This window comes from Cervus elaphus, chromosome 10 (genome assembly GCF_910594005.1).
Source record: "Cervus elaphus chromosome 10, mCerEla1.1, whole genome shotgun sequence".
Lineage (NCBI taxonomy): Eukaryota > Metazoa > Chordata > Mammalia > Artiodactyla > Cervidae > Cervus > Cervus elaphus.
The window spans coordinates 17480175-17549574 of NC_057824.1; the positions used below are offsets into that span (position 1 = coordinate 17480175).

The window sequence follows — 69400 nt, forward strand, 5'->3', positions numbered from 1 at the left end:
AGCCGTGGCGATGAGAAGCCTTGCAACTAGGGAGTAGCTCCTGCTCTCCACAGCTAGAGAAAGTCCCCGTGCAGCAAGGAAGACCCAGTTCAGTGAAAAATAAATAAATAAATTTATTAAAAAGAAACATGAGTATAAAATTAATACATGCTTTGTAAGACACAGTTCTCCATGTGTTTATTGCTTTTCTGCAGATTTTGTGACTAGAGACATTCATTTCTTTTGTTCTAGACCATTTCTTCAAGGATGTTTCTTTTTTTCTTTTTTTTTAATTTGGCTGTTCCCGGCCCTAGCTGAAGCATGTGGGATCAAGTTCCCTGACCAGGGATTGAACCCTGGCCCCCTGCATTGGGAGCACAGAGTCTTAGCCACTAGACCACCAGGGAAGTCCCAAGGATGTTTCTATAATGAACAGCACTGGAAGATAGAAACGGTGTGTCTTTCCAGAGCAAAGGGCAGATTTTTCACCATCCAGGGTAATAAATGTATTCTTCTGGGGCAAAGTTCAGCCAGGCTTATTCCCAATGACAAGGTCTGATTTCTTAAGCTTGAGGAATCCTCTCCTGTAACACATCCATTGTGTATGCAGGTGCTACTTGTCCTTATTCACATCATTCTGTGAGAATCAGGAATTAGGAACTGGTGTAAATGCAGGTACTCTGGAGAGCTGCTCCGGCCGCGGCCCTGGGAACTGGAGGAGCCGCGACTCAGCAGGCATGACTGGAGAGGGAAGTCCTAATGGTGCTAGAATGGTGCTGCAGTGGCAGAAGACTGCTCACGAGTGAGGTCTGGAAGAACAACAGGGAAGACATTCATCATTTGCTCCAAAGTGTGCAAGTCAAATCCCGGGGAGAATCATGATAATCCTGATCACTGAGCAGCTACAGAAGCAGACTCTGGATGAGCTGAAATGCACACGCCTCATCATCAGTCTGCCTTTGCCTGATCATGCAGACATCTCCGACTGTGGGAACCCTCTTCAGCGTGTGTCTGGAGGTGCTTCCTGGAGGGGCCTGCCCCACCGTTCCTGAGCCGAGTTCCAGGATAGCCTCACAACCTCAGCTACCATCCCTCAGGCTTGAGCCTGCACCTCAGACCACCCAGCCCGGGAAGTTCCCCACAGGAGCAGTCCCTCTCCCAAGCCCTAAGCCCTGAGCCCCCAGACCCAGAAAAGCTTCCTGTGCCCCCTCCCCTCCATCTGAGAGGCACTGCCGCTCACTCTCAGAGCCCGTGGACCTGTCTCGCTGGCAGCCAGCATGGCGGCCCGCCCCCTCCAAGCTGTGGACTCCCATCAAGCACCGGGGCAGTGGTGGAGGGCGTGGGCCGCATGTGCCTCACCAGAGCCCCCGGAAGCGGGTCTCCAGCCTCAGGTTCCTCCAAGCTCCCAGTGCCTCTTCTCAATGTGCCCCAGCCCACAGACCCTTCAGCCCCCCTTTTTTCAGCCTGGCCCTAGCCCAAGATTCCTCTCATCCCTCTGCCGCCTCCCCGCAAAGTGGCTCCTGGGAGAGTGATGCTGGGTCCCTGTCACTTTGCCCACCCCAACGCCGCGTCTCCCTGTCACCCAGCCTGGGCCCACAGGCAAGCCGCTTCTTGCCCTCTGCCCGGAGCTCCCCTGCATCCTCCCCAGAGCTGCCCTGGCAACCTCGAGGCCTGCGCAATCTTCCTCGAAGCCTCTCAGTGTGATCTTGATGCCCGCAAAGCTGGGGTCAAGCAGCGCCACGAGGAGGACCCTCGGCGGCTGCGGCCTTCCTCGGACTTCAACAAGATGAATCAGAAACCATACTCAGGAGGTCTCTGTCTCCAAGAAACAGCCGGGAAGGCAGCAGTATCTCTCCACCATGGTTCATGGCCTGCAGCCCCCCACCCCTCTCTGCTTCCTGCAGCCCCGTTGGGGGTTCCTCCCAGGTGCTGAGTGAAAGCGAAGAGGAAGAGGAGGGGGCCGTGCGGTGGGGGCGGCAGGCGCTGAGCAAGCAGACACTGTGCCAGCAGGACTTTGGGGACCTGGACTTGAATGTGATTGAGGAGAACTAAAACTGAGAGGCTACTTCCTGGGGCTACACAGACTGACTCTCTTATGGCTACTAACAAGTGTCGAGGTCCCAAGGCCAGGGGCCCAGCCTGGGAATGGGGGTGAATGGAGGGCTCCGACTCAGGGCAGCTGGAAATCTTCTCGCTCCAGGAAGCTCGACCATGCTGAGAGACTGGCCGGGACAAGATAAACGGAGCTGATGGCGGGAGGGACAGCACCAGAGCAGACCCTTCTTCCCATGGCGGCCTTGAGTATGAGTATCCCTGCCACCGAGAAAGCAATGGGCAGGGACGGAAGGGGTCTGCTGACCCCAGCTCGGGGAATTTCACTAGCCCCTTTGCTTCAAAGGGCACTTGTGTCTTAGAATTTGGCCAGGGTAGGGGGTTCATTCAGCCTCCTTGGAGAAATTGTGTGAGAGTGTGTGAGTGCATGAGAGTGCTCGAGGAAAGGTGCGTTTGGGGAGCCTTAGGGAAGGAAGGCAGTTGCTCCCTAACAGCAGAGCACCACAGTACTCCCAGGATCTTGGGTTTTCACGGGACAGCAGGCTTGTTATAGGAGCCGGGGTTCTGAGGAGCTCTGGAAGCAAGCTTGTAATCTGTTAGCAACAGTGGCTCTGCAAAGGATTCTATTTGGGGGTCCTCAACTAATGGTCTTTTCCTCAGGCCCACACCTCCTCCAGATAGATCTAGTATTGGCTGGAGAGAGTGCTGCATATTGATTCTGAGCTGGCTTTTGTTTTCTCATCAGATTGCCAAGGCTGGATACAACTTGCCTGTCTCTCTCACTAAGTAGATGCAAGCACATGTGGGCAATTAAGGCAGGGCTGAAGGGCTCCATCTCTTTCTTTCCCTCCCTACTGATGGGACCTCTTTTCCCTCTTACTTTCTGCCCTTTGAGGGTCGAGAAGAAGGACGGAAGCCCCTGTGTGGAGGCTGACCTGCAGCAGAAGTAGTGTTCAGTCCCCAGCAGGCATAGGTGAGTGCACCCCAGCACTGCCCTTTGGAAGCAGACTGTAGAGAAACTTGTTATAAGATCCAGGCCTAGCCATTTTTTCTGAGTTGGTTGAGAAAGAGGAAGGGGATGTCAGCATTTACTAGTTTGCTTGTCTTCCACTCCTGCCAGGAAATATTTATTTGCCTCTAATTGGCCCTTAGAGACCTCAGAGAGGTTGAGGCTCACTGAGGGATTGGCTGAAGATGTGTAAAGCAGACTCTGAGAAGCAGCTGGGAGTTTGCTGTTGCTGGATTGAATTCTTTTATTGTTTCACACCCACAACTTGGGCCCAGGCAACAGGTCTCAGTGGCCACACTGATGGGTTTAAGGATTTCAGAAGCTCTATAGAGCTGGCTCCAGGGGAGATACATATTGAAGCTGCCACCATAATGGCTTTTGAGGCTTTGTCCAGCTTTGCTTAGACCCTGCAGGACCAAATTGGACCTGCCCGTCCTGTTTATTGGAAGAAGGGCATTTTCCCAGGGTTTTGTAGGAACCAACTGCTCATGTGAGGGAAGAGGACCTGTGTGTTTTCTTCTTTATGGAATTGAACCTTTGGTTTTCTGGGTCTCCCACATGTTGGATAGGAGCATCAGTGAGGCCCTAGCATCCTTGCCTCCACTCCTGAGGAGATGGCTATGTCTTCTTCAGCCTCCTGCCTTTAGAGGTTCTACCCCTCCAGGACTCCTTCCCTTCACCTGCTAGTTAGCACGAGTTACCAGTGAGCTACCAGGTCTGTAGGGGCCTGAGAGAGGTTCTCTGGAGAATCCAAGGAAACTGTGAGCCCAAGAGTTGCCCCTCCTTGGTTTTATCCCTCCCTTGGCTGTTCTCCCTCTTTAGTCCATAATTTCCCTGGTGCCAGCTTCTTTTCCTCCTGGGGCATCCTCATCCCTGGGCTCTCTGCTGCAGATTGTGCCAGCTTACAATAGGCCACTGGTAATGTCAGGGGGTTCTCTGCAGGCCCAAAGCTGAAGAAGTGAGGGCAATAATTTCTGCCTCCACTCTGGCTTCCTCAAAGCCCTAGGGTACCATCCCTAAGGGAGAAGGTCTATAGATGCCATATTTGAATTCCATTACTTTAAGATCTGGAAAGTTAAACTAGCTGGAGCTATTGTTTTGCTTCCTAATCTAAGTACCTGTGGTCCTTGGACAAGCCTTTTCGAGAAGTGGTTTATTTTGCTTTACATGGTAGATCTATTCCAACAGTTCTGTATAAACCAAATGCTATTTTTCAAAGCATTTGGGCTGCTGACCATTTAAAAGCAGCCTGTAATTGCTTCTTTTGTAAAGCAAGCAACCTCCCTCTACTTTAGCTGTTTTGAAAATTTGGATTTTCACATATTGGGCTTACCCAGAGTGGAACACACCTCTGCAGTGGTTGACCCTGGGTAGACATCTGCATCTGTGTTGTGTGTGTGGTGTGGCTGATCAGCAGGTGAGCATTCCTGCGTGTGTGAGTGAAGCCACTCCCAGGCTGGCGCTCTCCTCCTGTGCCCGGTGATGCCCACTGGCAGCTCAGCTGCCCTTCACTCCCACCTGCTGCCAAAGTCCCTGTGCTAATGGGATTACAAATACAAAAAGTGGAAAAAAATTTTTCATAAACTTTGTTTTATATTTTTAAAAAAATCCATAAGTCTGTGTGTGTTAAACATGAGGTCCTGCCTCTGTGGCTGTGTTTGAAAAAATAAAGTTTTATTAGAATAAAAAAAAAATGCAGGTACTCTGGCTCCTGCTCCTGCTGGGAGTAACACAGGCATGCTTCATTCTGTTGTGCCACATTGTTACTGCACTTTTTTTTTTTTTTAACAAATTGAAAGTTGGTGGCAACTCTGTGTCAAACTGCCATCTCCCCACAAACATGTGCTCACTTTGTGTCTCTGTCCTACTTTGGTAATTTTTGCAATATGTGAAACGTTTTCATTATTATGATGGTTTTATAGTGACATATCATCAGTAATCTTTGATGTTACTACTGCAAAAGATTCTGACTCTCTGAAGACTCAGATAATGGTTAGCACTTCTTTGGCAAAAAAAAAAAAAAAAGTATTTTTAAAGTAAGGTATGGGGCTTCCCTGGTGGTTCAGTGGTAAAGAATCTGCCTGCCAATGAAGGAGACACAGTTTGATCCCTGAACTGGGAAGATCCCACATGCTGCGGAGCAACTAAGCCTGTGCGTCGCGACCACTGCGCCTCTGCTCTAGAGCGCATGCTCTGCAACAAGAGAAGCCCCCGCAGTGAGAAGCTGCACACCGCAACTAGAGAGTGGCCCCCACTTGCTCCAACTAGAAAAAAGCCCACACAGCAACGAAGACCAAGCGCAGTCGAAAATTAATAAATGTATAAAAAATTTTTTTAATAAAGTAAGGTATGTACATTTTTTTAAAGACACAATGGCACTGCATACTTAATAACTGTCTTGCCTACTATTTGGCCCCTTGTACCAAACAATGATGGTAAAAAGTATTATCTAAGGTTTAGATGTCACTCTTGGGTCAAAACTTGAAGATATTAGAAATGAAGCCAGCACTATGGTGATAAATCCCAGACAAAATTCCCTGGGACCTCAGACCTGGGACCTGGCTGATCTGGGCTTGTGCCTGTAGATGGAGAGATTCAGTTATTAAGTCCTTGTTCTTCTCTCTAATGAGGCTCTTCGGGAATTTGGTCCCAATGGCTGTGAAGTTCTTACAAACACCTGCTCTGTGATTGCCCCAAATATTTTTCCTGCACAGGGGACTAGGACCATGAACCCCTGCTCCTCACTCACAGTACCTGCCTGTGTTTCCAAGACATTCTAACCCTCACAATGGATAGAAGCACTGATGACCCCTTATCCAGACGTGAAGAACGCTTGATGGCAATAAGCACCAACCTCCCCCAGGTAAGAATACAGCAGTGAAGACATTGATATCTATTAAGACAGGAAATTTTTAAAGGAACCTCCTCTGCTATGTCTTCCAGATACAGGAAGTTAATAGTAGGAGGTGATGAGTCCATCAGGTGTCACTCAAGATGAACCCAGTAATGATCAACCGTTCCTCTTGTTTCTTTAAGAGCCATGTATGAGTTAGGTGGGTAGGGGAAGAACTGAAGCATTTATGCAGAGACCATATAGTCGGAGAGTCATGCTGTGTAGAAGCTTGCCCGTTTTTCAGATTTTTAAATAAAAATTTCGTCAATTATGCCTCAATAAATCCTCAATAAAGTGCAGGGAGAAAGTAATGGTATTTTCATGATAGTGATACACCATCAGCTGATTGCTCATCAGCTTCCCTGGTGCCTCAGTGGTAAAGAATCTGCCTGGCAATGCCTGCCAATGCAGGAGATGCGGGTTGGATCCCTGGTTCGGGGAAGATCCCCTGGAGGAGGAAATGGCAATCCACTCAAGTATTCCTGCCTAGAGAATTCCATGGATTGAGGAGCCTGGCGAGCGATAGTCCATGGGGTCGCAAAGAGCTGGACACGGCTTAGCGGCTAAACAAGCAGCTGGTTGTTCTATTCACGGCTCTTCAGACCAGTCAGCAAAGACTGTCATTCCCCAAAGCAGCCACACGAGGGCGACCCTAAAGTTTTAGGCGCTCAGTGGTGTCCTACTCTTTGCGACCCCGTGGACTGTAGCCCGTCAGGCTCCTCTGTCCATGGGATTCTAATAACATAAGAATCAGTGAGTCCAAAAAAAAAAAAAAAAAAAATCAGTGAGTCCAATATGGAAAACATCAGAACTGAGTGTTGGAGATCGGGAGCGTAGGTGGGGTGGACACAACGGAAGTAGCAAATCTATTAACTGATTTGCAAATGTGATCCTGCCTGGAGCCTGATTTCGCAGCTATTGACCTTCCTTGTCTGGGTTTCTGATTTCGCTGTTCTCTGTTCACCCAGATTCAGCCTATAAGAGGGGCAAACCAGTCGCGAGTCTCTGAGTTCCTCCTCCTGGGGCTCTCCAGGCAGCCCCAGCAGCAGCAGCTCCTCTTCCTGCTCTTCCTCACCATGTACCTGGCCACGGTCCTGGGAAACCTGCTCATCCTCCTGGCCATCAGCGTGGACTCCCGCCTCCACGCCCCCATGTACTTCTTCCTCTGCAACCTGTCCTTTGTGGACACCTGCTTCTCCTCCACCACTGTCCCCAAGGTGCTGGCCAACCATGTACTTGGGAGCCAGACCATCTCCTTCTCTGGCTGCCTCATGCAGATGTATTTTCTCTTTGAGTTTGCTGACGTGGACAATTTCCTCCTGGCTGTGATGGCCTATGACCGCTTTGTGGCTGTATGCCACCCCTTACACTACTCAGCAAAGATGACCCACCAGCTCTGTGCCCTGCTGGTCACTGGGTCGTGGATCATCGCCAGCTTGAATGCTCTGTTGCACACCCTGCTGATGGCTCGACTCTCCTTCTGTGCAGACAATGCCATCCCCCACTTCTTCTGTGATGTGACTCCCCTCCTCAAACTCTCCTGCTCTGACACACACCTCAATGAGCTGATGATACTGACTGAGGGTGCCCTGATCATGATCACCCCCTTCGTTTGCATCCTGGCTTCATATGTCCTTATCACCTGTGCTGTCCTGAGGATCCCATCCACAAAGGGGAGATGGAAAGCCTTCTCCACCTGTGGCTCCCACCTGGCTGTGGTTTCCCTCTTCTACGGCACCATCATTGCTGTGTATTTCAACCCTTTGTCCTCCCACTCGTCAGAGAAGGACACTGCAGCTACTGTGATGTACACAGTGGTGACCCCCATGCTGAATCCTTTCATCTACAGCCTGAGGAACAGGGACTTGAAAAGGGCCTTGCAAAAAGTGATTGGCAGGAAAGCATGCTCTTCTTGATGATGGTACCATAGATCTTTCATTGGCAGTTGTGTAAATCTTTGCCAATTCACTGAAATGTAGCAATCTGTCAGTGTCTACAAAGAACTCAGAATAAAGAAATACTCTCAGCCGATACTTGTCAATGACCTGGGACTTAAGTACAACCCTTTGAACAGGTTATTTGCATTTACTTCTAGTTACTGTATTTTAAATTACTTTGCATAAAGGTCAAGTTTTCCTTTCTAAGTGATCACTTTAAAAAGTTACACATAACAAATATTTTTTCATTTCCCTTCTGGAAATGTTCTCAGAAACCACTATTGGTTTTCAATCTTGGATGTATGATATTATCAGCTGTGAAGTTTTGAAAGTATGTATACTAATGCTGGACTAAACCTTTACCAATTAAATTAATATCTTTGTGTTTGGACTTGGACATTAGTAATTCCCCCACCTAAAGTTTCCCTAGGGGTTCTAATGCACTTTAAAAAAAAGTTTTATTTATTTAGTTTTTGGCTGTGGTTGGTCTTCCTTACTGTGGTTGGGCTTTCTCTAGTTGTGGCGAGCAGGGGCTACTCTTTGTTGTGGTGTGTGGACTTCTCACTGCAGTGGCTTCTCTTGCTGCAGAGCTGAGGCTCTAGGTGTGCTGGCTCAGTAGTTGTGGCACATGAGCTTTGTTGCTCTGTGGCATGTGGGATCTTTCTGGACCAGCAATCAAACCATTGTCCCTTGCTTGAAGGTGTATTCTTAACCACTAGACCGCCAGGGAACCCCAATGTACTTTCTCAGTTGGCAGTCAGCTATAGTGACTGGAGTGATGCATTTACCAAGCACCATCTGGATTGCTGACAATAAGCAACCTAAGGATCCCCAGGATTGCTGCAGCCACAGAAGGTAGAATGAATTCTCCCTCAGAACCTCCAGAAGTAATCAACCTTGCCAACACCTGGATTTTGGACTTCTAGGCTCCAGAGCTGTGAGATAAATTTCTGTTGTTTAAAGCCATCTAGTTTGTGGCACTTTGTTACGGCAGCCCTTGGAATCTAATATGGTATCCCCACAGAATTGCTTGCCTTTTCCTGTACAACCGTCTTCTGCAGTTTTTTGCATTCTTCTTGGGTCTTCCATTCTGGCAATAAGGATTGGGTCATCTTTTTTGAAATTGTGAAGAAGTAAGAAATTTATGCACGTTTTGGTGTTGCACTCCAAAGTGCAAAAATTGCAGCCATTGTGTATAATGAGTGCTTAGTGAAGACGGAATGGCATTTCATTTGTACACTCAGCATTGGGCACTGGGTCTGGTTCATGTAAAGTGTAGCATGTTTCATGAAGAATGAGTAAGTAGCTTAAATCAATTTCCTTGAAGTAATTATTTTGTGTTTTTCTTCTCATGCTCCCTACCTCAGTTAGACTGTATCTTCATGAGTGCAAGGACCAGGGTTTTTTTTGTTTTTTTTTCCAATTGGCATGTAGTGGTTGCTCTACAATTATTATTTGCCTGAATAAATGATTATATGACTGAATCAGTATGGGGAAGTCACTGGAGAGGTAGATGAGAAAGTTTCCTGAAGGAGTTGATGGGCTTGACTCAGACTGCCACCACCTTTCAAGCATTAGGGAAGCCTATATACATGTTTTATTGTAGTTTTTAATGGTTAATTTTTTCCAAAACCTTTTTACAAAAATTAAGCCTCTTGTCCTGTTTCTGTAATTTTTCACTTCTCTCCTGGAGCCCCCACCATCCTCTCTCCTGACTCCCTCATTTCCCTTCAAAAGGCCCAAGAACTTCTGCAGAAACTGTGCTTAGCCTCTTCCCTTGCTGTCAGTACACTACTGCCTTCTCCCCCCCCTTATTCACAGTTTCACTTTCTGCAGTTTTAGTTATTCACGGTCAACTGTGGTTTGAAAAATATTAAATGAAAAATTCCAGAAATAAACAATTCATACGTTCTCAGTTTCACACGATTATGAGTAGCCTGATGGAATTTAATGCCGCCTCTGCTCTGTCCAGCTCAGGACATGAATTATCTTTTCCTCCAGCACATCCGGAGAAGGAAATGGCAACCCACTCCAGTACTCTTGCCTGGAAACTCCCATGGAGGGAGGAGCCTGGTAGGCTCCGGTCCATGGGGTCGCTAAGGGTCGGACACGACCGAGCGACTTCATTTTCACTTTTCACTTTCATGCATTGGAGAAGGAAATGGCAACCCACTCCAGTGTTCTTGCCTGGAGAATCCCAGGGACGGGGGAGCCTGGTGGGCTGCCATCTATGGGGTTGCACAGAGTCAACACGACTGAAGTGACTTAGCAGCAGCAGCAGCAGCAGCAGCCAGCACATCGTGACTGTTAGTCACTTAGCAGTTCTCTGGGTTTTCAGGTCAACTGTCATGGTATTGCAGTGCTTGTGTTCAAATCACCCCTTATTTTACTTATTAACAGCCTCAAAGCACAAGAGTAGTGATTCTGGAAATTCAGATTCGCCAAAGAGAAGCCATAAAGTGCTTCTTTTAAGTAAAAAGATGGAAGTTTTCAACCTGATAAGGAAAGGATGAAAAAGGATGCTGAGATTGCTAAGATCTATGGTAACAATCTTTTTTGAAATTGTGAAGAAGAAATTTGTGCAAGTTTTGCTGTTGCACTCCAAAGTGCAAAAATTACAGCCATTGTGTGTAATGAGTGCTTAGTTAAGACGGAATGGCATTTCATTTGTACATGATATTTTGAGAGAGGCAATATTCACATAATTTTATTACAGTGTGTGGTTAGTTGCTCAGGCATGTTGGACTCTGCGAGCCGGTGGACTATAGACTGCCAGGTTCCTCTGTCAATGGAATTTTTCAGGCAACAATACTGGAGTGGGTTGCCATTTCCTTCTCCATTTATTACAGTATATCATAATAATTGTTCTATTTTATTAATTTTTATTGTTAATGTCTTATTGTGCCTACTTTATAAGTTAAACTGTATCACAATTATGTTAGTACAAGAAAAAACACTATATATAGGGTTCGGTAGATCCATAGTTTCAGGTATTCACTGGGGGTCTTGGCTCATACCCCACAAGGACAAGGGGGAGATCACTGTAATTACTGAACAGAATCAGCTTCACCACTTTAACTAATGTCTGGTTGGTGTGTATATTTGCCACTGTTTAGTGGACTCAAACATCAATAATATTTTCAAAATCTAGTTCATTTCCTATCTTGGTTTCAAGAGAGAATTGCCATCATAGATAGTTTCTCTTGATCAACGGAAGCTCTAAAGTATTTACTGATCTTGTCTTTAAACTTTGATAGTTTGTTCCAAGACTTTTTTGCATTAATTTTGCTTTGAAACAACACTGCATCGATACTCTGGTTTCTTTTCAGATCATATAACTCTTTCGCCTTTTATTAAAGATGTCTGTGGAGAAGAACAATTCTGGGTTTTTACCCAACTTTTTGAGGCCCTGCACTTGCAAGGCTAAAAAAACATAAGGAATCAACAAAAACCCCACTGCAGTGAAATATGCTTTAAGGACGTTAAGCTTTTGGGGGGTCCCGGGAACTTTGCCTCTGCAGCCCCCCACCCCGCCTTGGTGTAAGGCGGCTGCGGCCCTTTAGAGGACGTCCCTACGCGCGACCCTCAGGCGCATGCGCAGCGCAGGAGGCGCGGACACGGCGGGACTTCTTCCCGGAAGCACTGAACAGGCCCTCGACTGGGCCCGTCAGAGGCTACGTGGACCGGCTTGCCTTGCCCCGCCCCTTGCCGCTCCGCACCCAAATGTTCCTGCCCAATTAGAAAGGCGGGAGGCGGAGTCTCAGCTCTGCGCGGTCTCCTTGGGAAAGTGCGACCGATTCTTTCACCGGAAGTACCGCGGGCTGGAACCTCCGGTGTGGAGCGGATGTTCAGCGATGTAGTAAGTGGTTCTGCCTTGACCCCAAAATGCTGTAAAGAGGCCCTCTGGGGTTGGTACCTGCCAAATCTGGGCAACTGGCGGATCCCATGAGCCTTCCACACGTCACCTAGTCCCGGTCCTGCTCCATCTCTCTGGCGTTCCCGGTTAGGATGGGTCACGAGGTGTTCAGGTTTCCTGTCTCCTGCTGCCAGAGCCCGAAATTCTAGGAAGTCAACGCCTGAGTTCCAATCTGGATGTCCTTTCAAAAGGCGAGGTGGACTGGGAAGCCAGCACCGCAAAAACCGATGTACCCTATTCAGGGTAAGGGCTCCTTTTACTCCATTGCTGAGGGCTTGCTACTGCCCAGTGTGATTCGAGGACCCGGCGTCACTGCCTGGGTGATTGTTAGGAATGCCTAAGCTCAGGCTCCATCCCAGACTTCCTGTCAGAAGCTTCACTTTATAAACATTCTAGATGATTTCTGTGCACGTTAATGTTTGAGAATCGCTGCCTTCGATTTCCCGAGATTTCTAGTCTAGGAGGCAGTGTTGATGTCTACAATTGCTTCTGCAGTCGATGGCCTCTACTGCAGATCTAAAGGAAATGTTAAGATTTGAGCCTGGTAAGTCAGCCTCAGGATCTTTATGACATCCCAGGCATCACCTACTACTTAATTAAGATGACATAAGGAAAGTGATGGTGAGGGGTGATATAAATAGACAACTTATGGTGAGCATGCTTATTTGGGAATGTGCAGAAGCACTCAGGAAAGGGAAACTGATGTACAGGAGGACGTGCTTACTCAGCCTGAGGTCGAAAGACTGATAGCATATGTGTTAGGGATGAATGAATGTATTCATCAACTTGGCATCCCACCAACATCGTTTCTAACCAAGGAACTCACTTTATAATAAAAGGAATGTGGCAGCCAGTTTTCAGGATAGTCCTGGGCAATCCTAGTCTTGTGTAATCTCTTCACACAGTGAATTGGGCTGATATATCTCCAAATGTATTTGGGCTTCTGTAACAAAATCATGGACTGGGTAGCTTGTACATAACAAATTTATTTGGGGAACTTCCCTGGTGGTTCAGTGGTTAAGACTCCACAAGCTCTCAATGCAGGGTGCTGGGGTTCAATCCCTGGTCAGGGAACTAGATCCCACATGCTGCAACTAAGAGTTCAAATGCCTCAACCGACCCCACATAATGAAGTTAAGATCTGGTGCAACCAATACATTTCTTTTAAACAAAATTTATTTTTCACAGTTCTGGAGGCTAGAAAGTCTAAAATCAAGATGCTGGCACATTTGTTGTGTGGTGAGAGCACACTTCCTGGGTCATAGATGGCAGTTCTACCACTTATGGTGGAAGGGACAAGGGAGCCGTCTGAGGCCTCTTAGAAGGGTACTGATCCCCTTGGGGAAGCCTTGCCCTCATGAGCTAATCACCTTCCAAAGGCTCCATCACCTGGGGATTAGGATTTCACTATACAAATTTTGCTGGGACACAAACATTTGGTCTGTAGCACTGTGTGAGTTATAGGGTATTATGGAAATGATGCTGGGTGACTTCCAGAGCTCAGTCATTAAAGATACTGTGGCTTCTATGCTGCTGTCTTGAATCACTTGCTCAGGGGGAAACGAGCTCCTCTGTTGCAAGGACATACCAAGTTATCTCCCTAGAGAACTCCACAGGAGGAACTGAGGCTTCCTGCCAATAGCAATGTGTGAGCGAGCCATCTTGGACACTCATCCTCCACCATAGTCAAGCTTTCAGATGACTGAGCGCCTGCAGATAACTGCAGTCTCACGAGAGGCCCTGCTCCTGAACCATTCTGCTAAACCATTACCGGATTCATGACCTATAGGAACTGTGTGATATAAATGTTTATTGTTTTAAGTTGCAAAGTTTTGGTATAACTTGTTACTTGACAACAGATAACTAACACAAAGGATAAGGCTGGTGTCCATAGGATTCTTTGGTGTTTACTTCTACACCATTACCAGGAACAGTTGACCTTAGGAATAGAGAAATGGTCTTTTAAAGACTCAATTTTGATCCCAGTTGAGGTGACCAGGTGGCTTGGTGGTAAAGAACCTGCCTGCCAATGCAGGAGACATGGGTTCAATTCCTGGGTTGGGGAGATTTTTTGGAAGAGGAAATGGCAACCCACTCGAGTATTCTTGCCTGGAAAATTCTATGGACAGAGGAGCCAGGCAGGCTGCAGCCCATGGGGATGGAAAGTCATGTCCAGCTCGACTGAGCACACAGATTACCCTGTAAGAGTAGGGTGCTATTTTATAGAATACAGTATAAGTTTCATACCAGTGGACAATATATGCTAAACTTTCTCCCAGGTAGCAATTTATGGGGCAAGGAAACAAGAGGTAGAAGTAGGCAGCACTTTTTGTAATACCTCATGATGTACTTGGAACAATTTGCTTTTTACCCCAGCAGTACTGGGCTCTGAAGAGACTTTCTGCTGGCCAATTTGGGCTCCTTTTGCTACTGGATAAACTGAACAAAAGGAGATTCTAATATTGTTATGAGTTTGACTATCTATGGAAAGTAGTTTTTCTGCTGCAGAGTGGTAGCAGAGAGGATTATGGGTGGAAAGATCTCCCTGAGAGATTCTGGAATTGCCATGTCCTGTGATGAGAGTTAATAAAAGACTAGGAGAGTCTTATATGGGCAAGATCATAAGAAGGTCAGACCTCTCAGACATGAGAATTTAGGTTACTATTCAGATTTTTTTTTAAACTTTGAGTAGCTGAGATGCTGGCTAAAGATAAAGGGAACATGAATTCGATTGTGGATAAGGGAGACTTCCCAAGTGGGTCACTGGTTAAGAATCCCCCTGCCAATGCAGGAGGCATGAGTTCAATCCCTGGACCGGGAAGACTTCATTTGCCACGGAACAACTAAGCTGGTTTGCCACGACTACTGAAGCCCACACTTTAGAACCTGTGCTCCATAACAAGAGAAGCCACCGCAACAGGAAGCCAGTGCACTGCAACTAGAGAGTAGTCCCCGCTTGCAGCAACGAAGACCCAGCCCAGTCAAAAAAATAAACATAAATAAATAATAAATAAATAAATAAATTTTAAAGATTGTGGATAAAGGAAACTATTGATATCAAGTAATCATTCAAGGCTACTTATGGAAATGAATATTATATCATTCAGTCATATTTCTTTCTGTTTATATTTATCTCTTGAGCTAGTTAGCTTTCTTCTTTTCTCTCCCTCCTGTTTTACATGTATGTAGGATATGCAGATATTGCTTAGCTTTCAAATTTGATTCAGAAATTATAGAAAGTCATAATGGGATCATGATTGGAGAAGGGAAGATCTTAGTTTGGCTCCTGGATACAGTAACTCATGTTCTTCTGTGGTGAGAAGGATACTTTTATTATGTTAGACCAGAGAATTTCTCTACTGAAGGTAAGTAGGTGAGAGGAGTGTGTGTTAATATACAGCTGGGAGGATGGATTCCGATGGGAGTTTATCTTACTTCTTTGGCTTCCCAACTTCTGTGACCCCTTCCAAAGCTTAAGTAATAATACCTACTGTGTCATTCTGGTGGGGAAGAAAAGCCTACTTCTTCCTGTGTCACAGGAAATTCTGAATCACTTCTATCCCAGCCCTCTAGGAGCTAAGCTGTGGGCACGTGCGGACCCATTAGATATCCTGAGTCAGCCTTTGACACAAAGGGAGCAAGGAGGAGATTTTTCTAGCAGTGGCAGCTATTGCAGCAAAGAGGGATTGCTGGGCAACCGCGCTTCTGGTGGCAACTTGTGCCCAGGGCTAGCTGTGTCAGAGTCATGAGCTGTGAGGTTTATGCTGGGATAACCCGCTAATCCAGCCTGTGCTATGGATGATCTGGGCCATTCTAGCTGCCATGTGACCTCCTGAGCCTGCTTCTCCAGTTGCTCTGTGTTTTTAAATAAGAATGATCAGTTTCAAGAGATCTTTTTCTGCTTAATTGGCGAGACTCTGTTATTTTCACCTAAGAACTGTGAGTGAGGCCACAGTACTCAACCATCAGAAAAGGACTTGAGGGACTTCCCTGGTGGTCCGGTGGCTAAGACTTCAAATGCAGGGGGCTCAGGTCAGGGAACTAGATCCCACATGCTGCAACTAAGACGGGGCATAGCCACATAAACAAATATTAGGGGCTTCCTGGGTAGCGCTACTGGTAAAGAACCTGCCTGCCAAGGGAGGTTTGACCCCTGGGTCCGGAAGATGCCCTGGGATGTGCTGTGCTTAGTCGCTCAGTCTTGTCCGACTCTTTGCAACCTCATGGACTGTAGGCTGCCAGGATCCTCTGCCATGGGGATTCTCCAGGAAAGAATACTGCAGTGGGTTGCCGTGCCCTCCAGGGGATCTTCCCAACCCAGGGATCAGACCCAGGTCTCCCTCATTGGAGGCAGATTCTTTACCATCTGAGCCACCAGGGAATTCCCTGGAGTAGGGAATGGCAACCTGCTGTAGTTGTATTGCCTGGAGAATCCCATGGACAGAGGAGCCTAATGGGCTACAGTCCATGAGGTCACAAAGAGTTGGACACAACTGAGCACACACAAAGAAAGACATATTTAAACAAAGAAATATTAAAAAAAAAAAAAGGAAAGGTCTTGAACTCTGAACAGGGTGGCCACTAATATTCTCTCCAGCTCATTGCTGTTCCTGTGTGCTTTTTTAGTTTTTTGGTTTTTTTGCTTTTCTGCATAGATTGTTGCTTCTCCATCTATGAGGCAGACAGGAGAGAGTTGCAAGGTTCTGGATTTCTCCATCCAGACCAAGTCATGCTGGGAATGACCCACAGGTCCTTGGCATCAGTGCAAAATTCCCAAATCCATCACGAATCCTCACTGGGAGGAGATGGTGGACTCTAAATTAGGCTGCTGGAGCCCACGCTCCTGTGAGTATGGATTGATGACCATCCCCAGCAAAGGGTGGTCCACTGGGAAGACATCCCCACAGAAGTCTGTTCTAGGAGCCTGGGGTTTCTCCATCATGGGACGTTGTGCTCTCTGCTACATCTCTCCCTCCAGGCTGATCCTTTACATCAGATGCTTTATGGGAAGAAGCACAACTCTCCCCTACCTCAGCTTCCCTATCTGCAAATACACCACTAGGTCTACACAGTAAATGACCCGATATTAGATAAAGAAGAGGCTCACTCAGATAACACTGCAATAACCCCACTTGCTGAGCTAAGAAGAAGACCTTTTAATAGCTGAATTGTCAAATACATAAGCATGAGCCCAGATCAGCAAGGTGATGAAATTGGAAATTACAGAGGATTTTCCCTGGGACTCCTCTCCACCCAGACAGCTTTATCTTCCAGTTCTGATCCTGAGGTTAGATCATATACTTTGTTTTCATTGTGGTCTCATAGGGACCAGGAAACAGGTGGGACAATTACTTTCTGCTTGTCTCTAATAAGGCTCTCAGGGAATCTGGTCCCAATGGCCATGGAGGCTACTGTAAAAAAACCATCTCTGACCAACCCTCCCCCGCTCCAAAAAACATCCTTCCTGCACAGAAAGCTGAGGTCATGAACACTCTGCTTCTCACCTGCTCAGGACCTACCTATCCTTCCAAGCCTTTCCAAACCTTGTAATAAAGAGGAACCCTGGCCAGTTCCTCAGAGGTGAAGCACACTTGATGGCAACAGCACAAGCTTTTCCAGGTAAGATGGTAACAGTCAACATTTCTTTCTCTTTTGGGTTGTGCTGTGTAGCATGTGGGATCTTAGTAGTGGGAGCTCAGAATCTTAACCAATGGACCATCAGGCAAGTCTAAATATTTCTTTATTAATGGGTGAAGTTTTTGGAAGGACCTCCTTCGTTAAATCTTCCAAATCCAGGGAATAGTAGCTGTCCTCAGCTGGAGCTTGAGATAAACCCAATACCAACCGTTTCTCTTCTCTCTACGAACTACTAAGTAGGAGAAAGACTGGGAATCTTAATAGAGACACACATAACGGCAGGGGAGGGCTGTGCATTATTTTTATGTTATATTTGATATAATTTAAAAAAATGAATCCAATGGGACCAGTATCATCTAGGACTGGGAGTTGGAAGTTGAGGGTGTGGCGGGTAGGGGCAGATTCTGACTGAGCAACTCTGCGTGCATGGAGTCACTTCAATCATGCCCGACTCTTTGTGACCCCATGGACAATAGCCCAGGCTTCTCTGTCCATTGTATTCTCCAGGCAAGAATACTGGAGTGGGTTGCCGTTTCCTCCTCCAGGGGATCTTGCCAACCCAGGGATTGAACCTGCTTCTCTTATGTCTCCTGCATTGGCAGGTGGGTTCTTTACCACTAGTGCCACTTGGGAAGCCTTTGAGCAACCTTAGAGGGTTTATTAGCATAACTATGGCTGGAGCTTTGATTATTGCACCCAAAGCATTAGCTTCTAGGTTTCTGACCTCTGCTTCTCATCTCTGCATCTTAGTCCGGCCCCATGGGAGAGGCGAACCAGTCGAGAGTCTCTGAGTTCCTCCTCCTGGGGCTCTCCAGGCAGCCCCAGCAGCAGCAGCTCCTCTTCCTGCTCTTCCTCACCATGTACCTGGCCACGGTCCTGGGAAACCTGCTCATCCTCCTGGCCATCAGTGTGGACTCCCGCCTCCACGTCCCCATGTACTTCTTCCTCTGCAACCTGTCCTTTGTGGACACCTGCTTCTCCTCCACCACTGTCCCCAAGGTGCTGGCCAACCACCTACTCGGGAGACAGACCATCTCTTTCTCTGGGTGTCTCACGCAGATGTACTTTGTTTTCATGTTCATGGACATAGACAATTTCCTCCTGGCTGTGATGGCCTATGACCGCTTTGTGGCTGTATGCCACCCCTTACACTACTCAGCAAAGATGACCCCCCAGCTCTGTGCCTTGCTGGTCACTGGATCGTGGGTCACTGCCAGTCTGGATATGCTCCTGCACACCCTGCTGATGGCTCGACTCTCCTTCTGTGCAGACAATGCCATCCCCCACTTCTTCTGTGATGTGACTCCCCTCCTCAAACTCTCCTGCTCTGACACACACCTCAATGAGCTGATGATTCTAATTGAAGCAGGGCCGATAATGATCGCTCCATTTATTTGCATCCTGGTATCATATGTCCTTATCACCTGTGCTGTCCTGAGAGTCCCATCCACAAAGGGGAGATGGAAAGCCTTCTCCACCTGTGGCTCCCACCTGGCTGTGGTATTCCTCTTCTATAGCACCATCATATTTCTGTATTTCAACCCTTTGTCCTCCCACGCAGCTGAGACAGATGTAGCAGCTGCTGTGATGTTCTCTGTGGTGACGCCCATGCTGAACCCCTTCATCTACAGCCTGAGAAACCAGGACATAAAAAAGGCTCTTGGAAAAGTGGTTGCTATTAAATTTTTTTCTGTTTAGTAATCAAATGGGCTAAGAAAATCTCAGAGGGAACTAATTTCTAAGAAAATTCTATTTTTGTTTTTTTATTATGCAAAACTTAAAATTTGTCTTTTAATCTTGATACTAGAAACCTATATCCTGATCTTCCATTTATATTTTATAATAGTCTTTCTAAGTTTCTGAATAGTCTCCACAAATTTTATTTTCCTTTCCTTTTGTATTTCCATCAGGTTGCTCTAGCAAAATAAACATGCTAATCACCCTGTTACTGAATTAAAACATAAAGGAAGCTTTACTATTTAAAAGTACAAGTTTATATTTTGAAAATGATTGCAGAAAATAAAACATTAAGAAATAGATGAAACTAGTTAAAACATCACTGAGAAGGATGCTCTCGATTGTGAGGGACAAAGACAAAAAATAGGGCAGTTCCCCTTAATTTCACAGAGCTAAGATGATATCTTTTATGAAAATGGACAGAAGTTGAATCCAAGGCAATTTCTGTTTATAATAATGATTTTTGTATATTCTTTGTAATTGTGTATTGGTATTTTTGCCTAAAGGGATAAGTGGTAGCATTTTCCATTTTTAGTCTATATATCCAAGAATTATTTGTAATAAGAGGGACAATACCTGTTCTTCCAAAGTCTGAAAGAAATCCCCAACCTTTGCTCCATGTATTTTTGTGCTCTATTAGATACAGTCATATTTATCTGTTTTATATGTTTGTTTTATCCTTTTATCATTATAAGATATCCCTTTTATCTAGAGTAACATTTTGTCTAATATTGTAACCATTCAGGTCTTCTGTGGTTTCTGTTTGCATGACATCTTTGCAACCTTCTTTCAATTCAATGTGTCTTTAAATCCAGAGTGTGTACCCTGTAGACAACATATACTTTGATCATGTTTTTTAATCCAGTTTAATGATCTCTGACTTTTGGTTGAATTTTTAACCCACTCACTTTTTTTTTTATGGCTGTACTGGGAAGCATGTGGGATCTGTTTCCTGACTAGGGATCGAACTCGTGCCACCTGCGTTGAAAGCACAGTTTTAATCACTTGACTGCCAGCGAAGTCCTCCATTCACTTGTAACACTAATATCTACCACTTAACTTTGTTTTCTTGTGCCTTTTTTGTCTTTCCTGCTCTCTTTTGCATTTATTCTGTATTTTCTAATGTAGCATTTTAACACCAGTAATTCTTTTTACTATATTTTTTGGGGGTGTTTTTTTAGTGGTTGCTCCAGGTTTAACTGATCATCAGTGTCAGATTTATTTTAGCTTCAGTTTCAGTTCAGTCGCCCAGTCGTGTCCGACTCTTTGCGACCCCATGAATCGCAGCACGCCAGGCCTCCCTGTCCATCACAAACTCCCAGAGTTTACTCAAACTCATGCCCATCAAGTCGGTGATGCCATCCAGCCATCTCCTCCTCTGTCGTCCCCTTCTCCTCCTGCCCCCAATCCCTCCCAGCATCAGGGTCTTTTCCAATGAGTCAACTCTTTACATGAGGTGGCCAAAGTATTGGAGTTTCAGCTTCAGCATCAGTCCTTCCAATGAACACCCAGGACTTATCTCCTTCAGGATGGACTGATTGGATCTCCTTGCAGTCCAAGGGACTCTCAAGAGTCTTCTCCAACACCACAGTTCAAAAGCATCAATTTTTCGGCGCTCAGCTTTCCTCACAATCCAACTCTCACATCCATACGTGACCACTGGAAAAACCATAGCCTTGACCAGACGGACCTTTGTTGGCAAAGTAATGTCTCTGCTTTTTAATATGCTATCTAGGTTGGTCATAACTTTCCTTCCAAGGAGTAAGCGTCTTTTAATTTCATGGCTGCAATCACCATCTGCAGTGATTTTGGAGCCCAAAAAAATAAAGTCTGACACTGTTTCCACTGTCTCCCCATCTATTTCCCATGGAGTGATGGGACCAGATGCCATGATCTTAGTTTTCTGAATGTTGAGCTTTAAGCCAACTTTTTGGCTCTCCTCTTTCACTTTCATCAAGAGGCTCTTTAGTTCCTCTTCAGTTTCTGCCATAAAGGTGGTGTCATCGGCATATCTTAGGTTATTGATATTTCTCCCGGCAATCTTAATTCCAGTTTGTGCTTCCTCCAGCCCAGTGTTTCTCATGATGTACTCTGCATATAAGTTAAATAAGCAGGGTGACAATATACAGCCTTGATGTACTCTTTTTCCTATTTGGAACCAGTCTGTTGTTCCATGTCCAGTTCTAACTGTTGCTTCCTGACCTGCACACAGGTTTCTCAAGAGGCAGGTCAGGTGGTCTGGTATTCCCATCTTCAGAATTTTCCACAGTTTATTGTGATCCACACAGTCGAAGGCTTTGGCGTAGTCAATAAAGCAGAAATAGATGTTTTTCTGGAACTCTTGCTTTTTCGATGATCCAGCGGATATTAGCAATTTGATCTCTGGTTCCTCTGCCTTTTCTAAAACCAGCTTAAACATCTGGAAGTTCTTGGTTCACGTATTGCTGAAGCCTGGCTTGGAGAATTTTGAGCATTCCTTTACTAGCATGTGAGATGAGTGCAATTGTGCGGTAGTTTGAGCATTCTTTAGGATTGACTTTCTTGGGGATTGGAATGAAAATTGACCTTCTCCAGTCCTGTGGCCACTGCTGAGTTTTCCAGATTTGCTGGCATATTGAGTACAGCACTTGCACAGAATCATCTTTCAGGATTTGAAATAGCTCAACTGGAATTCCATCACATCTACTAGCTTTGTTCGTAGTGATGCTCTCTAAGGCCCACTTGACTTCGCATTCCAGCATGTCTGGCTCTAGGTGAGTGATCACACCATTGTGATTATCTGGGTCATGAAGATCTTTTTTGTACAGTTCTTCTGTGTATTCTTGCCACCTCTTCTTAATATCTTCTGCTTCTGTTAGGTCCATATCATTTCTGTCCTTTATTGAGCCCGTTTTTGCATGAAATGTTCCCTTGGTATCTCTAATTTTCTTGAAGAGATCTCTAGTCTTTCCCATTCTATTGTTTTTCTCTATTTCTTTGCATTGATCGCTGACGAAGGCTTTCTTATCTCTCCTGGCTATTCTTTGGAACTCTGCATTCAAATAGGAGTATCTTTCCCTTTCTCCTTTGTTTTTTGCTTCTCTTCTTTTCACAGCTATTTGTAAGGCCTCCTCAGACAACCATTTTGCCTTTTTGCATTTCTTTTCCATGGGGATGGTCTTGATCCCTGTCTCCTGTACAATGTCATGAACCTCCATCCATAGTTCATCAGGCTCTCTATCAGATCTAGTCCCTTAAATCTATTTCTCACTTCCACTGTATATTCATAAGGGATTTGATTTAGGTCATACCTGAATGGTCTAATGGTTATCCCTACTTTCTTCAGTTTAAGTCTGAATTTGGCAATACGGAGTTCATGATCTGAGCCACAGTCAGCTCCAGGTCTTGTTTTTGCTGACTATATAGAGCTTCTCCATCTTTGGCTGCAAAGATTTTGGCTGATTTCCATGTTGGCCATCTGGTGATGTTTATTCCTGTTATATACAGAAATGCTTCTTCTATATGGTTTTATTCCCTTTCCACATTTTAAGCATTGTTATGTATTATTGGTTTACATATTATATCAATGTTACAAACTAAACAATACATCTTATAATTATTACCTTACTGTCTGTGGTCATTTCCTTAGTCCTGTAAAGCTTTACTCACACCCAGCTTCTTTGCTGTTACTGTCAACTGTATTGCTACACAGATGTTACATTTCTATGTGCTACAGGCCCAACAATACATTACCTATATACTATTTTATCCAATTGCTTTTAAAATTACTAACAGCTTCTCGGGGTGCTCTCCCTGGTAACTTGACTTTGCACGCTCTACATGTGGGGCACAGAAGGCATTTGCTGGGTGTGGAGGAGTTTGGGTCCTGAGAGTGTCACCCACCCAAGTGTCTTGGGGATTCTGTGGCCCAAACCTTGGGCAGGGGACAGGACCCACTGACCCCCAGGACCTCACCTCCCTTTTCTGTCTGACAGTCATTTAGCCTTTTAAGTTTTCTGGGCATGCAGATGGGTCCCTCTGCATGATAACTGGGTAAACCTGGGCCAGAATTGCAAATGAGTAAGAGAATAACGCTGACAGCCAGTTTTGTCCCTTATTTTAAAGGGTACAGTAGGCTTGAAATACACAACATGGATAAAGGCCTGTTTTGATGTGGCTTTTAAGTGTTGGGGTTTCTTCTTCTATCTTTGACTACGACTCAAGACAACTGTATCATAAAACATCCTTCTCTTAGTATGCTTTGCACAACAACAAAGTTTAGAACAACTTATTTTAAATGTAACAACAACAAAAAAGAGCAACAGGCAGAAAGGAAGAAACAAAACTACTACTTATAGATGGTATAATTTTTAATCACAAATTTTAACAGAACTGAGAAATTACTGAAAATTACATTCAGAGAAGTAGCTAGTTTTGCAAATATATAATTAAAAATAACTTTCCTATGCAAGAGCAATAACCAACTAGAAAAATACAATGAAAAAAAAAAAAAAAAACTATTTACAAAAACAAAATTTTGTTTTGTGTAGAACTTACCGGAAGAAAATTAGGAAAAACCGTACTCAGAATACTCTAATCAATGGAAGGTAGGTTTCTAGATGGGAACAAAATGTGTAAAGGTAATTTTCCACCATAAGTGTACAGGATTTAGCCTGTTCCAATACAGATACCAATTTAAAACCTAAGGAAATCTAAGAGGAGCAAGACTGATGGAGAATCTGAAAATGACACACCACAGGATTGGTCCTGTGAAGGCACCGCTGGCCTTGCTTCTGGCAGACAAGTCAGGAAATGTGGGTACCAGGAAGCCACAGAGAACAAGTGTCCACTACAGTGAGGACGCTGGAACCCTATCTCCTGAGGGGTAATGTGAGTGAGCCACTGGAGAAATAATTTCTAAAAGTAAAACACTATGCTTGTGAGGTAGTGGCCACCCATTGCCAACGGTCTGATGGGAACTACACACATGGCAAGGTTATTGACCAGCCACAGATCCAAGCCAATGTCCTCCTCCCCCTCTGCAGGATCCTGGGGTTTCCTCCTGGCAGGTTTTCCTGACTCAACAGAGGGACAAAACTCAGAAGTTTTTCCAGGAGCGGGGCTGGGTGGCCAGGCCTGAGTGACCCAAACTTCTTCCGGCAAGGCAAAGGCATGAGAGAGGTGTTTGAGCAATTAACAGCTGGACAAAATACAGTAAGAACAGCAGACACTTTTAAATTACACTGTGAAGAGGATTTCTGTAAACGTCTCTTTTCACCACAAACTGCAAGAGTTATTGAAATTGATCGTTAGTTTTTAGATCACATACAAATGATGGAATAAGTCTTTGACATTCAGTTGCTGTGTTTTCCTATATTCCAAAGTAAACAATCCCTTTCATCTCTCAAGCTTTCAGGGTATCTTTAGATGGTGATATGAATGGCTGATAGAATCTGTTCTTATTAACAAGTCAGTAGTTTGGTTCTTTTAGGGGAACAGTTTCAGATAAGGATCTTTACATTATTTCTCAGGTGTGAATTCCTATGTGGGGGGGAATGGAATATTCTGATACTTTCAGTACACTTGTCAGTCTTCACCTTAAGGTAAGCAGCCCCCAGACTCCTATTTCAAAGCCTTTTTTGGGAAAGGGATCTGTGAGCTGTACATCGTTGCATAAGTTCACAAAAGAAAGCTCTTTAGTCTAAAAAGCCTGGTTGCTAACTGAGGTATAGCCCTTGAGGATGTTTTGTTTTCCCTGCGAATTTTCTAAAAACTTGAGGTTTCGGCAAACTTGAATATTTATCTGATTTTGGCTATAACGAGGTTTTATCTGTATCTTTTCAGACAGCCTGGCAATTCAGAATTATTTATGGAATATTTCAGTTTGAGGTGGTACCATCAGACCTTTCCCTGATGTCACTTCTGTTTTCGGGTTTTACATGCTGAGTGAGTTTTTTCATGCCGGGTGCAGTTCGACAGCCGACCAAATCTTCTCCCACACTTTTTACAACCATATGGCCTCTTGGTCTTGTGACTCTGCAAGTGAACAACAAACTCTCTGTTTTCTGGGAAGGTTTTCCCACATTCTGGACACTTAAATATCTTTTCCCTTATATGGATTCCTTCATGGCGACTTCGATGAGAATTCTGACGGAAGTTTTTCCCACACTGAGAACATGAATAAGGTTTCTCTCCTGTGTGGATTCTCTCATGCTTATTAAGGTTTGTTTTATGATTAAAGCTTTTCCCACAGTGACTGCAGTCATAGGGCTTTTCTCCAGTGTGAGTCCTCTGGTGGGAAATAAGGTAAGAACTCTCATTAAACTGTTTCCCACACAGCGGACAAGTATACCATCTTCTTGTCCTACGATTTCGGGTAAGTGCGATAACATTAATATCCACATATTTTGAGAGTTCCTCTAAAGGAGAATCATTTTCAATGGTAACTAAAAGATTTCTCATTTTCCTTTCCTTTGGAATAGATGTATTTAATCTTTCTTTTTGGCAATCTGGAGACTGCTCAGGGACCATGGCACAATCCATTTCATCACAATCTGAAGACTCTTCTCTATGATCTTCATCCTCTACAGGTTCCGTCTGAAGCTCTTCACCCTCAGGATTATTGCCACTGACTGCTGAAACAGAGAGAAAATCTAATCATTTTTGAGGGACATGATACCATGCAGGAAAACCCAAGTTAGATTTCTCATGAGACCATAACCTTGAAAGTCAGAAATCTGACTGGCAGGCAGTTGCCATCTACACTTCCTCACCCTTACTGAGGGTGGGATACATGACTGATAATCTTCCCTTACCCATAATGCAAGCACATAGTCCTCTTTTTCTCTCTCTTTTTTTTTAATGAAATGTGTGGAACTAGACTGAAAGATTTCCATGTTTGTTTTCTGAATAGGCACCAATTACTCAACAAGTTCATACCGATCTTATATTATGTGTAAATCACTGAGCTAATACGGACCAGGGGGTGAAGGACATAAATATTAAAAGGTACTACTTGCAATCTTTAGGAGACTAGTAAGTAAATGGTTAGATGAGTTACTTCCAGATTTTCACTATATTATAGTATTAGCTAATATTATAACATCTAATATAGTGAACAACTGCAAACAATTTAAATGACCACAACTAAAGGAGGCAAAGTATTTTCACACAGTGTATTATTTTTTTGGACATGAAAGCATTACTACAATAAACTTTCCCGGCAATCCAGTGGTTAAGAAGCTGTGCTTCCACTGAGTTTGATCCCTGGTCAGGGGATTAAAGATCCTGCATACTGCACAGTGTAGCCAAAAAGAAAAAATGATCTACGTTAAAAAAAAAAACTACTACAACTGATAAAATGAAAACTATGGTAGAAGTCAATGGTTGTCATTTTTGGGGGAAGAATGGAAACTAGTGACTGAGCAGGACCACAAGAGGGATATCTGGGGTATTAGTTGATTTTAGATAAATTTTAGACAAATGTGTTCATTTTGTGGAAATCTGAGCTGTATACTTAGGACTTGTATTTCCCAAAAAAGTCTGTGTAAAATAACAGATTACAGCGCTTGCTCCGGCAGCACATATACTAAAATGGGAACGATACAGAGAAGACTAGCATGGCCCCTGCGCAAGGATGACACGCAAATTTGTGAAGGGTTCCATAGGAAAAAAAAAAAAACCACCAGATCACAAAGACTAGGTAACAAAGCAAAAAAAAAAAAAAGTATGCTATGAACAGATGGAATGACAAGGGACTTTGTCTGACTCTGGGCAACTTATGAAATTAAAGGATGAAATCAACCACTTTAAATAATGTGACTGATCCTAAAGCCAGAATCTGAATCTCTGCTGGATTTAGCACTTTCACACCAATAGATTTCTTTCTTTTAAAATTATTTCATTTAATGATTCCCTTAGGATAATGAAAATGTTGGGCTAAAGCACAGGACAAATTTTTTTTATCACAGCTCTTGATATGAACTGACATACTGCTTTCCAAAGGAACTCTACAGATTTCAATATAACCATCAACATGTTGCTAGGTATCAATTTTAACTAATCTTGCTGGTAGTAGATATAATTTTCAAATATTTATTTAATAGGTATAGAATGGCTTCTCATTGTAGCTTTATTTTGCACTTTGATTACTGCAAACTAATAATTTATATATTGGCTGTCACTTTTATAAATTTAAATAAATTTTATAGGACTTCCCTGGTGATCCAGGGATTGAGAATCTACCCGCCAATGCAGGGGACATGGGTTCGATCCCTAGTCCAGGAAGATCTCACATGCCAAGGAGCAACTAAGCCTATGCACCACAACTATTGAGCCCAAGCACCCTACAGCCCATGCTCTGCAACAAGAGAAGAAGACGCTGCATTGGGAAGTCCGAGCACTGCAACCAGAGAAAGCCTGCCTGCAGCAACGAAGACCCAGTGGAGCCAAAAATAAAATAAATACAAATAATACATAAATTGCATATATTATAAATCTCTTTATCACTGATATATTTTTTAAATTAAAGTCTTTCTCTATAATAACCCCACAACTTAAAACAAGAAAATCAGTCTTTTAAAATCCAATAAATTTCTATTGTTTTCTGGCCATTCTTTTATAACTTATTTTTATTTAACTCTGATACTGTTGAAGTTTAGTATCACACGGTTTGTTGTTCATAACATGTCTAATATTGGTACATTCACTTCTTTCACCAATTTGACAGAGCACATTTACAGTATAAGTCTGGAGAACACTGATATCTTTACATGATTTTAGTTTTCCCATTTAGACCTGTTTCTCTCCAATATTCAAAAAATCTCTTCTATTTACCATATAAAACATCTATTTTACTCCTATTTTATAGTCATTCTGAAGGAACGCTCTCATTATTTTGTGTTTAAGAATGCTGCTGATAGTTAAATATTTATTCCTACTGACCTACTGTAAAACTATTAAATATCATAATGTTTTAATTGATCCTTTAAAATTTTCTAAATACAAATCATTATTTTGGTTCACCCTTTTTTTCAATATTCATTCTCCCTAACCCCTTTTTCATAAAAACATTAGGTTAAATTAAAGAACTAAATATCTGTTTTGAGAACAATTAACTGAAACTCAACTGCATTTAACATTCCTTTATTGTACTAACTTTAAAAATAGAGAATTTTAGTAGCTGATATATTTATATGGCTCTAAATCAAAATACAAAAATTACACTGAAAAGCCTTACTCTAATCCCTGTCTCATTCCAATCCCAAAGAAAGAAAGGCAATGCCAAAGAATGTTCAACTCCACAGTTGTATTCATCTCACGTGCTAGCAAAGTAATGCTCAAAATTCTCTAAGCTAGGCTTCAACAGTATGTGAACTGAGAACTTCCAGATGTTCAAGTTGGATTTAGAAAAAACAGAGAAATCAGAGATCAAATTGCCAACATCTGGTGGACCATAGAAAAACCAAGAGAATTCCAGGAAAACATTTACTTCTGCTTTATTGACTATGCTGAAGCCTTTGACTGTGTGGCTCACAACAAACTGGAAAATTCTTAAAAGAGATGGGAATACCAGACCACTTAAATGCCTCCTGAGAAATCTGTATGCAGGTCAAGAAGCAACAGTTAGAACCAGACATGGAACAACAGACTGGTTCCAAATTGGGAAAGGAGTATGCCGAGGCTGTATATTGTCACCCTGCTTATTTAACTTATATGCAGAGTACATCATGCGAAATGCTGGTCTGGATGAAGCACAGGTCGAAATTAAGACTGCCAGGAGAAATATCAATAACCTCAGATATGCAGATGGCACCACCCTTACGGCAGAAAGCAAAGAAGAACTAAAGAGCCTCTTGATGAAAGTGAAAAAGGAGAGTGAAAAAGTTGGCTTAAAACTCAACATTCAAAAAACTTAAGATCATGGCATCTGGTCCCATCACTTCATGGCAAACAGATGGGGAAACAATGACAGACTTCATTTTCTTGGGCTCCAAAATCACTGCAGATGGTGACAGTGGCCATGAAATTAAAAGACACTTACTCCTTGGAAGAAAAGCTATGACCAACCTAGACAGCATATTAAAAAGCAGAGACGTTACTTTGTTGACAAAGGTCCATCTAGTCAAAGCTATGGTTTTTCCAGTAGTCATGTATGTACCTAAAATTTACTGCACTTTATTTGTTTAAATATTTATTTTGTCATAAAAAGTTTTAAAATTTTTACACATAATCTTAGCCAAAAGGCCAAGAAGCGATAAAAAGTTTTTAAATTTTTATGTATTTACCTTATTGATCTTTTCTTTAAAAGACTTCTGGATTTTTGAGTCTTTATTAGAAAAGTCATCCTATCCCATGGTTATAAAGGAATTCACCCACATGCTCTAATTGTTTTTAAAAAAACATGTAAAATCTTTGACCCACCTGGTGTTCTTGATGTGCAAAGTAAGATATGACTCACCAAGAGGCTAAGTTTTCACTGGACCTTTTATCAAAAAGTCCCTCTTTACCTTGCTGACAGGGGATTCCAACTTTATTACAAACTAAATCCCCATGTGTATTTGAAGCTATTTCTGCACTTCTTATTCCATCCCATTGGTCCAGCTACTCACATGCCAAAACTCTATATTGTTTTCATGACAGGTTTTAGAGGCTGCTTAAACATCTGGTATGCTATAACTCTCCTGCCCCACTGCTCTTCTTTCCAATTTTCCTGGTTACTTGCAGTTATTTTTCCACTTGAATTTGAAATCAGACTGTCCAGTTCCAGGGGGAAAAATCCTATTGGTTTTAGTAAAGGGACTACATTGAATTCATAAATTAATTTGGGGAGAACTGACCTTTTTAATATTAAATCTTTCCAACCAAGAACATGATATTTCTTTCCATTCATTCAAATTTACTTTTGTGACCTTTAGAAGTGTTTCATTTTCCTCATCATTTTTGCACATTTCTTAAGTTTATTTCTAGACGCTTGATCTTTTTTTGTTCCTAATGCATATCTTCTAAATCACTTGTCTCCAACCTTTCTGGAACCAGGGACCAGCTTCATGGGAAGATAATTTTTCCATGTACCCTTTGGGTAGGAGGGTGGGGTTTCAGGATGATTCAAGCACATTACATTTATTGTGCACTTTACATCAGCCCCATCTCAGATCATCAGGCATTAGATCCTGGAGGTTGGGGACCTCTGTTCTAAATGACTGTGATTCCATAAATGATTTCTGTATAAAAATTTTACATCTCATTGCCTTACTGAATACACCTATTATATGTAATAAGTTTTCATACATTCTCTAGAATTTTCCAGCTACACATTTATATCATATGTAAATAGATGTAGTTTTATCTTTCTCTTAAATTCTTGTATGTTTAGTTTCTTTCTCATTTAACTGTACTAGCTAACACCTGAAAAGAAAGTGAAAGTATCAGTTGCTCAGTCGTGTCTGACTCTTTGCAACCCCATAGACTATAGCCTGCTAGACTCCTCTATCCATGGGATTCTCCAGGCAAGAATACTAGAGTGGGTAGCCATTCCCTTCTCCAGGGGATCTTCCCAACCCAGGGGTTGAACCCAGGACTCCTGCATTGCAGGCAGACTCTTTACCGTCTGAGCCACCAGGGAGGCCACCCAAAACACAATGTTAAATAGTTGTAGTGACAGTGGGCTTCGTTGTTGTATCCCAATTCTAGTGGGAATGCCTCTCAGTGTTTCCCATTAAAGATGATAATGGTGGGACTTCCCTGGTGGTTTACTGGCTAAGAGTTTGTCCTCCCAATACAGGGGGCCCTTGTCAAGGATTCAATCCTTGTCAGGGAACTAGATACCACATGCGGCAACTAAGAGTTCACATGCTGCAAGTAAGACTTGATGCAGCCAAATAAATAAACATTAAAAAAAAAAAAAAAAAATCCCTGCTCTACTACTTACTGCTGTGTGACCTTCAGCAAATTTAACTTTTCTCTACTTCAGTTCCATCATCTATAACGTAATAATGATTCCTATACCCCACAGTGCTATCATGAGAATTACATGCGATAATAAATGCATGTAAAGTACTTAGAATAGTGTCTAGCACATACTAGCATACATGTGTTTAACAAATGCTAGATAATACTTCCATCAAAAATGGGGTATATTTTCTCTTACACTAGTAGGCTTAACAGCTATTGAACACGAATGACAAAATAAGACTTAAAATAGAATTAGTCAAGTGTCCAATGAAAACAGTGATGTAAAATGTATCTGTTGAGAGAATACCACTAGATGCAGAAGGTGGATTCAGAAACAGTATGCATGTGCTTTCTGTTTAAATGTGTGATGTTAGCACATCAGCCGCAGGTCTTGATTACCAGGAGAGATGCCCTCCACCCTTGCTGCCCCAAAGATACAGGAAAAATGGCCACTCTCAGCTGGAGAAGGCTCTGCCACATAGAATAAAACATAAATATGCATGTAAGAACATGTACTTAGCTGGTGTGACCAGTGTCTCAAAAAAAAAAATTGAGATGAAACAGAATCATGCTTTTCCCATAGCCTTCAATCTAAACATACAAGGGACTTGATTTCTTACCCAGTAACATCATCTCCCCAATGCTGTCTTCTTCCATCTCTGAGGTGGGCTGCTGAGCAGGATCCAGGCTTACACATTCTTCTTGGGAGTGAAATACATTCAAATCCTCAAAGACCACCAGTTTCTGAAAGAACAACAGGCCCCCTTCCTCTTAGTAACAAAGGTTCCTTGACAGCCTCACTGTTAAGAAAGACTGAGACCAAAAGATTGGGGAAGGGATGGTGAAAGGGATCTACAAGTCTCATGCAGACCGGAAAGCCAGGGTCAGAGAGAAGCCAGGGGAAAAACAGAACACAACTGTCTAAGAAGGCAGTGAAGAATGAGCCCAGTCTCCCTGCTGACTCCCTAGAGTGTGTTTTTTTTTTTTTTTTTAGAGTGTGTTTTTATATGTGGGAGGACTGTGAGAGCAGAGAGGGCAATGCACCCAAACAGTGAACAGGAAAGCTGAACCCACCTCAGATTCAGATTTCAGACACAGAGATAGTGTCTCCTCCTGTTTCTGTTGGGTTCCTTCTCTAGGTAGAAGCTTCACTAAGGGACGAGGTTGCACTGGGGAAAGAGGAAGCTGCAGTTAAAAGAAAAGTCAGTGACTCAAATACAAAGATTCTACCCACATTTTGAAGCTACATCATTCCTTCGGTAGGTAACTCATAGCTTTTTTCTGCTCCTACGAGCCCAGTCAAGAGGTCAAGCCTCAAGCCACAGGGTCTTGAACCTACATGGTGTCTTTTCATTAAAAAAAGGATGATTCTCCTAAGCACCTTTTAAATTTCCATTACCACTAAGGGGAAGGTTGGGGTATGGTAAAGTCTGAAGATGTCCACAGCAAGCACAAAAGTTAACAAGATTCCACATAAGCTGAAGCCAAGTCAATAATTCATTGAAATTTCTTTATCCTAAAAACATATTCCCCAGGCTTCCCTGGCAGTTCAGTGTATAAGACTCCATCTTTCTAATGCAGGAGGTGCACATTTGATCCCTCGTTGGGGAACAAAGATCCCACATGCTGCATGTCATGGCAAAAGAAAAAAAAGATTCCCCCTCCCAAAATGTATCAGTAAAAGTGACACTACAAAAAACGTTAGTCTATTCTATAGCTTTACATACACTTAGCAAATCACTCAAACCCAGCTTGAGGAAAAAAAAACACTCCCTTCCTCTTTCTGGCATGTTGACTTACTGGAATCAACTCCTTTTTTCAACACCCACCTTCCTAACTTCAATTCACTATTACTATGGAAGCCTAGCTCAATCCCCGGTACCACCCTCTTTCTTATAGTGAAACAGTATGTGCTTCTTACCTCTATTCTGAAGGTCTGAACTCACATCCTTCACAATAACCAAGGTCTCCTTGATTTTCTGACTGGGTTGGACTAAGCTTGGCTTGGGCAAGAAGGTGAGGAAGTGCTCCAGAACCAGTTGGTGGATGGTCTTGGGTCCACTAGTAGCATCTCGAAGTAGGTCTTGGCCCAGCTTGGAGTTGGGAGGGACTCTCAGTATAAAGGACCGCTTTGGCTTGGGGGGCATAGGGACCACTTTTGCAGCCATCGTGCCTTGAAATAACACACCACACTTGTTTCTGCAGAGCTTCAAGAGCCACCTCTTACTGGAGAAAACCTGTCAGTCAGCTGTAGATGAGAGAAACCATGGGTCAGGCTGAGCATGCCTCTACTCCAATATGTTTCTTGGGCAGTGAGGCCACATGAAATCTAAATCAGTAAGGGAAAGATAAGCTGGGGTAGGGAACTCACAACTGAAAGGAAGACCCCTGAACCTGATACTCTCAGTAAGACCCGAAAGGAATATCCTGCGAATGGAGGAAGTAGATGTCCAAACCTCAAGGGCCAAACAGAAGGGAGCAAAGACAACCGGCAGAAGGCCAAGGGTCGTCCTCACGATAATGTGAAGCGCAAACTCCATTAGGAAAAGTGGTTCCATTCACGCTGGGAAAAAAAAAAAAAAGCAACGGGCCAAAAGACAGGAAATCCGAGGTTCAATAACGAGGGCATCTGGTTAGAGGTCAGCTTGGCCACTGAATCTGGCCTCACCGCAGCCCTTGGACAGCCCTAGGATGTCCTTCAGGGGGCAGTTGGCCCAAGGAGCAACCGCAATGCCGCATGAGGGGTCTACATGTGGCCAGCCGACTCTTTTCCGCCCTCAAAGTCTTGTAAGAGGGACAGGGGGCATTCCAGTAGGGCCCACTGGGCCAGGCCCACTCTGCAGCCTCTCCCACTGGCCAAGGAGCACCTTCACCGCAAAGCCCAGCTGGCGGCATTGGCTGGGGTGCGCTCCAGCAATGGCCCCTGTTTCGCTCCCTAGAGGCCGCCTCAGTCTGGTTCCCGCCCTCCCGGAGCCCCTCACCTTCTGGGGTTCTGCTGTGCCTGGGCGCACGCTGGGGACAACCCCGGACCCAGACTCAGGGAGAGACTGGGAAACCAGGCGCGAGAGGCCCAGCCCAACCCTCGCCCTTCGGGGTGTCCTCACTGGCAGCCAGCTATTATTTGTGTGAGCTGCGGTTAGTTGGGGAGGACGACCGGGACGCGGTGCCTTCTGGGAGACCGGGTGCCTAGGCGGCCGTGATGTCACGCCCGGTGCCTCGTTTCCGGTGCGGAAGCCTGGTCTCCTCGCTTGGAGCGGGCAGTCTGCGCTTCAGAAGGCGAGGCTCGAGGCCGACCAGCAGGACTTTCAAGACCGCAGGGAGGCTAGGTTGGCAGCATCCGCTTTCTCTGCGGCTGTACCTGGGAGACGGAAAGCTAAAGGCTAGCTCCAGCCCGCCAAACCTGGTTGGCACCACTCGAAGTACGGAAGGGCTAACTACAGGGGATGCTGGGAAATGTAGTTCGGTGCCACACAGCCAATGGGAGATCGTCAGGCTCAGCGGTTGGGGCGGAGCAGGATCAAGGCTCGACCGGAAGCGGGCTGTCGGGAGGACCGGAAGGTCTGTGCTAGGCCGCCGCAGTTTCCGCCGCAGCACCTGGGGTCTATCAAAAAACTGAGGTGGCGGTGAGTTGGTGGTGGGTTCTGGCCTCTGTCGGGTCTAGGGTTCTGTTACAGCCGTCTGTTTCGGTAGGGGCGGTCCGTTGGCCAGAGCTGGGCGACGTTCCCCTCCCATGTATGCCAACTCCTACACTGCGGTCTGGACCGGCCATCTTACTTCCTGAGGAATCCTAATTGTCCATTCCGCTTCCGTTCTCCGTTTATCTTTTCTTTCTGCCTTGTTCACATACTCCGTTCATTCTCCAGGGAGGTATTGGTCAAAATTTTGGGCCACACAAGAGGAGAGATTGCCTCATTTCTCTGTGTAAAGTCATTGTCAGTCAGGATGACTAAAGTGAAAATATAAAGGAATCCCGTTTCTTAACGGAAACTGGGTGATTCAGCCATGGTCTAAAATGTGTTATGAAGAGACTACTGTCAAAACTGTGTGGCAAGAAAAAAAAGAAAAAACACAAACAAAAAACTGTATAGCAACAAGTTAAAGAATATCTGTCTTTCCAGACATAAATATTACGAAACAAAAACAAAAACCTTCTTTAATCAAAGCTGTATAGTTTGAACTACGAGTGAATAAATAGAACAATACATGCTAAAATTGATCTGAATATATGTCGACCTGTTTGAAAGGGTGGCTTTTAAGCTTGGTACTAGCAATAGTTGTCTGTTCTTCCTGGAAAAAGGAAGACTCCTATCTTTACATACCCTCAAATTGGGATTTAATAGCCAATGAAAGAATATTTACGAGAACGCTAAGTTTAATATTGAGGCAGAGTAGGAAACTGAGGTGCTTTAGAGTAGAATATAAACTTGTGAGAATGTATTAAAAAAGGAAATTTTAGAAAATAATATTGATAAAGTCAAACAAGTGGTAGACTGGAATGTAATTGTGCAAGATAAGTCGAGTAAAGAATAAGGCATTGCCAGCATACAGAGTTCCTGCCAACTGACCGAAGACTGAGGCAAAGGCCATGGAACCATTCCATAGAGGAGGAAAGCTAAATGATATTGACATTTGAAAAGATGTTTAGTGGGAATTCCCTGGCAGTCCATTGGTTTGATTCCTGGTCGGGGAACTGAGACATTGCACGCATGACAGTGTGGTGAAAGAAAGAAAGAAAAGATGGTTAGCCACAGTTTGGCAGCCTTTCAAAATAGAATTATTATCAGTTCAGTTGCTCAGTCATTTCCGACTCCGCAGCCCCATGGACTGCAGAACGCCAGGCCTCCCTGTCCATCATCAACTCCCAGAGCTTGCTCAAACGCATGTCCATCCAGTCTGTAATGTCATCCAACCATCTTATCCTCTGTTATCCCCTTCTCCTCCTTACCTCAATCTTTCCCAGCATCAGGGTCTCTTTCATGAGTCAGTTTTTTTCATCAGGTGACCAAATTATTGGAGATTCATCTTCAGCATCAGTCCTTCCAGTGAATATTCAGGGCTGATTTCCTTTAGGATTGACTGGTTTGATCTCCTTGCAGTCCAAGGGACTCTCAAGAGTCTTCTCCAACACAATAGTTCAAAAGCATCAAGAATTACTATAGGATCAAATAATTCCATTCCTAGGTATAAACCCAAGAGAAACGAAAACCTATACACAAATAGCATTGTTCATACTGGCTGAAAAGTAGAAATAACCCACTTGTCTGCGGAACAGATTAACAAGATGTATATCCATATAATCAGTTATTTAACAGTAAAAAAGGAACAAAGCAGTGATACATGCAGCAACATGGATGAACTTTTGACACACTGTACTGAGCCAAAGAAACCAGTCACACAAGACCATATGTTGTAATTCTTATGTGAAATGTCCAGAACAGGCAAATCCGTAGAGATAAAAAATACATTAGTCATAGCCAGGGCCTGAGAGCAGAGGGGAAAGACCAGTGACTGCTAATGGGTGCAAGCTTGTTTGGAGGGTCATGAAAATGTTGTGGAATTAGTGTTGATCCACACATTGTGGATATACTAAAACCCATTTAGTTGTGTATTTAAAAGCGTGCATTTTATGGTATGTGAATTATATCTCAATTTTAAAAAACCACCTGACAGGGAAAGTTACATCCTACAAATACAAATATTTAATATTTAAAATATTTATGTAAAAGTACTACAAAAACTTGTTCAACATCTGGATCCCACATAGCAAGTAGTTAAAGGAACTGTACCATTTTTATAGACTTGATGGAAGCAGTTTTTCACATGTTGAGGTATGGGGAAGTCATTCTTGCTTGTAAATGATTTGGCTTGAACTTTATGCTAATTAGAATAGCCTGTTTTATGGCTTGTCTAACTTACATTGTACATATGCTTTAACCATTAAAAAAAAAAAAAAAGAATACAGCTACCAGATTGTTGAAAATGTCATCTTTGAGGATAGGGATAAATGTTCCCCTCCCACCCCCATAATGCCAATGCTAGTACTCCATTAAAGATGAGGTTCTCAAAAAAAAAAAAAAAGAGGTTCTCTTTCCAGACACCAGGGTCATGCTAACTAGTTGTGTGCATGCTAATCTGCCTCGTTTGAAACCTCTCATGTTTGATGTTTTTTGTTCTTTTTTATTAATAGTACTTTTTGGCCATGCTGGGGCTTTGTTGCTGTGCGTGGGCTTTTCTGTAATTGCTGGGAGTGAGGATTACTCTCTTGTTACAGTGTTTGAGCTTCTCATTGTGGCTTTTCTTGCTGTGTCTTGGGCTTGAATAGTTGCAGCCCGTGGGCTCAGTAGTTATAGCTCTCCGGCTCTAGAGCACACAGGCTCAATAGTTGTGGAGCATAGGCTTAGTTGCCCCACGGCATGTGGAATCTTCCTGGCCAGGGATCGAACCCGTGTCCCTTGCATTGCAAGGCAAATTCTTAATCACTGGACCACCAGGGAAGCCCAGTGTTCCTTGTTCTGCTGAGATATAAAACTGTGATTCAGGCATCCAAAATAGAGAGGATAGTGATTGTGATTTAATTTCAGACTTGTGCTTGCATCATTGAGAACCTCGATTTTCTGAACAGTATCAAACTCAAGGATAGCACAAACCGTTCTCAAAACAATATCTACTAGTAGCTGCCAGCTGCAACCTAATGGGCCAAGGTCTCCCCTTGTAACTTTGCAACCATTTTGGACCCCAACCAGTCCTTACTTAATAAGCACTCTTATTCTTGCCAGCTTCAATTATAATTCTTGACAAACAACTTAGGTAGCTTTTAGGTTTTGCCTATATGAGCCTCCCCCCATTTTGAGGTTCTATGGGATACAATTCAAGTATTTCTTAAGTCTGTGTCTCCCAGGCAGTAGTCCTCAGTTTGGCTTGAATTAAAACTATTACTATTATGAATTGTTTATCAAATATGTGTGTGGACAGAATGAAGCAAAAAAGTAGAAATTCATGTGGAAAAATTTATATCCTTAATTTCAGGTAATGAAATAAAACACAGGTAAAATCTCATTACATTTCTATCATATCAGCAAAAATTTTGTAAGTGATCCACACTGCTTCAGGCATGAAACATTTAAAAGCTTTCTGAAGGATTGTATGGCCAACCACTGCAAGTGTTGTCAAATAGTTCACATTCTGAAACAGTTTTAGGAATAATTGGAGGGAAGAACATGTGTATGGGAAGGTGGCAGAAGATATACACCAAGCTGTTCATGGAAGGATAGCAAGGGAGAATTGGTAACAACAAACACAGGGTAAATGCCAAACACAGGGAACAGCTGAGCAAACAGGGCACGTGAGCTGTGTCAGCATGTTGATTATGCATGTAGAACAAAGCTCCATGAAGAAAGGAAAGCATGTGTTTTGTGCTCTGGTCACAACCACAGAGAATCTAGGCTCCACTGTGAAGATGGGAAGAGAAGTTGGAGTAGCAGAAGTTTGTGGTTCAATCTTCATTTGATCCTCGTTTTTTCTTACATCCCTCTTTATATGTCATTTTATTCTTTGTGTGTGTTAATGTTTTTCTTCTGAAGTATAGTTGATTTACAATGTTGTGCTAATCTCTGCCAACAGCAGTGTGACTCGGTTATACACATACAGACATTGTTTTTTTTTTTAATTCCTTTTCATTTGGTCTATCCCAGGAGACTGGATATAGTTCCCTGTGCTATACAGTAGGACCTTGTTTATTCATTCTCAACATAATAGTTTGCATCTACTATCCCCAAACTCCAAGTCTGTCCCTCTCCTTCCCCCTCTCTCTTTATGTCTCTTTATTTATTTATGTCTCTTTAAATGGAGAGTGAACTAGAACCTAACATTCCACAGACCCACAGATTTGCCAGTAGAGCTCAGGAAGAATAGTAACAGCAGCCCCATCTCCTTCATGGTCTTCTGTATGCAAACAGCATCTCACAGTAATCAACTGAGTGACAACAAATGCAATTACAACTACATTTTCTAAGTGATTTATTTATGAGGTCCAGTCACAGTTCATTAATCCAAGTACAAAAGTGATTTGTAATGATCCAATCTGCTTGTTTGTCTTCAGGCTTCCTAAGTCTCAAGACAGGGGTAGGTAGAATGAAGGAACACATCCTTGCCAAGGGTCCTGAGGGAAAATGAGGGTAGGTTCTGTCTCAGGAGCATCTTAGGTGCTAATTCTTAACAAGGATTTATTAAGCAACAGCAATGTACTCTGAAAGCCTTGTATCATCTGTATGTGTGTTCTCTTTACCCTTGGTTTACCAGTATTTGTGACCCAGCCTACTTCTGCTTCTGTCCAGTAAACTCCTTGGGCACGGGGACTATTTTTTTATTGATTGTATTCCCCACAGCACTGGAACCCAGTAATGACTGTCAGGTGTATGGATTCAAGATTCAAGACCAGGAGCCTGAAGGGAGATGCAAAGTGTCAGGTATTCAGGGAGGCTGTGGCCACCCCCACTAGACAGATGGTCAGAGGATCCATGTTCTTGTCTCCATCATGTGTCCTGGGGCTAAGGATAGGTTGAAGGGGCCCCAGGGGAAAGTAGCCAGTGGCTGTGAGGGATGTGGGATTTGGCTGTCACTTTGTAAAAGGAGATGTCCCCGTCTTGTAGTCCAGGGAGATAACCCCATGCCAGCAGGGCTCCTCCATCTGGATCTGGAGAAAGGTGCACGCCTGGCATTCATTTTACTGCCTCATTGTTTCTACCAAATGCCCATTCTCTGGTGACAGAGTCATGTTCTCCTTGCTGCTCGTGGCTGCCTTGCAAACGCCCAGGACCCACCCTGGCTTGTCTCCCACCTTCACTTCTCAGTCATGGTGGCTAGAGAGCAGGCTCAGAGAGCCCAGCACCACGATTCAGCTATAGAATCTTCCTGGACTAGCAGGCAGATGGTCCCACTTTTCTTTTCCAAGGCTCACTCTCTTCACGTCATCAGAGAAGATGAAAGATGAGGTTGGAGTGGATAGTTTCTGCTTCCAGAATCACATTAACTGCAGAGAGAATTAGAATTCCTGACTTCAGGTCCATGGACAACATCCCCACAGGGTTTTCCCCACATCCAGGAAACGTGGACAGGGTTGTTCTTCGGGATCGCACTGGGGGACCGAGCAGGGACCCGGCAGGCCAAGGCTACTCGCCTCAGGGTGCCTGACCACCAATCAGTTCTGCAACTACAGAGAAAAAGGAGATAGGGGCAATGCTGAGCATCCCCAGTCAGAGGGACTACATCCACCCTGGTCCCCACAACAAGGAAAGACAAGGACCCCTCCTCCCTGCTCAGGACCTGCCCGGCTTCCTCTGATTTCATAGGCCCCCATTCCTCCCTGGCACCCAAGCCAGCCTTGGATATTCTGTGATCTGGCAGTGACCCCAGCTCAGAGACTATGAGGACTTGTCATGAATTTTCTCCCACCTTTGTTACAGGTGGTTTTTTTTTCTCTCCTAAATAATGCCTAGAAATCACAAGGGACCCCTGGCCAGCACAAACTACCACCACCATACTCACCATTGAACGTTTCCACTTCTGAGCGCAGGGTCTCTAAAAGGAGAGAAGGAGTTCAAGTTAGGTTCCCCAGATGGGGACAGATCTGGGAGAGGCTGAAGGCAAGACAGAAAGGACAAGAGAGATGGAGAAGAGACGCCAGGGGACCCAGGCTACACGGCTCCTGAGGGCAGGTGAGGGGGCTCTTCCCATTCTCCCGCAAGCCCACCTACCCAAGAAGTGCTTCATGCGCTTCTCAACAAACTCTGATTTCTGGTAGAGCAGGTGGATCTTCTCTTTCACCTCTGGTGGCGTGGCCCACAGCTCAGGGACAGTCACCATCTTGGCCCTAGAGACAAAAAGACCATTGGCAAAAGAGGGCTGGAGCATGGGGGTGGCCCAAGGTCTCATGAACTGAAAGGGAGGTGCACACCCACCCCAGACCCACTTCACAAAGAAAACTTCCTTCCTGGGCTTCAAGTTCTAAACACTGGTCCTCAATGCTGGCCATGGGGTGTGCTCTCCAGGGGAGTTTCAAAAACCACAGACACCAGGGGACTTTCCTGGCGGTCCAGTGGTTAACACTCCAAGCTTCCAGTGGAGAGGGTGAGGCTTGATCCCTGGTTGGGGAACTAAGGTCCTGCATGCTGCAGGGCAATTAAACTCACACAAGAAACACCCAGCGCAGCCAAAGTTAAAACAAGGAATGGGGGGTTTCCCTGGTTGATTCACTTGTTAAGACTCCACTGCAGGGGCCACAGGTTTGATTCCTGATTGGGGAACTAAGATCTAGGATGCAGCCCAGCCATAAAATAAATGTAAAAAAAAAGGAATGGAATTCTGGCACATTCTACAACATGAATGAACCTTGAAGATACGCTAAGTGAGATAAATCAGACACAAGAACACAAATATTGCATAATTCCACTTATATGATGTAGCTAGAGTAGTGGAATACATAAAGACAGTAAAATGGTGGTTGCCAGGGGTTGGGGGAGGGGAGATTGGGAAGTTGTATAATAGTACGGAGTTTCCGTTTGGGAAGATGAGAGAGTTCTAGGGTTGGATCATGGTGATGCAGTACTGTGATGTACAATGATATGAAGGTACTCACTGAACTGTACATTTTTAAATGCTTAAAATGGCAAATTTTGTGTTACATGTATTTTACCACCAAAAAAAACTCTTCAAAAAATTAATGCTTGGGTCATACTCCTGAAGATTCAGATTTAATTTGTCAGCCGGGGCCTGAACGTCAGGATCTCGTAAAGTTCCCCTGGGTGATTGTAGGTTCCAGCCTCCTTCCCCTTCCCTTCCTCCCCTCCCTTCCCCTTCTCTTCCCCTTCTCTTGCCCACCCCCTCCACTGCTGCCTGCGGGGCTTAGCAGATCCACTTCTGGAAAGTGCCTCTCTCCCTGTGCCTGCAAGCAGGCAGTCCTGCAGGAATAGTTTTCACAAGGTGAATTGCACAGGACATGGGCTGTTAGCGGAGGTTTCCTAGGAAGCCACCACCACACGACAGGCGTGTTCACTGGGTTCCGTCTTCAGTCCCACACTCCCCTCCTGATCATGCTCCCATTCTCCCTACACAAATCCAGAAAGGCCTTCGGAAGCTGCAGGAGATGGGAGAAGGCACATCCCTGGGTTGGGAGCATCTCCCTCCTAGGGCTGCCTCCCCAGATGCTGCCTGCAGGAACCCCTCACCAAGGGATCATCAGGGGACCTCTTGGTACCTGTGCAAGGTGACTCCAATGTCCTAGGAGAGAAAAGAGGGAAGTTCTCCATCACCAGTGTTGTAAGGGCTATGATGACTCCTGGCCTCCCTGCCCCAGAGTGTCAGCAAAAACAGGGCCCCTCCCCCCAGTTCTAATCAGCAAGGTGGCAACTCAACTGGGGCCTGCCCATAACCGTACCCAAAGTCTGCTGACATGTGGGAGATGCCAGGGGATCCCCTAGATTCTAGGCCACCATGGGTTCCTGATACTGCATTGCAGAAGCCTGGGCACAAGAGGCATTATGGATCACCAAGGACAAGTCCCACCCCAGCCCCAAGGGCCTCACCACTGGGTTGGGGAGAGCAGATGGCAGTACTGGGAGCCCCTGTCATCCTGCTGGGCACAGTGGACAGAGGAAGGCCAGGCCCAGCCACGCTCACCTTCATAAACTCCCACTCTGGCTGGCACTGCTTGGCCTCCAGCTCCCCAATCAGCTTGTCGAGAAGGGCGATGTCTCTCGTCCCTCGGGTGCCGTACGTCTCCCTAACCTGGCCGATGGTCTGGCCCAGTTCCTCTAGCCAGGCCATAAAGAGCCGCTCCTGCTGCTCTAAAAACTGGCACAGCTGCTCCAACTGGCACTGGATTCTCTGCTTCTGGGTTTCAGCTTGTTTCTGGGGAACAGAAGTCAGGGAGGTTTAGGGGCCTGTGCACTCAGGGAATACCCAGGAGCCCACCTTCCAAAGGGAGAGTCCCCTCTCCTCCCCCTGAATTGGGGCAAGTCAGTCCATCTATTTGGATGCAAGTGAACTTGACTTCCAGTACTCTTGCACACTGGCCATCCATGACTTTCTCATCACTAGAACGTTGCGGTGGACACTTGAAGTTGCTCTAGGGTAACTTTCCTTCATCCAAGGAGGGAGAGGACCCTTCACATAGACTGTACAGAAGAAATCTCATTTTTGGCTCAAAAGGACAGGACTAAATCTCTTAAGTTCTTTTGAACCAAAAATGTCTCTGCACCTTTTGTTGTTGATTTTAATATGGGCACATTCATATATTAGCTAAACTGCTAGATACAACGAAGAGAACTCTGGTGTAAATTCCAAACAGCCCAGGGCCTCCCAGGACGCTTTGTGGATGTTTGCTTGGCCCCTGTTCCCCGGCCACCTGTGGTCCCCTAGTTGACATATGATAGTGGTTCTGACACTGCCTGGTATTTTTCTGTAATTAAGGAGTAAGACTATGTGGAGTAGGAAATGGCAACCCACTCCAGTATTCTTGCCTGGAAATTCCCATGGACAGAGGAACCTGGTGGGCTGCAGTCCCTGGAGTTGCAAAGAGTTGGACACAACTGAGCACGCACATACAAAACAGACTCACAGACGTAGAGAACAGACTTGGGATTGCCAAGGAGAAGAGGGAAAGAGGAGGAATGGACTGGGAGTTTGGGGTTAGTAGATGCAAGCTATTACATTTAGCATGGATAAACAACAAGGTCCAACTTTATAGCACAGGGAACTATATTCAATATCCTGTAATAAACCACGACTGAAAAGAATATGAAAAAGAATATATACATGTATGTATAACTGAATCACTTAGCTATGCAGAAATTAACACAATATTGTAAATCAATTAAACTTCAATAAAACTAAAAAACAAAAGAGAAAAAAGGAGTAAGACTATGAACTCGATGTGTGCGGAACCTCACACCTTCTCCTGTAACGTCAGCAGCCTTTGCTGAGTCACATGCTGCATTTCGAATGCAGAAGAGTGTTCTCCCGGTCTTTACAGCACAGCACCGCAGACACACACCCGTGCCGCTGGTCTGCGCAAGTCACTTTCCCCATCACTCACTGTCTAAGTCTAGACTATCAACAAAAAACCAAGACTGGGTTGTGGCATTTGCTGTTTCTGTGGCGTAGATGGGCTTCTCTGGTGCCTCAGACAGTAGAGAATCTGTCTGCAGTACGGGAGACCTGGGTTTGTTCCCTGGATTAGGAAGATCCCCTGGAGGAGGGCATGGCAACCCACTCCAGTATTCTTGCCTGGAGAATCCCCATGGATAGAGGAGCCTGGCGGGCTACAATCCCAGGGGTTGCAGAGTCAGACATGACTGAGCAACTAAGCACTAAACATGTGGGTGTAGATATTCCCACATGTGTCTAACTTGAGACGTGGCCAGTCTCAGGCTTCCAATGTGATGTTCCTAAACATGGAATCTGGGACACTTTTTGTTGTTGATAGCAGTAATGTGGACTTTCCTTTTTTTTTAAGAGGACAGGTCAACCATCCTGTTCAATGGCCTATATTCTAAAATTCTCTGATAATTTTGCTCATGATTAAATTCAGGAGAAACATGGGGTGGGGGGTGAGAGTGCCATAGACCTAAGGCCATGCTCTCTCTAGACCATCCCATTGGGAGGCAAAGACTAACCAGTTTGCCATCATCAGTATAGGGATTCTAGAGTTGGTAATTGGTTAAGGAGGGGTCTACCAGTCACTTCTGTAAATATATATTATTTCCTTTATAATTATTAAGTAATTTGGGGAGTGGTATTTGAGGGTGTGTAAGTACGCTGTTCTCTGCCATTTTTCTCCTAAAAATTTTAGCTTCTGTTGCTGATCCCTGTCAGTGTCAACTATAGTGGAAATCTTCTAATTCAATTATTATTCTATACTTGTTTTAGTTGGCTTTCTGCTGTAAAAAGGAGCTTTCCCTACCCTCTTTCCTATGATTAAAAAATTTTTTTTCATTATTTGAAAAAGGAGGAGGAGGTGAAGGCCTGAAAACAGCATTCCTTTCCATAAGGGCCTATGTCACTGCGTCTGAAGGGAAGGCTGGACACTTTTGTCTCCCTGGGTTTCCCTGAGCAGCCCAGGCTCCTGCCTCACCGTCCTCCGCCCCACCTGGAGCACCGCTGACCTCTGCTTCATCCACAAGTTCAAGCCGCCTGGGGTTATAGGAAAGGGTTTTCATTTGACTACCATTCAGCAGTTTCCCAAAAGTCAGACACCTGGACAGCTGCCACCCCCTCCCTCTCATCCTGCCCTTTGTTATCTTTGCCTGTTTCTCACTGCCGTGTGGTGGGTCCTGACAAGTTTGGAACTCAGGGAGATGAAATCCAACCAACAGAAATGCATCAGACAAATCATCAAGGCTCTGTGGGTTAGTTAGGCACCTTCACACGAAGGGAAAACAGAAGCAACTAAAGCATCCAAGAGTCTGGACAACACCTTAACAGGAAGGCTACTAAGTGGTACTTATTGGAATCTGCAGTGTTGCAGAACCACAGTTTTAAAAGGAAATGTTCACTTTAACCATTTGAATTTTACAAATAAATATGGCTTTTGTAAAAAAAAAAAAAAAAGATAACAGCAATTATAAAAACAACTCGGAGCAGTATTTAGAAAGTCTCTCCTCCCCTTTCCTCAATCCCATTCCTCACTTACAGCATCCATTTCTCTAAACCATTTTGTGGTGAGTCTAAGAAAGTGTGACTGGGTCCTGGGAGATACCCCTTCTTGCTGGAGGTGGACTCCATCCCCAGGGACAAGCTCATCTCTGGACACCTGTTATTCCCTGCTCCCCCAGGAGCAGGTGACTCTAAATAGGTGATCAGCTCCGTTTCCCTGTGAGCTAGTACAGGACTTGAGGGACCCCTGCTCACTCTGGGTTCTCTGCTTCCTTCTACAGGGTGAACCCAGTCAATGACAGGCCACAGACCACCCCTAACCTTACCAGGGAGTTCACTGTTTTCTTATCCCCCTGAGATCTCTGCTCCTCTCCAGATTTTCTCAACTCCTTCAGATGTTCCAACTGCTTCTGAATTTGCTCCTGGGGAGAAAAAAACAACAACACTTGTTGAAGCTCAAACTTGGCCCCTGCCATCTTTAGTTGGTACCAACCCTAGATGGGAAAATTTGCTACAGGGAATAAAGCTGAGGGTGCTGCAGCCAGGAGCATGGGGAGAGGTAACCAGAGGAAGAAATGACCTCATCACACCAAAGGAAGCAGAGCCGAGGTGGTGAGAAAGATTTCTTGTGAGCACCTGGATTCAGCCATACCTGAAGCTAGATTCCCATAGACCTCTGAGCTACATGCAGCATCCCTCTTTGCTGGCTCAATTTGTATGTGTTTGCCATTTACAGCCCACAGATGCTCCCTAATGCACCAGTGCCTAGCGTTCCAGGGAAACCCCCCGATGTGTTCAGGCACCCAGCAGAGAAGGGTCCCAATGCAGGAAGCCCCACCTTGTATTCCAGGGCAGCCTCCTCAATGGGGCGCACCCGGTGGCCCCGGTGCTCCTGGCTCAGCCGGCAGATAAGGCAGATGAGCTCCCCATGGTCCTCGCAGAAGAGCAGCTGCACCTGCTTCATGTGACGCTCACACTGTGGCAGGTTCTTGGGGTTCAGGCTGGCCATCTGCAGGCCCTCCTGCCACTCACGGCTTCCGTGGCTCTTCCCTGGGAGCAAGTCCTGGCACCGGGGGCAGCTGGATGAGCGGCTGAGTGAGGCCTCAGGGTCCCTGGAAGCCGCAGAGCAGCTGCAGGAGATGTGCACACAGCTGCCACCAACCAGGTCTCCTTCCTGGGCACGGCAGAGAGGACACACTGCCTTGTCCTGCAGCCTCCCTGAGGACACAGCAATGGAAAAACCTCCTGAGTGACAAACCCAAGGTTCTACCAGGGGATGCTGCAAATCAGCGTAGCGGGAATCTGTGCCTGGGACGTGAATGTTCTCTGTTAGACTGAGGCCTTTTCCCAGCTTGTCCTCCCCCAACTTCCCTCCAGCGAGAACACTCAGACTGAGGGCTATGGCCTGGATCTCATGCCAGTCCCGAGACTTGGAATTCTCGGGCATTTATCCTAAAGAAAGGCATTTTGCTATAAATTCTATGCCTTCCTCCTGCACATACACTGACACAGGTGATATAAAGATGGGAAGACATTCTACTGGTGTTGGCTTTACCACGTACCACCACTGAGAGGGTGCATAACTTGAGTAGAGTTGCCAGGGGATGGGTACTCACTTGTGGCTGAACCCACAGACCCTAGCAGAACCTCTGGCACCTGGTAAACATTTGGGAAGTGTGTGTTGAATGAAGGAACGAATGAGCCACTGCTCACATACAGATTCAGAACACATGATGTGAAAGTAAAGAAGTAACTTTACAAGGCTGAAGGGTGTAACCCACTGTGATGACCTACAGCTATGACCAGCTCTGCTCCAAGACCAGCACAGCTTCATAAAGCAGAAATAACAGGAGACACAAGAGGAAATAGAAACACACTCAATCCATGAGTCCCCTGCCACCTCCTCCTCTCTCAGGGTCCCAGGAACTCATATCACATCTGTAAGTGAGACTGCGAGCTCCCCAGTGAGAGTTTCCCCATTCCCTTATGATGGCATTGTTTGCGGTCCATATGACTGCTTCCCCACCCCTGCTCCCCCAAAACTACATTTCCCAGTCTCCCTAGCAGTTAGGTGTGGTCATGTGACTCCAGACACACCTCATTTCATTGCACTTCCCTTTATTGGGACACTTCATTTTTTACAAAATAAAGGTTTGTGACATCCCTGTGCTGCCAGATGATGGTGAACATTCTTTAGCAATGAAGTATTTTTAAATTAAGGTGTGGATGTCCCCTGGTGGTCTGGTGGTTAGATTCAACCATTTCACTGACATGGCCCAGGTTCAGTCGCTGGTGGAGGAATGGAGATCCCACAAGCCACACAGTGAGGACAAAAATAAAAGGTATATTCATTGTTTTTTTAGACATAATTGTACACTTAATACAGACTACAATATAGTGTAAACATATGTACTGGAAAACCAAACTTTCTTGTGACTGGCTTTCTGCAATATTTGCATTATTGCAGTGGTCTGGAACAAAACCCACATTATCATGGAGGTATGTCTGTACATTCTGGCCAAGAGGATGTAAACAGAGGCATCATGGGCAGAATCTAGAAACTTCTGAAAACCTTCCCTAAGTGATACCATTCTCCTTTGTCCCTCCATCCTGTTGCCTGGAATGAGGATACTAGCATGAGCTTCAAACTCTGTGGAGCAGAAAAGCAGCAGGAGCTGGGGTTCCTAGCCAGAGGGTACCACATTCATCCCAGACTATGTGTGTCATTTTTGTGAAAGGGGAACAAGCGTCTATCTTGTTTCAGTTGTTAACTTTGGTGTTTCTGTCATTTACAACCCATCATAATCCTAAATTCTGCCTCTTTAGTAAAAGAGACCTATGATTTTGGCCACCAGCTTCCTCTCTGCTCAGAGAGGCAGACTGGCAGAATCTCAGCCCCTTGACATACTGCCATGGAGTATTATAAGAAGGTGATATTTACCTAGTCTTTCCCAGATGAGCAATCTGAGGTTCAGAAGCCTTTGGGGATTCTACAGAAGTGTCTAAGAGCTAACCAGCTGAAATGTATGCAACACTGCAACATTTTGTGAAGATGTGCCGATATGCCCTTTTTCAGGATTCAGAGCCTACAATCAGATTTTCAAAGGACTGAGGCCCTCAAGGTGGACCCAAGGGTCCAGTGAAATGGATAGAGTAGAGATAAAAGCAGGCTTGTGCATCTTCCCAGGTGGTGCAGTGGCAAAGAATCTATCTGCCAGCGCAGGAAACACAAAGAGACACGAGTTTGATCCTTGGATTGGGAAGATGCCCTGGAGTAGGAAATGGCCACCCACTCCAGTATTCTTGTCTGGGAAATTCCATGGACAGAGGAGTCTGGCGAGCTACAGTCCACAGGGCCACAAAGAGTTGACTATGCATCGCTTCTCGGCCTTTTGGCTAAGATCAAGTGTAAGAGTTGACTATGCACGCACAGGGGAAAACCTGCAGCAGTCATCATTCCTAAGGATACCAGGTCTTCTGGACTCTGAGGTCCTTTCTTACCTGCAGACGGAGAGACTTCTGGATCTGAAGGCTCATGGGGCACACTGGAAGCCTTCAGAGCCCCAGTTCCACTCCTCTCTGCAGGAGCTGTGGGTTCTAGATGCGCCCCAATCATCGTCTTTCCAGCCAGCGGTACACTGAGAGGTGTATTCCTGAGTGCTGTCCCCTCCAGGGTCGTGGCATGCTCTGGATTCCTGGAGCCCTTCTCCAGAGTCGCGGTCGGCCCTGTTTTCAGAGTGGCCACTTGGCTGGCAGTGGTTGCTGAGCTTGGATTCTCAGTGTTCATTTTCTCCTGAAGCAGAAGAGTTTCTGGATTGAGGGGTCCTGTCTCTTCTGGAGAAATGGTAAGTTCAAGACTTTTGGGTCGCTTCTTTCCTGAAGGTAAACATACTTCTGATGTCTTTGTTTCTCTCCTTCCTGGGGACCCAGTGAATGACCCGCTGGTGAGTCCCTGGAGCCTTCCTGCAGAGCTGGCGTTCCTCCGCAGCCTGACACCTGGATAGCTCCCTTTCTCCTTCTCCCGTGGCACCTTGGGGAGGACGGGGCTTCTCTTGGAAGACAGAGTCGTGGTCCTGGCCCCCAGCTTGCCCTGCACCTCCAGGCCCTCAGAGCCTTTCTGATCTCGCTGCTTGCCCAGAGGCTTCTTCTGGGGCCCTCTGCCAGCCTCAGTCTGGCTGGAGGGTGGGCAGCCAGCCCCATCAGCACTTTGTCGCTGCTTGTCACCTTCCAGGCCATCCGGGGTCTTTAGGCTCTTGGGCTTCATCTCCCCAGAGGAACCCGACGTTTCTGAGCTGTCTGTGTCACTTTCTTGTATCCAACACTCTGAAAAGACAATGAGATGAAAAGGCATGGGAATGCCCGGCGCTCAGAGTCAAGATTTGGGGAAAGGGAGAGAAGAGAGAACCCCCTCAGAAATTAGGGAAGTTCAGGACATTCTAGACAACAGCAGTCAATTAGCATTAAATAAGATCATATTCATTATCTGCTGTCTTATTTCTGAAGTAGTACTTTTCAAACTTTTTTAGGCAGGAGAAGTTGTTTCCAACGTAAGGTCTTACATAGAATTCTTAACATATAAGTGAAAACCCTAGTTTATTGGTATACAACAATTGGTATACTTTTGTGTGTGACTTACAAATCTACAAAACTCAGTTATCAGTCAATCAAGATAGGCGCAAAAGTTTGAAATCAAGGGGGACAGTTAAAACTTTAGAAGCTAATTTTTTGCTATAACTTTGGTTTTATGAAATGAAAATCCTGACTGATTCAGTTCAGTGTAAACAGTTTAAAAAACAAGTTTGCCTGGAAATTTCAGGGTAATATTTACATAAACAGAAATGACAGAAAGGGCTGAATTTCAAGGTCTCCATAAAAAGGAGTTCAAGTATAGCATGAACTATCACACTGATGTGTCGGGAGCTGCCGGGATGTGCCCAGTCCGTGACAAGGTCACGGGACAGAGAGAAACCTGCAAGGCAGTCTTCCTCACACGGGGCTGCCCCAGGAGCCCAACATGTTCCCTCGGGAATCACCAGGACGTACCCAGACCTTGACAAGGTCACGGGATGAGAGAGGAACCTGCAAGGCAGCTCTTCCCCTCGGGGTTGTCCCGGGGGCCCGATATGTCTCTTTCCTCTTTCTGTTTTACTTTTTTTGGGCTTTCTATTAATTTTTGGAAATATAATATATAGTAATAAGGCCTCCCTGGAAAAGTCCAAGCCTTTTTGGAAATGCTCATGATTGCTCTGGCTCAGGACATGACCATAAACATCAAGTTAAAGAAGAAAAGGCCACAGGCATAGTTTGGCTGCTTGCTTAAAAGATTATAATGTTCTAGAATAGAAAAGAGTAGAGGCATTTAGATTTAGAAGTAGATATACTGCTTTAGTTTACTTGCTCCTTGGTTGAGAGGGTTTTCATTATTGCTATTTCCTTGCTGCTATTTGTCCATTGTTTCCCTTTCTTTAAACAACATAGAATATTACGGGTATTTTTGTAGAATTAGAATATGGGGTACATAGGATTTCAATAGAAGATTTATATTTACCAGCTTCACTGCCATTATCTCACTATTAATAGAGGTGTTTTGCTGTTTTAGAGGTGTTTTTGCTGTTTAATAGTTAATCATTGTAAATTGAGATTTTGTGGTTTCAGGTAAAGAAAAATATCAGGGTTTTCACATGGTACTATTCTCAGAAATGTCAAACATGTTACTGTGACCCTTCCCATGTATTGTTTTATTGTCCAAAGAATTTACACTATACCTGAGATTTGTAGGACATTGTTTTGTTAGAATGAAAATGTTAGGCCACTGAGGCAAGAAGACTATGTACAGGACATTTAAGAATAAACCCTGTAATCAGAAACATTCTAGATGAATGTATAGGGGAAAAACATGGGAAAGAAAAATATTGACAGGAGCACGAAACCAATATCTGATGTAATATGTGGTGACTTAAGGGGAAGGTAACGTTCAGTCTATAAAGACTGAGCTGTCCTAAAAATTAAAAAAAGGCTACCTCTTCTACGCAACCTTCTGTGTGTGTCTGTCTTCTTCCTCGCTGACGCCACTCATCCCTTGGGTATTCCTGGACCCACTGGGGCTGGACCCCAACACTGATGGCCTCCAATAATTTAAAATTTGGTTAATGACATATTTTAATATGAATTTGTTAGTTTTGTAAGTTAAACAATTCATAAATTTTGAATCAAGTATTTGCCAACTTGCTAAAGAATCCCTGAAATGTCTTCCTGGGATACAATTTGAAAACCACTACTAAAGAAAATAACCTATAATTAGCACCTTAATTTTTGGTTTGAAAAAGCCCATAGTAAAATTAAGATTGCTTAAAACACTTTGTTGTTGGCTTTCCAAGAAAACATATTTTACAAAAACTGCCTCAGGAACTGGTGAAAAACCCTGAAGAAGCTCATAACCAAGTTTAAAAATACAAAAAAATTAATTTAAAAATTATCCTCATTAAATTATACCAGGTTCAGATTACAGTTTAGCTTTATCACTCTTTCAAAGAGCAGAGAAATTTTGTTATGTAAACTCTTCTACCTCATAGAAGGACATGAAAAGCATTCCTGATATATTCTTAAAATCTAGAAATAGAAGAAAATTTTAGACATCAAAGAATAGTTTTTTAAACTGGTCCCAGAGTAGTGCCCCTGCCCCCACCAAATCTCAAAAAAAAAAAAAAAAAAAAAAAGACTTGAAAAGCAGAAGTCCGATAGACCGCATTCTTTGATCACAGTGTAATAAAATCAGAAAGTGACAGCAAAGGGGTAGACAAAGAAGGAAGGAAAAGAGGAAAGAAAGAAAAGATGAAAGAGAAATAAGGAGGGAAAGAAAGAGAAGGAAGGAAGGAGAAAGCCCTTTTGAGAATTTTAGAATACTTTTGTGACATGTGTTAGAGGAGAACTCAAAACTGAAAAGAGATAACAATATCACCCATCAACCCAGCTGATAGGAGTGGTTAGTTTCTTGCTCGACCGAAGATACTCGTCTGTAGGTGTTAATGACAAATGAAGTGAAGAACTCTACCGGCAAGCACCCAGCCCCTGCCTCTTCTGATCTGGCCTCATAATCAGAATCTCAGCCTCCTCCTGGGTTTGTTTGTTTTTTTAAAGCCACTGGGAGCCTTAGCTTTGCTTCAGCTGCAAAGACCAGAGAAGGGGACAGAACTTGATCGGCTGAAGAAGTCACAGGAGTGGTCGCAGACCTGGGACTCCTGACCCCCAAGTCAGTATGCACTGGTCTGAACACAAGTTCCCTCTTGTACCTTCCACCCGACTCCACGAACAGCCAGCAGCTGCACTGAGAGGGGAGGGTGCTTGGGGCTGCTTACCTGGGCTGATCACCCGGTGAAGCTCCTCTGCCAGGAGGTGCTGGTTGATGGCCCTCAGGACCTGCAGGGTCAGCTGCACCGCGTACTCCTCCCCGTAGTGGTTGACCAGCAGAGAGGCCAGCTTCACCGGCTCAGCTGTCTGCAGTTGGCCCCGGGGGATCCGGGTGTGCTCCTTCTCCAGGCTGGTGTTCTGCAGCTTGAACTTGAACTTCTCGAAGTCATAGGGCAAAAGCTCTTCCAGGGAGTACAGGAGATGGTCACTCCGGGTCCTGGCCATGGTGTTGACCAGAAGAGACTGGAGGCAGTCGTCCTGCTTCTGAGGGAAAAAACTACTGTCTGTCTTGGTGCCCGGAGAGTAGAAGATGCAGCTTGTGAAATAACGGAAAAGGCACAGGAAATGCTCTGTGTTTTGGTGGGAACTGAGACTAAGGCTGTCACTGTGTCATTGCTGGCTTGCGTCCTCTTCCTCCAAGAATCAGAGGCTTTTCCAGGTAGGAGGGCTCAATGCCTTGTCAGCTACGTGGTGGTCCTGCACGCCAGCTCTTGCTGACCCAGGCTGCACTTCGGAGTGGTAGGTTAGTCTTTGAGGGAGGGTCTGGGATTGGATTCCAGATTCTTGATCTTTGGAAGCCTCTCAGATGCTTCCCTCCTTCCTCCCAGGAAGGTGGGAGTGGGGGGAACAGCATCCCTGGCCCCGTGCTGGAGAGAATCATGATGAGGGTCAGTCCCTCTGGTCAGCTTCTCTCCTCCAGACTCTTGGGGTTTTATTGACCCTCTGGAGCAAATGGCAGGAGGATGGGGAGCAGCAGATAGAGCCCTGCAAGCTCTGCCCTTCCCTGCCGGAGGAGACAGGTGAGGTCTGGAGGCACGCCAGGAGAAAAGCCCTGGGATCATTCCTGTGGACGTAGTTCGAGTTGTCTTGTTCTTCCAGCAACATAAAGGCCTAGGAAGGCCACGCCTGGGACCACCATCCTGACTCGTTTGTCCCAGTGTTGACTCTGCCATGACTTCCTAGGAGCAGACCCCGGAGGGAGGGCATCATACACGTACTGTTACTGAACACATGTTCTGGACCAGGATGCTGGAGAAACAAGAGTGAAAAATGTGTCCTTAGGGCTCACAGCCCAGTGTGGGGCCCCAGCCATGGCTCTGAAGCTAATGGAGGTGGTATGGGCAAAGTGACTTCTTCTTCTCTTAACTGCTCTTCCTGCTACAATGATTTATATCCTCAATTTTGTTTTTGAAAAATTTCAAATCCACAAAAAAGTTAAGAGCATAATACAATGAACACAAATATACTCTCAACCCCTGTTCATCAGTTGTTTACATATTATGTTTGGTGATTCTCTCCCTCTGTGCACACTTCTGTTTTTTCTTTTTTGAAGCATTTAGTAGTAAGTTGAAAACATATCAGGTATCATTTCAAATACCCTGACCATCCTAAATACTAAGAACAAGAATATGAGGATAATTACTTATGTATTTATTTATGGCCACGCCTCAGGGCTTGTGGAATGGAATCTAAATTCCCCGACCGGAGATTGAACCTGGGCCACAGCAATAAAAGCACCAAGTCCCAAAAAAAAAAAAAAAAAAAAGCACCAAGTCCCAACCACTGGACCACCAGGGAATTCCCAAGGATATATTTTTTTTTTCCCAAGGATATTATTTTAAATAATCACAATACTATTATCACACTCAGGGAATCTAATATTGTTACAATACTACAACCAGTCTGTAATCAAATGCCCCGGTTATCCTTATAATGTCTTTGATAGCTCATTTTTTAAAAAATTTTTTTCCAATCTAGGATCCAATCGGAGATCATGCATTGCTTTTAGTTGTCATATCATATTTGTAGTCTCTTTTTATCTAGAACACTTTCACATCCCCCCACCTTTTATTTTAAAAATTTTTGTTATTTTTTTTTTTGGCCTTGCTGTGCAGCATTCGGGATCTTAGTTCACCGACCAGGGGTCAGTCCTGTGCCTCCTGCACTGGGAGCAGAGTCTTAATCACTGAACCACCAGGGAATTTTCTCCCCTCACCTTTTAAATTAATTTATTTGTTGTTTATTTTTGGCTGTGCTGGATCCTTATTGCTGAGTGTGGGCTTTTCTCTAGCTGCGGAGAGCAGGGGCTACTCTCTGGTTATGGCACAGGTTTCTCATTGCAGTGGCTTCTCTTGCTGCAGAACATGGGCTTTAGGGTGCTCAGGCTTCAGCAGTTGCAGCACGTGGGCTCAGCTGCTCTGAAGTACGTGGGATCTTCCCAGGCCAGGGATTGAGTCTGTGACTCAAGGTGGATTCTCATCCACTGAGCCACTAGGGAAACCCCACCCCTCACCTTTTGAAATTCTTCCTTTCAAGACATTAATGTTTTTGAAAAGTCTGTTCCAAGTACAATGTCCCTCAGTGTAGATTTGTGTGATTGTTTCCTCATTATTAGACTGAGTATATAGCCTACTTATCCTTGAGATCTCTCCATTGTAAAAGGTCTTTTTTTTCCCTTTGTTATTAACATGTAACCTGGGCGTGTGGAAAGGTCTCGCGCTGTCAGTCTTTCACCCCATGATGTTAGCCTTCATTGATGATCCCTTCCTAAATCAGTTGCTAGAGTGGTGGTTGCAAAATAGTGGCATTTCTATCACTGAGTTGGCAAATGGTGCCATATCCTGATTGAAACTTGCTGTCTTTGTCATGAAATTTTTGGCTTACAGATATTTTTTCCAAATGTTTTGTTGGTGATACAGTTACCCCTGAATGATGCTTATTCTGTGCTTTTTTTTTTTTTTTTTTTTAACTCTGTGCTTTATATCCATTGTTCTCTAAAATCTCTGCAGCATCCCTTCAGAGCAGGATTCATCACCCACATTTACAGCTGGGATTAGTGGATTAGAGACCTGCCCCAGAGTCAGGGTTCAAACTCACTCTATTAACCACTTTGTAATACTGTCTCCCTCCAATATTGATACTTTATTTTACTGTTCATCACTAACCCTGGATGTCACCTTTTCGGCTGACCAGTGAGGCTCAAAATGGGCCATGCTGACCATTCCAGCAGGTCAGCGACAGCATTCTGATGTCTGGCTGAACAAACAGCCCTGAGTATGAACAACCTGGAATCAAGGCTTCCTTGAGTTCCGATTGGTTGAATTTATTTTGTTGTCCGGATGGTCCATGTGCTTTGTATTTTACAGATTATTCAGTGTTTGGGATTTAACAACTGATAACATCCAGTTTTCTGGATCCTGGTGAGAAAATAAGACCCAAACCCAACATCTTCCCTTAAAAAAATGGATGAACTCAAACGCACCTTTATGGTGCAAATATCAGATGTGTGAAATTCTCAGGTTGGGCCAGAGGGGTTTTAACTGGGATTTTTCTGGGACCAGGACCTGCACAAGATTCTGGAAAGCAGTCTCCCACAGCTTCCACAGACGTGATGAAATTGTGCAATGCCACAAAGCATCCTTCCGGTTCCTGGGAGCTCTGACGCTGATCTGACTGGCCAGGAAACTCCTGTAAGCTAAGACTAAGGCACCTATGACTGAATCGCGTAGGAAGTGGGACTTTCCACTCTACAGCAGGATGTTTTGCAATTTCAGTGACAGTTTTTGCAACAGGAGCAATTCTGAGGCAGAGAGATATTGAAAGACAGTGTTTTGTTGCTGCTGAGGCTTTTCTAGGTCAAGAGAGGCTCACAATGCTTTCATTTTTGCGGTTCCAGTGATTTTTTTTTTCCTTTTTAATATTTATTTCTTTGACTGCCCCGGGTCCTAGTGAGGCACGCAGGATCTTCGTTGCCAAGTGCGGGATCCCCAATTGCGGCATGTAGGATCTAGTTCCCTGACCAGGGATCGAACTCAGGCACCCTGCATTGGGAGCTCAGAGTCCCAGCCACTGGACCACCAGGGAAGTCCCATCCAATGATATATTTTTAAAATTTTACTTATTTATTTACTTTTGCCTGTGCTCGGTCTTTGGTGCTGCTCAGGCTTTTCTCTAGTTGCCAAGAGCGGGGGCTCGCTCACTAGTTGTGACATGCTGACTTTTCAGCACAGTGGCTTCTCTTGTCAAGGAGCACGGGCTCTAGGCACCCAGGCTTCATAGCTGCAGCACATGGACACCGTATCTGCGGCTCCCGGGCTCTAGAGCACAGGCTCAATAGTTGTGGCCCACGGGCTTAGTTGCTCTGCAGTATGTGGGAGTTTTCCTGGATCAGGAATTGAACTCGTGTCTCCAGGATCATTAGGCAGATTCTTTACCACTGAGCCACCAGGGAAGTCCCCAGTGATTTTTTTTTTTTATTTTAATGAAGAAATTTGAAAATAGCATTATAGGCTTCAGGATGCATTTTAGATGTTTGATTAACAAATGGAGTGTTGATGAGCTCTTCTTTCTGTACATCTGTGACTATACATGTGTGTGCGCTTATTTGGGGATATGACAAATCTAGATCCAGTAGAACTGCTGCCAAGGGTCCAACCTGTGCTGTCAGCTCTGACACCCTGACCTTTTCTCCATTCCCGGTCATCAGGGGTATCACATTCGACAACATTCAGGTTTGCATCATTTGGGGCCTTTAAAATCAATATGTGTTATCTTTATAATAAGAAAAAAAATAAGTTAAAAAATCATTTCATAATTAGTTTAGCTTCAAAGCACATATCAATCCCGTCTCCCCAACCCTCATGATAAAAGAGGTTTACAGTGTTGAATATAATTAAGTGAAAGTGTTAGTCACTAAGTCATGTCTGACTCTTTGTGACACCATGGACTGTGGCCCACCAGGCTCTTCTGCCCATGGAATTCTCCATTCGAGAATACTGGAGTGGGTAGCCATTCCCTTTTCCAGGGGATCTTGAACATAATACATATCTATTATTAAGAGAATGGAAAGCCCTGTTGTGAAGATTGTGGAAGAGTTCCTGTGTTAATCTGAAGTTGAAAATAATGGATCCCACTGTGACCCAAACTGTCCCTCATCCACCAGTATATTGAATTTTAAGGGAGAAATCTGAGACTTTGAGAGGCTAACCATTCAAGTTCAAAGTGAGTTTCCAGGTAATGAACTTCCCTCTGAGAAACATATTGTAGCTGTTGTCTCTGAGGGTGAACCAACTTCTGAGACAACCTCTGACTCCCTCAGCGGTGGAAAAAGTGGGAGAGGACGCCAACTCTCCAAAGTGGGGTGTGATGGGTAGCTTTGACCTGTCCCAGGTAATGCATTAAGGGTGTCCAGTCACCAAATGAGAGCTTCATTTGCATTATGGTAACCTTAAACCAGAGGCTTTATACGTTATAAAGTGCTGTGTTTGCTGTTTAGTTGCTAAGTCGTGTCTGACTCTTCTGTGACCCCATGGACTGTAGCCTTGCAGGCTCCTCTGTCCATGGGATTCTCCAGGCAAGAATACTGGAGTGGGTAGCTATTCCCTTCTCCAGGGGGTCTTCCAGACTCCAGGATCAAACCCGGGTCTCCTACACTGCAGGTAGAAGCTTTACCATCTGAACCACAGGGAAGCCCTTTAAAGTGCAATACACATTGTTTATTCTGATTGTTAAATCTAGATGGAGAGTAAGTGGGTATTCCTTTTACTCTTTAAATCTCCCTATGTATTTAAACATTTTACATGCCCCCCCCCCCACCCTTGTGGGGGGCATATGGAATGGAGGATCTTAGTTCTGCCACTAGGAATGGAACTCGTGAACCCAGCAGTGGAAGCGTGGAGTCTTAACCACTGGACCACCAGGGAGGTCCAAACATTTTACAATTTAAAAAATTGGAAAAAATTTTGTTTGTTCTACCAGTATTTATATGGCCCCTATAAGGAGGCTGGCCTTGAGCACACAGTCCCTAATGGCCGAAGGCAACTGCTTTCCCTTCCATGCATCCTTTGAGATAAGGTTTACCTAATTTTGTCTCCACTTCCACCTCCCACTTCTCATCACTGGCAGAGCTGACCCCTCCTTCCTGGTGCTCTGGTCATTTCATTCCTGCTCATCACCTTGCATTGAAACTGTTGACGAGTTTGGAAGCTGCAAAGAGTGGTGAGGAAATATGGGACTCCAAGTTCTAGGACCTGTGTGACCTGGGCAAATTATTCCGCTTCTCCGAAATTGTTTTCCTATCTGTCAAATGGGTTGCTAATGGAAGTCAACCAGATAGTGTTTGCAAGCGCCGCCGGCAACGTGGAAGAAATCCTAGCTTCATTCTTTGGTGTTCCAACGCCTGGCACGTCATGGGCCGTGTCCACGTATGTGGACAGGAGATTCCTGCTCCAGCAAGGTCATCACCTTCAGGACCCCTTCGGTCCAAACTCCGTGTCTGCAGGAAGAACGGCCCGAGGATAAAGGGGAAGTGTCAGCGCAGGGCAACAGCAGGCGGGCAGCCGCTGAGGTGGAAATCCGCTGAGCACACCATCTCTGCCAGGAGCCCAGAGGGCCTGCTGGAGGCAGAGAAAGGCCCGACAGGCGCGACTCACCGCTGGGTGTGCCCTCGCAGCGCCCCCATTTGTGCGCAAGACACTCGGAACTACATCCCCCAGGAGGCCCCGGGAGTATGCGGCGTCAATAGGAAGGCGGGTGGGCGGCCCCTCCGGCGCCGTGTCTCTTAGCAGGTGCTGGGCCGCCGTGGTGAAGATTGGCGGCCGCGGTGGCCTGTAGCTGCTTCCCGCCCGAGCGGCCGCTCGCCGGTCGCAGAGGAGGCGCGGTCGTAGTGGCTGGTATCCCGGGAGCTATGCGGGCAAGTGGAATTCGCTCGGCCCGCGGCGGCCGGGGGCTCGCGGGCTTCGGCGCCACGGGGCTGCGCTGGTTCTGTAGGTCCCCAGTCTTTTCGCCCCTGCTGGTGCTGTAGATCACTCATGTTTACGGCAAGTATTTACTGAGTCCCTGCTGTGTGCCTATTCCAGTGTCAGGGGCGAGGTGGTCACGGGCAGGCAGGGTCCCTGCCTCGAGGAACTTCTCACCTGGGGAGGAGAGAGGTGTGTAAACGCTAATTTCCAATCCTAGGAAGAGGTGTGAAATAGATTGTTCAGCCCAACACCAACATTGCCGTCTTCTCGGGTTTCAAATGCTGCACCTACTAATCCTGATTAGTACGGATCCTTAAACTTGTCTGTATCGTGATTCCTTCTGAAAAATCTAGTAATATGGCTATGGACCGTTAGGGCAGTGGTTTTTTGGCCGCGCCGCGCGGCTTGCGGCATCTTAGTTCCCCAACTGGGAATTGAACCCGGGTCTGGTAGTGAAAGCGCAGAGTCCCCAACCAGTGGATTGCCCGGGAATTCCCTTTCATTTTTCTTGTTTGTGTGTGTGTTTTTCAGGGGGGGAAAAAAAAAGGCACATGCATCTACAGTTACGTTTATCACTTCAGGGGCTTCATGGACTTTCTGAAGTCCACCTGCAGAAATCTGTCAGGGGCTCATTGGGGCCTCCCCAATGTCAGCTAGAGCAGCCCCTACGTTTTAACTATTTTACCTTCAAGAAAGATTTCCTTTGATCCAAATCTACTGCAGGAGGAAAGTAAAAAAGAGGGAACACCCAGGTTGATGGTCTAGCTGTAATTCTAGATTCAAAATTCTCTTTTGAAGTCCTTGCCATCAAGACTACTTTCTAGTCTCAGATAAACATGACTAGATTGAATTCTAGTTAACTAGACTAGCATGGTGGTGTCGGGGGCACCTTCTTATTCAGATCATTCTCATTCTTCTAGAACATTCCCCTGCCTGCTACACTTGCCAGTTAGTTAGAAACTGTAAACAATTTAGATGACTATCACTTGGGGGCTGGTTTAGTAATTTTGGAAAATCCGTTCTATGTGCTGTACTGCATCCCTTGAAAGGGAGTGGAGATTTCCAGGAATTGGGCCACTGCCCACTTTTTGACTTTTCTGGTGAGCCTTGGAACTGTCATGGTGCCTGTGGGTATCCTGTAGTTTGCTGATGTGTTAAAATGAGAACTTCCCAGGTGGTGCAGTGATAAAGAACTCCTGCCAATGCAGGAGATGCAGTTTCAGTCCCAGAGTCGGGAAGATACCCTCGAGGAGGAAACGGCAACAAGACTCCAGTATTATTTCCTGGAGAGGGAAGCCTGGAGGGCTACAGTCCATGGGGTCGCAAAGAGTTGAATATGACTTAGCCATCAAGCATGCCTCCCTTGAAAAGTGTGATGGGTTTCCATGTGCTAATGTGCAAGGATTGTCAATATATTAATATATTAGTAAATGAAAAGAGCATGTTTACCATGCAGTGTGATAGTATAATCCCATGTTTGTAGATAACAGGGGAAAAAGTTTTTTTCTTGCCCGCGTGGCATGCAGGATCTTAGTTCCCTGACCAGGGATCAACCCTTGCCCCCTGCAGGGGAAGTGTGGAGTATTAACCATTGGATCGCCAGGGAAGTTGTAGGAAAAATAATTTTTAAAATTTGAAAATCTGAAGATAGATTCAAGAAATAATATGGCAACCTCTAGAGAGTAGAATTGGGATTAGGAGGTTGTGCTTTTTATATTTTTTAAATGTTCTCTGTGCACTTTTGTGGTTTTCAGTGAGTATGTAAACATTTTATGACACATGGAACATACTCCGTGAATATATTTCCAGTGTAAAACTTAAAAGGCAAAACAGAAGAAGCATGCTTAATCTTAGAGGAAGACTTTCATACTTTGCTCTTTATTTTTAGAGTAAAAACTGTAAAAAAAAAATCTCATTAACTGAAATATTTTTTAACTGGAATGCAGAGGATTAGGAAAGTGGTTTTTAAAAAGCAGATTGTGCCCATAGAGAAACTAATGTGTGAAGTTTTCAAGTGCTATGTGAAGTTTGCCAATAAAGAAGGAAACATGTTGTTGCTTAGTGGCCAAGTCGTGTCTGACTCTCTGCGATCCTATGGACTGCAGCCCGCCAGGCTCCTCTGTCCATGGATTCTCCAGGCAAGAATACTGGAGTGGGTTGCCATTTCCTTCTCCAAGGGATCTTCCCAACCCAGGGGTCGAACTCAAGTCTCCTGCACTGGCAGGCGGATTCTTTACTGCTGAGCCACCAGGGAAGGAAGCCCTGCACAGACCTCCTTGCAAAGTAAGCACACACACAGAAACACACACACCGCAGGTATCAAATTAACACAGACTTTTTAACGAGAACCTATAAAGTCTCATACCTTAACTCCCCCTGAAGATATAGAACTGAAGCTAAAGTTTTAAAAATATAGTTGAAATAAGAAAAATGACTGTAAAAAAAAAAAAAAAAAAGAAAAATGACTGAAAGGCTGTTTGCTCAGGAAAGCCTTAGGACAAGTCTCTTAACCCACAGATCAGTATCAAAAACCAGGTGGCATTTCACCTGTTCTGTAGAGGGCACCCTCAGGTGTGAACTCTGGGGCTGCAGCTGGAAGCACAGTGGACACCACCCCACTCCCATCCCCACCCCCAAGAACAGTCCTCCAGCAGCTTTCTTTTTTGCAGTGCAGGGGCTCTTTGTGTCTGCTTCAGTAATTGCAACGCACAGGCCTCAGTAGTTGTGACTTAGTTGCTCCTCCGCATGTGGGATCTTAGTTCCTGAACCAGAGAGTGAGCCCATGTCCCCTGCGAAGATTCTTAACCTCTGGACCACCAGGGAGGTCCCTGGAAGCAGTTCCTAATGCTGCTGAGGGAGGATTTCAGGACGGATACTCATTTCAGAATTAAAGATCATGAAGTTTCCTGGAGGGCCCTTAGGATGTATTTTTGGGAAACTGTGAAAGTGCCTGTAGGCAGAGGGTACCACGCCTCACTCCTTACCATACTGTGAGCCCCTTGAGGGTGGATTCAGCAGTCTGTTCCTTGAGTTCCTTGATTTTAGCCTAGACAACATTCTCAACACACTGTGAAAGAATTGCTGCAGATTCTGGAAAGTCACAATTGAAAAAATTTTTAAATGGCTTCTGTAGGGTTTCTCTGCTTTCGGAAAACAACACGGCATCTTAAGGAGGACTGTCTCAGCTAGAGAAAGGGATGAGCCTCTCCTAGGTCTATTTGTCTGCTATCTTTACTGCCAGCTTTAATTAGGTAGGCTGCTATTAACAGTTGCTATACAAAATCCACACGGGGAATTCCCTGGCAGTCCAGTGGTTAGGACTCCGCACTTTGACTGATGAGGGCTTGGCTAGGCAACTAAGATCCCACAAGCCCTGGCCTGGCCTGGCCTAAAATAAAATCCATGTGATAGGTTTTGTTTTTTTTTTTTTTTTTTGGTTTTAAGCCTCTTTGTTTTGTTTTGTTTGCTTTTAAAACCTCTTAGTAAGGGAAGAGGAAGTAAAAAACAAAAGCCAACACCCAGGAGGCAGAATTGGGAAGCAGTTAAACTCCTCTACCTCACTTCCCCTTCACTCACCACCAAGGATGCTTCTCAAGACACAAGAACACTTGAGCGGTCCAAGACTGTTCTAGATTTGGTCCTAAAGATGGAACCCTTGTTTTCTAGGGCTTTGAGTATAATTAACAAGTTTTATTAAATATAAGTCCAAAGAAAACTGAAATGAACTTTTTAAAGCAGAAATAGAATGGATCTCATTTTCTAATCAATGCAGTAAAAAAAAAAAAAATTTTTTTATAGAGAGAAATTTTCTGGAACAGTTTGAGCAGTTGGCCAACTCTTGGCTTAAAGAGGAAATAATAAAAATGGCAGTGATGGGAATTCCCTGGTGGTCCAATGGTTGGGGAACTGAGATTCCACACACTGCACAGCCAAAAATAGAATATGAAAACTGCAATGACTATTTTGAAATCATCAATAAAGACATTACTTTATACAGAAATTATGAAATACAACCAAAGCTGCACGTAGAGGAAATTGTTGTTCGGTCATTAAATCGTGTCCAACTCTTTGTGACTCCATGGACTGTAGCACACCAGGCTTCCCTGTCCAGGCACCCCTGTCCTTCACTGTCTCCTAGAGCTTGCTCAAATTCATGTTGGTGATGCCATCAAACTGTCTCATCCTCTGCTGGCCCCATTCTCTTAGAAAAATATTTATGGCCTCAAATGCTTTTATCATCAAATAACAAAGGCAATAAAATACATTGATGTTTATTGAAAGTTTATTTTGTATAGAGCCTGCACTTAAATATATTTCATTAACCTTTATAGTACTTATGAGGTGGGCTCTGTTTTTTTTTTTTGGGGGGGGGGGCTCTGTTTTTTGCCCTTATCTTTTCAGAATGCTTAGAAGCAATAAGATATATCCATGCAGTGTTCTATGTTCTTAGTTTCCAAGAGGTATTATTCGACATCTCTCTTGGTTCAAAGCTACAAACACTTAATGTTTAGTATGTATGGGGTACATTAAGGGATAAAGAAATGAGTTACTGCTGTTCTCTATCTTGTAAAACTCTAGTCATGTATGTGATGTTGATATACGTATATTGGAAGGGCAGGAGAAGACTGCAGTTAATCCTCCTAGTTAAGGAGAACTGTGTTAAGTGCTAAAAATGATCTCTAAACAAAGCACTGGAAAATAGAGGGGGAAAAGGTAGAAGTAGTGACAGATATCCTCTTCTTGGGTTCTAAAATCACTGCAGACGGTGACTGCAGCAATGAAATGTGAAGACATTTGCTTCTTGGCAGGAAAGCTATGACAAACCTAGACAGTGTGTTGAAAAGCAGAGACATTGCTGAAAAAGGTTCATATAGTCAAGGCTATGGTCTTCCCAGTGGTCACGTACAGTTATGAGAGCTGGACCATAAAGAAGGTGGAGCATCAAAGAATTGATGCCTTCAAACTGTGGTGCTGGAGAAGACTCCTGAGAGTCCCTTGGATCGAAAGGTGATCAAACCTGCGATCTTAAGGCAAATCAACCCTTGATACTCGTTGGAAGGACTGATGCTGAAGCTGAAACTCCAGTATTTTGCTCATCTGATGCGAACAGCTGACTCATTGGAAAAGTCACTGATGCTGGGAAAGATTGATGGCAGAAGAAGAGGCGTCAGAGGATGAGTTGGCTGGATGGCATCACCAATGCAACAGACATGAACTTTGGCAAACTTCGGGAGATGGTGAGGGACAGAGAGGCCTGGCATGCTTCAGTCTGTGGGGTCGCACACGACTGGGTGACCAAACAACAGCAACAATAAACAAAGCACTAACAGTTCGAGACGAGGCAATGAAGAAAGGAAGACAACCTCACCGGAGACAGGTCACCTTTATTCAGGCAAGGAGGGGTGACAGTCGGTCTAACGACCAGGCGGAGCACGTGGAGGATCAGGGAGGCTTCATATTTAAGAGGGGGTTTGCGAAAGCCCTACGGGAAGATTTGGTCAGGCGGGGCCTTCTGGGTAATCCTTAGCTGATGGCAGTTCGCAGTTGAACGGGGGTGGGGGGTGGGGGGTCCCCGGGCGGGGTTTGAAAGTCTCAGGCTGATGCAATCTGCCCGGAGTATCAGGGTGGGACTTTAGGTTCAGTTTTGTTTTCCCCGAAGTCAGGTGGTCCAGTCAGGTGGCCTTTGAAGTGGTTATCTCCTTTTTCCAGGCCCGAGGACTCCTTCATTCCAGACCCTGAAATCATAAAAAGATGGGGGGAAAGGGCACCGTATCTCCCTGGCTACTTCCTGCTGGGTAGGGGTGACGGCTCTGGGTCTGGAACGGAGGACTGCCCTAGGGCCCAGGGTCTCCTTTTCCCGAGGTTGAGGCGAAGCTCTTGAGGAGAGTGGTCTTGACTTGGACTCGAGAGATAGCCCAAATCCGGTCTTGGAGAAACCTTTGAAAGAGACTGCAGAAACCGGGTCCAAATAAGAGGAGTAAAATGATAAGTACCAATGGTCCCAAGGAAAGGAAACCAAGGGAGGGCCAGTTTGGAATAGGCTTTGGGGAGTGGAAAGATTTTGTAACTCTTTTTTGCAGTGTTTGATTCTGTCTCTAAGTTCTCTGACTGTGCCTATTTCATTAACAAAATAGCAGCAGTCCTCTCCTAGGAAAAGGCAAGTTCCTCCCTTTTCTGCGGTGAAAAGGTCCAGGGCTCATCTGTTCTGTAGGGCCACAGAAGCTGATGAGTTAATTTGTCTTTGCACTGAAACAAAAGTCCAAGATTCCGCCACCTGCTCCACGTCCTCATTTAGTTCTTGGGACAGCTTGTAGTAGAAACAGGCCGAGGTCGGGATGCCCCCATCCCTGTGCCCAGGGCTGCCGCTATGCCGGTCCCAATCAGGAGGGGGGCCACGATAGCTCATTTTTCCTGTGGCAGTGTTCCACTTGGGGGTCAACTGTCTGTTGTATCTCTTCTTCTTTGAGGATTGTTAGACCTGGGGTCAGGAAGAACAGGATGCAAGGTCCAGGGGGTTCAGGGGGGAGACATGAATATGCGTAGGTCCCGCAGAGAATGAAGATTCCCGGGTTGGTGCAATTATTTGTGCTGTTCCAGAGAACCCAAGTGGAACAGAAGGAGGGAGTGGTTTGTGAGATGAGTGGAGCTGGAGCTGGAGTAGGTGGTACAGGTTAGGTTTGAAGGGGCTTAAAGAAGGATATTGTCAGAAACTGGCCCGATGAGTCATGTGGTGTTTTGCTGGGGACGGGGGTCTAGCTGCCCTGTGGCAACCACGTGGAGGGTAGAGGGATCCCTGTGTGTGGAGATGGAGACAGTGACAGGCATATCCAGCACTGGGACATGTGTTGTGTGTCCTGGAGGAATTGGGAGGAGGGGTTAAGAAGGCGGGTCAGGTGTCAGCTGTCAGAGGGAGGATTTAGGAGAGGCCGTAGTTGGGAAAGGAGGTCCAGGTGTCTATAGGGCTCAGGGGTCACCTGCACCTGGGAAATTAGGTCTTTTATGACCTGTTCTTGGTTTCTCTTACGTTGCTGACCTTGTGTCCCTCCCCTGTCTGAGTATCCCCGGTGGGTCGTGGGATAGAAGCACGTGTCTTTTCCATCTGGCATATAGCAGTTGTTCACGGAGCTCCCTGTCTTTTATATTTTCACAGTGAATAGGGATCTGGACCTCCCCCCTGCTCCCGATGTTCATGGTGCCTGGTTTAGTGGGGCTCGTTATAACATGAGGAATGAACATAGGAATAAATGTCTAAGCAGGAGCAGGGACTAGCCAAAAGGCAGGGGAGTGTAATAAGGGTAAGGGACAGGGGTCATGGGTCTGTTAGTTACGCAGCGCGGAGAAAATAGCACTCTTGGAGTAGAGCACAGTAGGTGCTACCGACGAGGAGGCGAAGGATAGGTGACCAGTCCCGAGGGGAGACGGTTGTTAGGCCTATAGCAAAGGCTAAGAGTGCGGTTATGGCCAGAAAGATGGGGAGAGGCCGATCAAGGTGAGAGATGGAAGGCCCCGAGTTTGTGGTAGCCTGAATCTGAAAAGGAAGAATGTTTATAAGGATGTAGAATGATGTAGAGAATGAGAGTAAAGAAACAATCTCATCTGGACTTAGGTTGTAGAAGGTTCCCTGAAGCCACACTTGAGACACCAGTGTGGTCAGGTCTTCGAAGGAGGTTCCTGTCGGGGTGCTGGTCCAGAGGTCTTGTAGTAGTTGGGTCACGAAAAATTGCAGGTTGAGGAGTGTCCATGTCATTCAGTGTCTTCTTGGATGGTCGACAGAGGTTGTCGTCAGGTGATTTTTATGGAGGTGGGCCCTGTGAGGGAGACCTGATAGGCATTAGTGGGATCAGAAGTAACCCTTTTTAGGTGAGAGAGGTGTACCCAAGAGATGACCTTTTCGAGTTTAGCTGCTGTCGGGGTAAGAATGATTTTGAATGGCCCCTGCCACTTTGGGGTGAGGTCACCCTGGGGGTTGTCAGACAGATAGACAATGTTCCCAATCTGTAGAAGGAGCCAGGGGTCTTGGGGGTCAGGAGCGAGCAAGTTGTGGTTGATGTATTTCCAGAGGGCATCGCGGAGTTCTGCCATCAGAGGGGAGTGTAGGGAGCTTGATAGGGGAGGAGGTTCAGGGGGAAATCCGGGGGCGGGGGGTCATGGGCCTTCCATACATCACTTCAAAGGGGCTCAACCCAAGGGATTTTCTGGACAAAGCCCATATTTTGATGAGAGCAATCTGCAACATTTTGGTTCAGTCCAAATGTACCTCGAGAGATAATTTGGTGAGAGTTTCTTTGATTATCCTGTTCATCCTTTCTACCTTCCCTGAGGACTGGGGATGGTATGGAATATGAAATTTCCAGGGGATCTGTAAGAATTGGACAATTTGTTGGGTGACCCTGGACATGAATTCTGGGCCATTATCAGTCTGTAGGGATGAAAGTAGGCCAAACCTGGGCATAATTTCTGTGAGGACGACCTGGACCACAGGGTGGGCTCTTTTGTTTGCTGTGGGAAATGCTTTTACCCATCCCGAACAGGTGTCCACAAGGACCAGGAGGTATCAAACTCTCCGAACCGGGGACATAATGAGTAAAGTCTATCTGCCAATCTTGTGCTGGGAGGTTGCCTCACATTTGATGGGTTGGGAAGGGTGTAGGTTTGAGGTTGGAATTGGGATTAGTACGTTGACATGTCTGACAGGAGCAGTAAGGTTATCTAAATAATGTTGGTCTGCAGTCGATATGGGGAAGTGGTTACAGATGAACTGTTGAAGTACCTTGGATAAAGGATGAACGAACGAGTGTAGACGCCAGTCAGGATGGCTGCTATCCAAAAGTCTACAAGCAATAAATGCTGGAGAGGGTGTGGAGAAAAGGGAACCCTCTTACACTGTTGGTGGGAATGCAAACTAGTACAGCCGCTCTGGAGAACAGTGTGGAGATTTCTTAAGAAACTGGAAATAGAACTGCCATATGACCCAGCAATCCCACTTCTGGGCATACACACCGAGGAAACCAGATCTGAAAGAGACACGTGCACCCCAATGTTCATCACAGCACTGTTTATAATAGCCAGAACATGGAAGCAACCTAGATGCCCATCAGCAGACGAATGGATAAGGAAGCTGTGGTACATATACACCATGGAATATTACTCAGCCATTAAAAAGAATTCATTTGAATCAGTTCTAATGAGATGGATGAAACTGGAGCCCATTATATAGAGTGAAGTAAGCCAGAAAGATAAAGAACATTACAGCATACTAACACATATATATGGAATTTAGAAAGATGGTAATGATAACCCTATATGCAAAACAGAAAAAGAGACACAGATGTACAGAACAGACTTTTGGACTCTGTGGGAGAAGGTGAGGGTGGGATGTTTCGAGAGAACAGCATCGAAACATGCATATTATCTAGGGTGAAACAGATCACCAGCCCAGGTTGGATGCATGAGACAAGTGCTCGGGCCTGGTGCACTGGGAAGACCCAGAGGGATCGGGTAGAGAGGGAGGTG

General features: G+C 45.0%; 4 protein-coding genes, 2 non-coding genes and 1 pseudogene across 12 annotated transcripts; 5 read left to right on the forward strand and 2 right to left on the reverse strand.

The window, feature by feature from the left end:
- Nucleotides 1-680: 680 nt before the first annotated feature.
- Nucleotides 681-2220, forward strand: LOC122702106 (annotated as a pseudogene).
- A 3656-nt stretch (nt 2221-5876) lies between these two features.
- LOC122702139 (olfactory receptor 1F1-like) lies at nt 5877-9751 on the forward strand. The gene is made up of 3 exons (XM_043915631.1): nt 5877-5903; nt 6902-7819; nt 9713-9751. The coding sequence occupies exons 1-3, from the start codon at nt 5877-5879 to the stop codon at nt 9749-9751; spliced, it is 984 nt and encodes a 327-aa protein (XP_043771566.1).
- Nucleotides 9752-11179: 1428 nt separating this feature from the next.
- Nucleotides 11180-11295, forward strand: LOC122702377. Its single transcript, XR_006343237.1, has one exon. It is a non-coding gene; the product is annotated as a U5 spliceosomal RNA (small nuclear RNA).
- Nucleotides 11296-11617: 322 nt separating this feature from the next.
- LOC122701314 (olfactory receptor 1F1-like) lies at nt 11618-19888 on the forward strand. 4 transcript variants are annotated; one of them, XM_043914125.1, is made up of 3 exons: nt 11618-11729; nt 17299-17405; nt 18174-19888. In XM_043914125.1, exon 3 carries the CDS (start codon nt 18183-18185, stop codon nt 19119-19121), a length of 939 nt encoding a protein of 312 aa, XP_043770060.1. In that variant the 5' UTR covers nt 11618-11729; nt 17299-17405; nt 18174-18182; the 3' UTR covers nt 19122-19888. The 4 variants fall into 4 exon arrangements, with proteins under 4 accessions (XP_043770060.1, XP_043770058.1, XP_043770057.1 ...); XM_043914123.1 differs by lacking the exon at nt 17299-17405 and having other exon boundaries at nt 11626-12029; XM_043914122.1 differs by lacking the exon at nt 17299-17405 and having other exon boundaries at nt 11628-11729.
- A 3603-nt stretch (nt 19889-23491) lies between these two features.
- ZNF200 (zinc finger protein 200) lies at nt 23492-34512 on the reverse strand. Of its 2 annotated transcripts, none has more exons than XM_043914121.1 (5): nt 34073-34512; nt 33013-33339; nt 32166-32260; nt 31712-31835; nt 23492-25771 (listed from the first exon to the last, which is right to left on the reverse strand). In XM_043914121.1, the coding sequence occupies exons 2-5, from the start codon at nt 33257-33259 to the stop codon at nt 25056-25058; spliced, it is 1182 nt and encodes a 393-aa protein (XP_043770056.1). In that variant the 5' UTR covers nt 33260-33339; nt 34073-34512; the 3' UTR covers nt 23492-25055. The 2 variants fall into 2 exon arrangements, with proteins under 2 accessions (XP_043770056.1, XP_043770055.1); XM_043914120.1 differs by having other exon boundaries at nt 23492-25774.
- LOC122702406 lies at nt 26704-26810 on the forward strand. The gene has a single exon (XR_006343264.1). It is a non-coding gene; the product is annotated as a U6 spliceosomal RNA (small nuclear RNA).
- A 4578-nt stretch (nt 34513-39090) lies between the features above and the next one.
- On the reverse strand, nt 39091-53443 carry MEFV (MEFV innate immuity regulator, pyrin). 3 transcript variants are annotated; one of them, XM_043914129.1, is made up of 10 exons: nt 53096-53443; nt 49242-50063; nt 46579-46958; nt 46067-46162; nt 42765-42995; nt 42343-42365; nt 40844-40959; nt 40635-40667; nt 40267-40299; nt 40037-40119 (listed from the first exon to the last, which is right to left on the reverse strand). In XM_043914129.1, exons 1-9 carry the CDS (start codon nt 53370-53372, stop codon nt 40268-40270), a joined length of 2010 nt encoding a protein of 669 aa, XP_043770064.1. In that variant the 5' UTR covers nt 53373-53443; the 3' UTR covers nt 40037-40119; nt 40267. The 3 variants fall into 3 exon arrangements, with proteins under 3 accessions (XP_043770062.1, XP_043770063.1, XP_043770064.1); XM_043914127.1 differs by lacking the exon at nt 40267-40299 and having other exon boundaries at nt 39091-40119; XM_043914128.1 differs by having other exon boundaries at nt 39091-40299.
- Nucleotides 53444-69400: the final 15957 nt, after the last annotated feature.

What these genes read in the sequence shown, in the direction of transcription:
- LOC122702139 (XM_043915631.1), top strand. Translation starts at nt 5,877, where the DNA reads ATGGCAATAAGCACCAACCTCCCCCAG. An exon ending in TAAGCACCAACCTCCCCCAG is followed by an intron (nt 5,904 to 6,901) that starts GTAAGAATACAG and finishes CTGTTCACCCAG; the next exon opens with ATTCAGCCTATAAGAGGGGC. An exon ending in TGAAAAGGGCCTTGCAAAAA is followed by an intron (nt 7,820 to 9,712) that starts GTGATTGGCAGG and finishes CTGCAGTTTTAG; the next exon opens with TTATTCACGGTCAACTGTGG.
- ZNF200 (XM_043914120.1), bottom strand. Translation starts at nt 33,259, where the DNA reads ATGGCTGCAAAAGTGGTCCCTATGCCCCCCAAGCCAAAGCGGTCCTTT. An exon ending in GTCTGAAATCTGAATCTGAG is followed by an intron (nt 31,836 to 32,165) that starts GTGGGTTCAGCT and finishes TTGTTCTTTCAG; the next exon opens with AAACTGGTGGTCTTTGAGGA. An exon ending in TGGGGAGATGATGTTACTGG is followed by an intron (nt 25,775 to 31,711) that starts GTAAGAAATCAA and finishes TCTCTGTTTCAG; the next exon opens with CAGTCAGTGGCAATAATCCT.
- MEFV (XM_043914127.1), bottom strand. Translation starts at nt 53,372, where the DNA reads ATGGCCAGGACCCGGAGTGACCATCTCCTGTACTCCCTGGAAGAGCTT. An exon ending in AGAAGTCTCTCCGTCTGCAG is followed by an intron (nt 46,959 to 49,241) that starts GTAAGAAAGGAC and finishes CTGTGTCCTCAG; the next exon opens with GGAGGCTGCAGGACAAGGCA. An exon ending in AGAAAACAGTGAACTCCCTG is followed by an intron (nt 42,996 to 46,066) that starts GTAAGGTTAGGG and finishes TCTGTTCCCCAG; the next exon opens with AAACAAGCTGAAACCCAGAA.